Below are 61,239 nucleotides of genomic sequence, written 5' to 3' on the forward strand. Positions count from 1 at the left end.
ATCTCGTACGCAAGAGAGAAAACAAGATAGTATGGAGAATAAAAAATTTGATTACTATAGAACTGATACGATAGATGGTGCTGCCTCCCAACCGTGCGCTTCTGTGAAAGAAGCTTTGATGGCATGCTGGAAATAGTAGAAGACGGAGGCTGGATGCTAAGGAATCAAGGTTGCTGTAGCTAGTGATAAAATGGGCTTCACGAGCTTGCTCTTATATATCCTTGTTTGTAGTTTTCTCCTTGTCTTCTCAATTCGTTCCTTTGGAATGTTGCTTCCCCAAACTCTTCCTTTCACTAATTAGTTTTCTTAAAATGCTATTTTCCTCTCTTTTATAGGGCAATAAACCCCAATGACAAAACTTCGAGCGAGATCATCTACAGTGCTAAGACACATAAAGAACGTGCTTGCTCTCTCTCCTGTTTTTTTTTTCGTGCATACATTGGTTTGTAGCTAGCACCTTAAGGGCTAGCTGTAGTGATGGGCATATGAAATCTCCTATCTTTTCCTCTTCCTCTCTAATTTTCCCTCCTCTCTCTTCTTCTCTTTCCCTCCTCTCTCAATTTCTTCTGTCCGCTCTTTTTCTCTCCTCTCTTAATTTCTTTCCCTCTCTTTCTTTTCCACTCTTTCCCTCCTCTCTTTTCCTACTCTTCATTCTCCTATCCTTCTTTCACTTTTCCTCTTGTCTTTTCCCTCCACTCTTTTCCTCTCTTTCCCTCCTCTCTTCTGCTCTTTTTCTCTCCTCCCTTAATTTCTTTCCCTCTCTTTCTTTTCCTTTCATACTCTTTTCCGCTCTTCTTTCTCTCTTCTCTTTTCCTTCTCTCTGCTCTTTTATTCTCTCCTCTCTTTTCCTCTTATATTGTTTTCCTCTCTTCTCCAATCTTATATTCTTTTCTGCTCTTTCTCTCTTCTCTTTTTCTCTCTTATATTCTTTTCCAATCTTTCTCTCCTCTCTTTTCCTTCTCTTTGCTCTTTTCCTTTTCTCCTCTCTTTTCCTCTATTCTTTTATTTTCCTCTCTTATATTCTTTTCTGCTCTTTCTCTCCCCTCTTTTCCTCTCTTTCCCTCTTTTTCTTTTCTCTTTCCCTCCTCCCTTTTCCTCTTCTTTCTTTTCCTTTCCTCCTCTTTCTCCCCTCTCTTTTCTCTTCTTCTTTTCCTTTCCTCCTCTTTCTCTCCTCTCTTTTTCTCTCTTTCTCCCCTCTCTTTCCCTCTCTTTCTCCTCTTTCCCTCCCCTTCTTTATATATTTCTCTCCATCTCTTCTTTCTCTCCTCTCTTTTCCCTCTTTTCCTTCTCTCCCATCTTTTCCTTCTCTCCTCTCTTTATTTTCCTTTCCTCCTCTTTCCCTCCTCTCTTTCCATCTCTTTCCCTCTCTTTATTTTCCTTTCCTTCTCTTCTTTATCTCTCTCTCTCTCCATCTCTTCTTTCTCTCCACTCTTTTCCCCTGTTTTCCTTGTCTCCTCTCTTTTCCTTCTCTCCACTCTTTTCCTTCTCCCCTCTATTTTCCCTCCATCTTTTCCTCTCTTATATTCTTTTCTGCTCTTTCTCTCCTCTCTTTCCCTCTCTTTCCCCCCTCTCTTTTCCTCTCTTTCTCTCTTTTTTTCTATCTTTCCCTCCTCTCTTTTCCCTCTTTCTCCCCTCTCTTTTCCACTTCTTTCTTTTTTGCTCTTTCTCTCCTCTCTTTCCCTCTCTTTCCCTCTCTATCCCTGCTCTCTTTTCTTCTCTTTCTCTCCTCTCTTTTCCTCTTTCTCCTCAACATGATGAAGGGATGTTGAAGGGATGATGTTGGAGGTTCCAACATCATCCCTTCAACATCCCCACGACATGTGAGTCACCATCGAGATTACACATTGACCTTCACATGCAAGATAATCAAGCAAAGAATATTGAGTATGACCATCATAAACCATCTTCCTCATATGTTTGGAGTGTCATGGATTCAAACTAAGGCCAAAAATAGGACAGGCAAAGTACCCCTATGTTTTAAGTCCTACATATATGCATGCACAAATAGGTCATTAGACATGCATAGATCACACCACAATAAAGCATAAAAGTATTAATGGGCATGCAAAAGCACGTTATCATGTACTCCCCATATCCTGGATAGTCATGCATGGTGCACATCAAAATTCCCCTGATGAAAATGTCTGCGGCCCCCACCTCAAGGCTCTAGAAATATGAGACACGTATGCCCCTCCATAGGGCGTGCAGGTCCTCGATCAAGGGTGCCATGTACACGACCATATTTTTGGCCTTGTACTTCTGCGACACAAGTAGGGCAATCATGAGGTGTCCCTTCTTTATTGTTAGCCATGGTGGGATATTATAGCTCACCAAGACTATGGGCCATCTCAACCAAGATATAGAGCATAACCTGAAAGGGTTCACGCCATCCATTGTGAGCCCGAGATGTAAATTGTGTAGCTCCCTCGCCAAGTCCGGCCACATGTTGTCTATGTGCTTCCAAGAAGCACAATCTGCAAGGATCCTCAAAGTGTCATAGGTGGACCGGTGTGTAGCAAGCATGCCATGTCATTAGTTGTGCAATGGACTTGCATCTCAACATGTGTTGTATTCTGGAAAATTGGGACGATGGGAAAATGTCTCAAGACCTTTACTAGGATCATCTCCCTAAGCAAGTTTGTAGCATTGTGCTGCACACAGGGCCCGAGCAATTAACAAAATTGCCATACTCATGATGAAACAAAATACAATCATTAGGGCAAGCATGGATGGTGTCATAATCCATCCTAATCATCGTCAACATCTTCTTCACTTCATAAACCATCTTCCTCATATGTTTGAAGTGTCATGGATTCAAATTAAGGCCACAAATAGGACAAGCATGGCACCCCTGTGTTTTAAGTCCTACATATATGCATGCACAAATAGGTCATTATTCATGCATAGATCACATCACAATAAAGCATAAAAGTATCAATAGGCATGCACAAGCACGTATCTACGCACTCCCCATATCTTGGATAGTCATGCATGGTGCACATCAAAATTCTGTATGCAGCCCGCCTCATGGCTCTAGAAATATCAAAGACATGTATGCCCCTCCATAGGGTCTATAGCTCCTCAATCAAGGGTGCCATGCACACGACCATATTTTTGGCCTTGTACTTCCCCTACACAAGTAGGGCAACCATGAGGTGTCCCTTCTTTATTGTTAGCCATGGTGGGATATTGTAGCTCACCAAGACTATGGGCCATGTCAACCAAGATGTAGAGCATAACCCGAAAGGGTTCATGCCATCCATTGCGAGCCCAAGATGTAAATTGTGTGGCTCCCTCAGCAAGTCTAGCCACATATTATCTATGTGCTTCCAAGCAGCACAATCTGCAGGGATCCTCAAAGTGTCATCAGTGGACCAGTGTGTAGCAAGCATGCCACATCATTAGTTGTGCAATGGACTTGCATCTCAACATGTGCTGTAATCTGGGGATGATAGGAAAATGTCTCAAGACCTTCACTGAGATTGTCTCCCCCAACTAGTCCCGTCTGTGGCATTGTGCTCCATACTCCGGGCAATTAATAAAATTTTCATACTCATGTGATGAAACAAAATACAATCATTAGGGCAAACAGGGATGGTGTCATAATCGATCCCAACCATCATCAACATCTTCTTCACTTTGTCTCTAGAATTGGTTATGGTATTTGGGACAGGCAACATCTTCTGGAGCAACCTATTACAGTTTGCATATCTAAGAAACCTTGTGAATGAGATAGTAATTAATTAAAGCAATTAGGAGTGAGATACTAAGATCCGAACATGATTCGCACTAACCTCATGAAGGCTAAGACACTTGTGTCTAACCATCCATACTTTGCTTGCAAATTCAAGAACAAGAGGCAAGCTCATAGTTTTGTTATCCTCGCACCATCATATAAGCATGTTGATCCCAAATATTGCATCATGGTCTCATGCTCAGACATCTCACCCCCATGTCCCGTGGTGTCTCCAAAAATAGAATCCATCATGTGCACCATACCCTCATCCTCCTCTAGAGGATCATCGCCAAGGTCATCTTGCTTGAATTGTGGTGGTACGGTGCACCCTAGGGAGCCAACTACTGTTAGTAAGAAAACCTATCAAAATCTTGAGTATGGGATGAATTTTTCCATGAGTAGAAATTATTCAAATTAACATGGTTGTGTTCTACATTAAAAGAGCTTTAAATATGTTTTTACACCTTGAAATTTGGGTAACACATGCAATAGTTACATTAATTTGAAAGGAGATGGGTTTTCATATTTTTTGTTTTATCCCCCCTCATCTAAAAGACCCCCCCCCCCTTGAGCCTCACATATTATGAAAAATATGTACAGATCTTTGAATCTTGCATATTTTTCAAGGTATATACTTTATATTTTGTCGGAGGGGGGACATGAAATTTTCATATTTTTCCCATGCATATTCGAAATATTTTAAGGAAGTCCATGCATATTATATATGGACCTTGTCCCCCCATATAGATTTTGGACAAGGGCAGTAACATATTTCATATTGAGTTGGTGCCTAGGTGGTGCACGTGCACTCTCGCTACTCTCCTCATCCTGTATAATGATGCAAGGTTGGTGTGTGCAACATGCACATAATATAAATTTCCATGAATCACTCAAATATCATTCATTTACCAATGATGCACTAGTATGACAACCAATATCCTCTTCTAGTGGCGCCTCTCCATACATCTGTATGTGGCGCATGACAATATGGCAGTAATGACAAACCCCTCACCTGCAATGCGTGCAAGGACAAGGCAATCTCTAACGAAGCTAATCCAAACTCTTGGGAGGTGCCCCCCTATCTGATCTTCTATCACTACTCATCCTCTCCACCTGAACACATCGAAAACCATCCCCCCAAGTCAAGTCAAATACCCAAATCCCCGAGAACCCTAAACCCCATCCAAATTCAGTAAACCATGAACACCCCCGAAACCCCCCTTAAATCCCTCCTAAATCCTCTCAAGTCCCCAACACCCCCCAACCCCTTAAACCACCCCTAAATTACCTCAAACCCCCTTACCCACCCCCTAAACCCCTTAAACCCGTATAAATTCCCTAAACCCCCAACCCCCCCTCGAGCCCTAAATCCCTCTAAACCCCAAACACCCCGGGCCTAAATCCCCCCTAAATACCCACAAACCATCCAACATCTCTCAAGCTCTCCCAAAAAACCCAAACCCTAAACCCCTAGAACCCTTGTTTTGTTAGTATGGGTGTTGATATCGACACTGGTACTGACACCTCTACTATATATACCAACCTTGATACCGATGGCATCGGGTGACCAAACCCCATGCTATTCGTGCTACAATGCCATTCATGTTTTAATGCATTCTCCTTCCTCGCTTTTGCTTTCAGCTCGTACCCACGACCCTCGCCTCCTCGCTCCTCTGTCCTCCTCCCCCCTCTCCATCCTCTCCTAAATTTTCCCTCTCCATCTACAAGACTTGTTGCAACTCCCTCTCCACCTCAACATAAGAATTCCTCTCATCTACTTCCATTCCAAGTTTTTGTGGTTTCTTTGTCTTTCTTTCTACCTCTCCTCTAGTTTCGCTTCTTTTCTCTAAAGTTTGTCTCCTCTTTCCTTTTCTTTCTCTTAAGAAAAAAACAATACATGAAAAAAAATCATGAAAGAGAGGAGTATGAAAGCTCTACCTCTTGTTTTTGTGCTTTGTCCTTGTTTGTAGGCTTCTCTTTGTCTTCTCAATCCATTCCTTTGGAATGTTGCTTCCCCAAACTCTTCCTTTCACTAATTAGTTTTCTTAAAATGGTACGTTTCCTCTTTTTATAGGGCAATAAACATGAAACACAAAACTTCGAGCGGGATCATCCGGTGCTAAGGCACATACTTTCTAGCCAAGAACATGCTTGGTCTCTCTCCTATTTTTTTTAGTGCATACATTGGCCTGTAGCTAGCGCCTTAGGCGCTACCTGAAGTGATGGGAGTAGGACCTCTCCTATCTTTTCCTCTTGCTCTCTAATTTTCCCTCCTCTCTCTTCTTCGCTTTCCCTCCTCTCTTAATTTCTTCCGTCCACTCTTTTTCTCTCCTCTCTTAATTTATTTTCCTCTCTTTCTTTTCCGCTCTTTCTCTCCTCTCTTTTCCTACTCTTCTTTCACTTTTCCTCTCGTCTTTTCCCTCCTCTCCTTTCCTCTCTTTCCCCCCTCTCTTAATTTCTTTCCCTCCGCTCTTTTCTCCTCCCTTAATTTCTTTCCCTCTCTTTCTTTTCCTTTCCTACTATTTTCCTCTCTTCTTTCGTTCCTCTTTCCATTCTCTCTGCTCTTTTCCTTCTCTCCTCTTTTTTCCCCCCTCTCCTTTCCTCTCTTTTTTGATCTTATATTCTTTTCTGCTCTCTCTTTTTTGTTTTCCTCTCTTATATTCTTTTCCGCTCTTTCTCTCCTCTCTTTTTCTCTCTTTTCCTTTTCTCCTCTCTTTCCCTCTCTTCTTTTATTTTCCTCTCTTATATTCTTTTTCAGTCTTTCTCTCCCCTCTTTTCCTCTGGTTCCCTGTCTTTCTTTTCTCTCTTTCCCTCCTCTCTTTTCCCTCTTTCTCCCCTCTCTTTTCCTCTTCTTTCTTTTCCTTTCCTCCTCTTTCTCCCCTCTCTTTTCCCCTTCTTTCTTTTCCTTTCCTCCTCTTTCTCCCCTCTCTTTTCCTCTTCTTCTTTTTCTTTCGTCCTCTTTTCCTCCTCTCTTTTCCTCTCTTTCTCCCCTCTCTTTCCCTCCTCTCTTTCACTCTCTTTCCCTCTCGTTCTTTTACTTTCCTCCTCTTTCCCTCCTCTTCTTTATCTATTTCTCTCCATCTCTTCTTTCTCTCCTCTCTTATCCCTCTTTTCCTTCTCTCCCCTCTTTTCCTTCTCTCCACTCTTTCCCTCCTCTCTTTCCATCTCTTTCTTTTCTCTCTTTCCATCTATTTCCCTCTCTTTATTTTCCTTTCCTCCTCTTTCCCTCCTCTTCTTTATCTCTCTCTCTCTCTCTCTCTCTCTCTCTCCATCTCTTCTTTCTCTCCACTCTTTCCCCTCTTTTCCTTCTCTCTGCTCTTTTCCTTCTCTCCGCTCTTTTCCTTCTCCCCTCTATTTTCCCTTCTATCTTTTCCTCTCTTATATTCTTTTCCGCTCTTTCTCTCCTTTCTTTCCCCCCTCTTTTCCTCTCTTTCTCTCTTTTTTTGTCTCTTTCCCTCCTCTCTTTTCCCTCTTTTCCACTTCTTTCTTTTCTATTCTTTCTCTCCTCTCTTTCACTCTGCTCTTTCCCTCCTCTCTTTTCTGCTCTTCATCTCCTCTCTTTTCCTCTCTTTCTCCCCTCTCTTTACACCACTTTCTCTCTTATTTTCATTTTCTTTCTTTACCTCTCTTATTTTCTTTTCCTCTATTTTCGTCTCTTCTTTCCTCTATTTTCGTCTCTTCTTACAAAGGAAGATAAAGGAGATATTTCACAAATGTACTCAACGCAGATATTTCTCAAACTGGCTTTTTAGAAACATACAACATAATTACTTCTTATATTATAATATATATATAAATACATTTACTTATTTAATATAATTTAAATTATATATATAAATGAATAAATCTCTCTCTCTCTCTCCCTCCCTTCTCTCTCCCTCCCTCCTATTATAACCTGTTTGTTTATATATAATCCGCTAGGTCTCAAGGTTGGGCGCTCTCTCTCTCCAACCTTGAGACCTAGTGGAGCGGGTCTCTAGCTCATGGTAGACAGATAAAGGTTTTCACACATAGAGTTACCTCCTCTTGATAACCGTCACCATCTAACCTATGTAATGGAAATGATCAATACAATCAATTCATTCGATCTATGAGCACGACTGTGATTTCTACAAGAATAAGAATTTACAAGAAAATTCAAACTATTGGATACATAGTGAGGCTCTGAATTATTCGCTCGTTGGCAGATGCAATATGTGACTACTGCCGTTGTGTTGTGATTCTGCGCCTCATGTCAGCTGCAAATGCATGCAAATTATCATGAGACGATCCTCCCTCTCCAATCGTCCGAATCGCTGCTTCTTTCAACCGAGTAACGTTGCTGCGATACAGTTTACCTTGATCACCTTCCATAAGAGTTTTGACTGCATTTTCCACGCTCATCTTAGTTACAGATCCATTAATTTCATCTCGTTTCAGTTCGAACCCAACTGCCCACACATGCTCGATTAGCCAGGCTGTGGTTATCTGCTCAAAATCAAGAGGCATTCCAATTAGAGGCACCCCAAAGGAGATGCCCTCTATCGTGGAGTTCCAGCCGCAGTGCGTCAAAAAGCCTCCCACAGATGAATGGGCCAGTACTTTCAACTGCGGAGCCCAACTTGTAATCAAGCCTTGTGCTTTCGTCCTTTCCAAATACCATTCCGGGAGAAGATCGGACAATTTGCAGCCTGCATCGGTTTTGATAGCCCAGAGGAACGGGTGGCCGCTGCTTTCGAGGCCGAACGCGACTTCGTGAATCAAATCCTCGCTGGGAGATACGGTAGTACCGAAGGCAACGTAGATAACGGAGGAGAGAGCATGAGAATCGAGCCAATCTAGGCAGCTCTCATCTTCTTTCCGAAACTGCATTGCCCCGATATCGTTCATATTAGCGGTAGAGGCATCAACGGTCACAACACCACGAGAGAGAAGAGGACCAACAGCCAAGACTGAGAGGGTTTGCTTGAGTGTCTGAATGGGTTCAGGCTCCAAATCATCGTAGGAATTCAAGAGGATCCAGGAACACTGGTGATCGCGCTCAAAATGGCGAAGAAAACTGTTGAAATTAGGCTTGGTGTCCCCTGCGAACTGAGGAATGATAGGAAGGTGATCGACTGGTAGCGGTGGGATACCTGGGATACAGGTAATCAATTCCTGGGAAGACTTGCTGCCATTATCTGCCAGACAAAGCACATTCAGCGAAATACATACGAGGTTCTACCTGCAGGCGGCGCAGCGTGGTCATTCAGCTAATCCACTGGCAAAAATTGTGTTAAACCAGACTGAAAATATACGCAGCGAATCGAAAACAAGTAAAGACTCCAACAAGGGTGAGAGAGAGAGAGAGAGACAGAGAGAGAGAGAGTGAGTACCGGCTCTAAGAGGGTAGTAACCTTTGGAGAGGAGCAAACGCGTGTAGGAGTGGACGAGATAGGCCGAGGCGCTAGAAACAAAGAAGGCTACGAGAGGGATGCCGAACTGATCTGCGAGGTCGTGCGTCCAGGAAAGAAAAGTATCAGAAATGATGCAGGAAACCGGCGGGCGGTGCTTCTGAAGCTCAGCGAGGGCGAGTGCCAGAGAGCCGGAGGCTGCCATGCGGGTGACGGCGGTCCAGGCGACGAGGTGGAGGGGGCCGAGGAGGTCATGAGGAGAGAGATGATCGGGGACTACAAGGAAGGAGAAGGAGGGGGGTTGATCCTTGATGATCAGTGGGAGTACGTGCTCTGGGAGGAGGAACGTGATTTTGAAGCCGAACGAGCAGGCCAGAACATGGGCAAGATTCATCAAGGGTTTCGTGTGGCTCTCCAACGGTATAGGAAAACACAGTGCATGAGGCTCCTCCATCTTTGGTGCCCACAAATGTTTCGTTTTATAGAGATATATGTACATTTTATAGGAATATGGGCACCCGGATTAAGATGTGCGCTTCAACTTTAAAAAAAGGTTATAGTTTTTTGGAAATCTATCCCATGGAGGTTTGGAGGTGAATTAGCGGCGGCGGTGGATGGGCGGGTCATCACTCTGTAAACATGTAAAGTAGCAGGCTCGTTCATGGAAGGGGATTTTAAAATTTGGAGGTCTTACAGGCTCTTTGCAGACAAGAGGGGGTTTTAAAAATAGCTTATCTAATATAACTATGAGATGTACATGTAAGGAAGGGACCTTTAAATTCAAAATTACAACATGTATATGTACTTCCAGAAGAGGGGTAAACAATCATGGGAAAAAAATGTAAATATCATAGGGGTATTTTAAATGCGTGCTTGGTCGTACATGTTTTATGCCGGATTTTTATAGAGTGACTACCTCGAGCTCGGGGGGGGCTCTCATTTCAACAACTTCCGTGATTTTGCACATGGTTTTGATATAAAGGGACACATGAAAAGTCATGGGCCTCATAAATGGTATCACGTGGATGTTGCCTATGTAGTATGTGGTGGAGGATACAAACAAATTATGTGTGGATATGGATGTACACAAGTGTGTGGTGCATGACCCAAATGGGTGGAGCTCTTGGTCCTATTCGAAGCTTCTTGGGGAATAAACATTTGATCTATTTGATCGTGAGTATTACCAACCAAGAGGAATCCAACTTTGATCTTATCAACAACTCCCTTATCCACAAGCATACACATGTACATAAGAAATTTTTGCCTTTTGTTTTCTCTTGCTGTATTGTCAAGCTGGATAAATAATGTTCTTGGAAGGGGCCTTCCCATGACATGAGAATGTGATGAGTTATTGTGATTGATAGATTTGAATCATTGTGCAAATTTGGATAATTGAAAAACAGGAAGTAGCTTGGAGCTAAGTTTTGTAATGCAAGAGACATCCCATGAGACATTTGCACAAATGTCTCTTCCTTGACATCTTTGGAACTCTCATTAAGTGAATCAAATAGGTCTTCTTTTGATCCATACCATCCATAAAGAGACCAAGATACTTTTTGGGATTCATTAAGCACTTTCTTCTATGCTTTGCCAACCTTGATTGTTCTTGGGCTTCTTCTCGGCTTCTTGCTCTCTATGGTGCTTAAGAGCACTATTGATTTGATCTGCATGTCAAAACACACAAATATTATTACACACATCCAAAATATTTTAGAGAAATTATATAACCCTATCACATGAGTTCAACAGAAGGATAATTTTATTTCTAAGTTTAACAAAAATTAATTTATAATAGGGAGTATTTAGAATAATTTTAGACACAATTTACAGATTTGTGTTGAAAAATTGTACATTTTATTACTAGAAAATTTATAGATAAGGGACTTTAGAAATAGGCCATGAATGCACGTGATATAGAGGGTTTATACACACTGTACATGTGAAATACCCTGGTACCTGGTTCACGTACTTGAGGTTGTTGCCCTTTGTGGTCGACTCTTGAGGCTCACACATACACTACATAGGTCCACATTCTCTTTTTTTTGGGAATCTTCATATTATTGAAGAGAAAACCATTCATTTCTCTCTAACATCTCCTCCTTGTACAGTGTGAAAACCTCAAATATTATATAATTATCCAAAAAATGTAGTTTTTTTGTTGGCATCACTTCTGCATCTCAAGGGGGTCACTCATGATATATAACCCTATCACGTGACTTCAACAGAAGGATAATTTAAATTTCTAAATTTTATAAAAATTAATTTACATAAGGGAGTATTTAGACAGCATTTACATATTTGTATAGAAAAAGGGTACATTTTATTACTGGAAATTTTATAGATAAGGGAATTTAGAAATAGGCCTTGAATGCACGTGATATAGAGGGTTTATACATAGTGACCCCCCCCCCCTCCAAGTTCTGCATTCAAACCAAAATAGCTTTCCCATCCATGATATGGCCATACGTCAAATAGGCCCAATTAGACATGGATTCCCAAAACACCTAGTTTCCCTTTGTACACATGCAAGCCTTGCATTCCCCAAGCTATGAATGTTTTTAAATGCTGATCTTCAAATTTGCATACTCCATAAATGATACTCCACCTGATCATTCTTTAGGAGGGTGATTGCTGCATTCAAGCAATAATCTTATTCCTAATGATTCAAACCAAAGTACTATGTCCTGACCACTCTCCTAAAAATGGAGCCCAAAAAGGACTAAAAATTTGAAATAAATGGGTTTTGAGGTCCATATTTTGGAAAAATATATGAAAAGGGTTTTGAGGTCTATATTTTGGACTTAGGGGGGTTCGCCTCACAAAATGTTGGTGTACATACCACGTGCATTCAAAAGCATGGGTATTTTAATTCAGCTTTTAGAAAAAATTTAACAAGATTACAATAACAAGAGGGGTTTTTTAGTTCAACTTCAGGAAAAAATCCATTAGTTTATAAGTAAAGAGGGGTGGTTTTATTGGGGGAAAATTTTAGGTGAGGGGTCTTGAAATACCCCTTGAATGCACGTAATACATAGGTTTTCTTAGTAGTTCACCTCCTGAGATTTTGAAAAATAGTACATATGTTTGAATGTAAAACCCTGGACATGAAAAATTTATCTACCGTGAGCCAATAATTAAAAATGTGTTTTTACTTTATTTTTAGAAAATGTAAAAGATTTTCTTAAAATTTTAAACCTTGGACTCCAAATAGAAATTAAGGTTGATATGATTATCTTAAAGACTATAAAATCCAAATCCTAAACCCTAATCCCTCATTGTTTACTATTCCCTAGAACCTAATCTACCTCCTGCCAACTCTAACATGTTGCAAATTCCCAGCCAACATCCAGAATGGCAATAAAACCCAAAAAATGAGTGGAATAATTAGATTTCTTTTAGATCTTTTTTCATTTTCAACACATTTAATGATATAAAAAATTTGGGATTAAAAAAATTGGTTTCTTTTTTAAAAAAACTATAAAGCTCTCATCCAAATCCAAACGCGAGGATCGGATTTGCATGAAGCTTCATGCAAATCTGGCCCAGGAATCACATTTTCTTGAAGATTTATGCAAGTCCAATCCCAGAGATTGGGCGATTTTCATGAAACTTCATGCTAATCCGATTCTGAGGATTGGATTAACATGTAGCCTTATGTAACGCTGCATGCAAACGTGACCCCTGGGATCGGATTAGCATGAAGTTTCATGCAAATACGATCGAGTTAGAGTGTAGCTCTATGTGTGCCTGCATTCTAATATGATCCCAGAGATCGGATTAGTAGACCTAACTGTTTCACTTTTTGCATGATCTTACCATCTAAAATTATTTTCATGCTCTTCCTATCCCTAGAATCGGATGGCCATGAATTGTAGGAGTGTAAAATAGTGTTACATTGTCCTCATCAAAATGTAAATAATGTGTTTTATTTTCTTGCTACCATTGGGAATATTAGATATAATGATGGTAACAAGTCCATCATTAGCCCTTATTAGAAGCCACTGGAAAGATTAGGTATAATGATGGTAACAAATCCATCATCATTTTCCTGCTAGCACTGGGAAGATAGGTATAATGATGGTAACAAATCCATCATCAAACCTTACTAGAAGCCATAATGTTTCATCAATGAGCTTCACAGTTCAAGATGACTGGGTATATGCTTTCTTTGTGGGGACAAGAAGAACCACAATGTCCTCACAGTGTGTGCTCTACAAAAGAAGAGGAGCCGTATTGCTATAGAGAAAGATCCTTTGTAGGCTATATTCATCTTGCAAAGCATCTGTAAGTTCAATGATCTTTTTTCGATGCTGATCAAGAAGTTGGAGCAAAATTTAATAGTGAGAATACAACAGGATAGTTGGCATCTAGAGAGCCCCAGCCTTCCTTTAACAATGAAGAATCTGAGTTGGCAAAGCTATTTGAGGAAGAAACACCCACAATGATTGTTCCAAAATCTATAGAGTGACATTATACTCCTTTATTTAATATGAGCTCTCTTTTCTTTATTTCATGTAATGACATTATACACTTTTATTTAATATGAGCTCTCTTTTCTTTATTTCATAGTATGCAATTGTCATGGTAATTAAGTTTTTGAAAGTCTTGAATACTCATTATTTTTCTTTAATTTATAATGTCTATGTGTTATTATAATTGAGATTTTTCTTTCATATTATGCAATTGTCAGGGTAATCAAGTTTTTGAAAGTCTTGTCTTATTATTATTTTTCTTTAATCATAATGTTTGTGTGTTATTATAATCAATATTTTTTACAAATCTTGATTGTTGAAAATTTTCTTAATTCATTATAATGGTTTTAAATAATAAATTAAAGTATCTTTATTAATACATTATCTAGCAAGCTTTATTATATTTTATGATGTACCTTTAAATATCATTATCATGTAAATAAGAAAACATGTCTTCAAGCTTCCATATCATCTTTATTTTATCATTTTTACATAGGAGGCCTCCTCTTTAAACTTAATTTGATTCTTTTGGGTTTAAGACTCATAGTTAAAATATCTAGTCGATGAAAGCTTCCAAATGTAAAGTGTAGAAAGTTTCAAATTTGAAAGTTTAAAATAAAGTAATATATTCAACTCTCTTTGTAGGAGGGCAAAGATATTAAGGTTACACTTATTAATTCAACAAAGAACAACTTTGAACCATGTAGTGTTTCTCAGATTACTACACAGTGGTCCTTTTTTGACACTTTCCCGCCAACGGTTTGCATGCGCAGATGCGAAAACTATTGGTATAGACCACATGTCAGGATGCCTTTGGTATATCGGTTAGTATATACCAACTCTGGCTATGGTTGGTACATACCAACTATTTAAAATTTTATCTCAGAGTCACTATATACTGACTTTTATACCGCAGAGGCTATACCGACTCTGGCACCGTTGTTTATACCAATTCTAGACACATTTTTTACACCAACACATTTTTTACAGAATGTGATTTGCTATGAGAGTCCAAATAATTTTTCGCTACAAGTTTGGTCAGTTGAAAGAAAAAAATTACAAGAATATGCGCATCAAGTTTGAGATAAATATACTCATATATTCATGGTGAACTTATACACAAATGTACATAATGCCACTTTAAAAGTGAAAGGGGAAAAGATAAGAAGCCTTGTTGATGGTAAAAGAATTAATCAGTAGTATTTACATGAACAACTTTGTCTTGAGCCAAGTATTGCGTGCCAAACATTTAAAATTTTATCTCAGAGTCACTATATACTTACTTTTATACTGAAGGCTCTACCGACTCTGACACCGTTGTTTATACCAATTTTGAGACACATTTTTTACATCGACACATTTTTTACAGAATGTGATTTGCAATGAGAGTCCAAATAATTTTTTGCTACAAGTTTGGTCAATTGAAAGAAAAAATTTACAAGAATATGTACATCAAGTTTGAGATAAAAATACTCATATATTCATGGTGAACTTATACACAAATGTACATAATGCCACTTTAAAAGTGAAAGGGGAAAAGATAAGAAGCTTTGTTGATGGTAAAAGAATCAATCAGTAGTATTTACATGAACAACTTTGTCTTGAGCCAAGTCATGTGTGCCAAATAAGACTAGCTCCAACTCTATAGTTAATTGATCACCTATATCATCATCATTTATTGTATGTGTACCTAAAAATTGATTTTGTAATTCACCTTCTTTAATAATGTCAGGTGATATGTTATCATCATCTTCTTCTCTAATATTGTGATATCCAACTTCCTCCTCTATGGTGTCATTATATGCACCTTCTTCCTAGCTCATATCATGATCTTCATCTTCTTCCCTAGATTCCCCAACTAGTGGAATCTTCGTATCCACATCCCTACCTTCAAAAATGTCTGCATTGAGGCAAAACTTGGACCACATACCACCATCTTCGATCAGAGTGATCTAGATGGAAGGCCACCTATGTTCAAGATGTAAATTAAATGCCATCAATTATATCAATTTATGATTAATTAGATACATGAACATGTAGTAATTATTTAAAAGCAAAGGAATTAACACTTAATTAATTCTTTTTGGGAAGGTGGACAAAGCAATTGACCACTCAAACAATTCAATGTAAAGTTGAAGAGCAGTGAGCTAGTGAGTTTTCTCATAGAGATATGGTCTAAACCATTCTAGTTTTTTTTTTAACTACATCTCATGTGGGTAAACTGTTATCTTATTGGGGATGTGGATACGGAGATTCCACCATTTGGGGAATCTAGGGAAGAAGATGAAGATCACGATATGAGCTAGGAAGAAGGTGCATATAATGACACCATACAGGAGGAAGGTGGATATCACAATATTAGAGAAGAAGATGACGATAACATATCACCTGACATTATTAAAGAAGGTGAATTACAGAATCAGTTTTTAGGTACACATACAATAAACGATGATGATATAGGTGATCAATTAACTATAGAGTTGGAGCTAGACTTATTTGGCACACATGACTTGGCTCAAGACAAAGTTGTTCATGTAAATACTACTGATTGATTCTTTTACCATCAGCAAAGCTTCTTATCTTTTCCCCTTTCACTTATATCACCTCTATAGTTAATTGATCACCTATATCATCATCGTTTATTGTATGTGTACCTAAAAATTGATTCTATAATTCACCACGGATCCTATTGCGATGTTTACATACCGACGTTTAGTGCCCGCTTAGCGCTAATCGTCGGTATGAAAAGCGGGTTTCATAAAGTGTCGCTATATAGCGACTCTTGCTAAAAGTCGCTATATAGTGACGTTTATAAAGGTCGCTATATAGCGACTTTTAAAAGTCGCTATATAGCGACACTGATAAACTATTTTATAGCGATGTTTTCCAGAGAGGTTTTTTTTTTTATATAAGCCTTAAAAGTTAGTTTTTTCCAATGATAAGTTTTTTTAAATTTTCATACATGTTTGATCTCATAGAGAATTAAAAAATGAGAGCATGTACATGAAGCCTTTGAAGCTCATATATTCATGTCGAAGTTTGAGATGAGAAAAATCAATTAAGAGCATTTACATCAATTGTTTCATCTTGAGCCAAGTCTAAGGCGCCAAACAAGTCTATCTCCAACTGAGTTGATCTCCTATATCATCATCGTACTCTAGCATCGTATGTTCACCTAAAAGTATTTGATCATCTTCTTCAATAAAGTGTGGTGATTCTTGATGATCATTGTCTTCTTCCTCAATATCATGATCTCCATCTTTCTCTCGTGTGATGTCATTATGCGCATCTTCCTCTTGGCTCATATGGTGATCTACATCTTCTTCGTTAGATTCATCAATTGGATCCGGCATTGGTAGTGGCATCTCCAAATGTCATCAATTATATATATGAAATTATGCTCAAGTACATGTATCAATGGACTTTAAAAACGAAAGCTTTGATTAATTAAATCATTAGTATGCACCTGCTCACAGTGCTCGGGAAGAACAAAAGTATCACTTTCATTGGTCTAATGTTTGGTGGAGTCTATTGCAAAGAGACCGCTACTATCTTTTCTCATTGTCGCATGGGGACCGTTGTAAATAGTTCTAAACCATTTTACATCAAGAATGAAAATACTAAATCGTTTGAAATCAACTTCATAGATGTCGCGTATGGTTCCACAATAATCCAACTGTGAGAAGAGAAGATTGGTATCCGAAGCACTTGCTCGGCTATCTTGTGTGAAGTTAGCCATGACTCCACAATCATACGTGACTCTCTTTGAATTGATGCGTTCCACACAAAAATGTCGTCCATATGACCATAATGCACTGTACTTTTTATACTGTAAAAGAGCATCATTAAAACAATGAAGATGCATCTATTTTATAGCATATATTGCCACAAATAATTACTTAATTACGTCAAGAAGTAAGAAACTTACTTGAGGAGAGAAGATTGGTATCCGAAGCACTTGCTTGGCTATCTTGTGTGAAGTTAGCCATGACTCCACAATCATACGTGACTCTCTTTGAATCGATGCGTTCCACTCAAAAATGTTGTCCATATGACCATAATGCGCTGTACTTTTTGTACTGTAAAAGAGCATCATTAAAACAATGAAGATGCATCTATTTTATAGCATATATTGCCACAAATAATTACTTAATTATGTCAAGAGGTAAGAAACTTACATGCACCATACATCCAGATGATAACTCTCGCTCGCGCTCGTTTATTGTCTCTCCATCACGTTCGGCTTTATGTAGAGCCAGTTGTAGCCAATCAAGTGACATGTGAGTAGGGAGAAGAGCTAGATCCCGTGGATATGGTTGTGATTGCCTGTACATTACTCTGAATCTCGTCCTTGCATTTATTCTTTCTGCTTTGGCCACTTCATATCTCTCAATCCACTTCTGCATCTCAGGGCTATTGAGGATACAAAACTTATTGAATTTCTCCATTTGCTCTTCGCTCATCTTTCTTTCAATCCCTTTTCCTTGGGGAGCCTCGTCAACGATGCGGTCATCATCCTTGTTATGCCAAGCTTGCGGCATATCGGGATCCGTGGATGCTAGAAACTTTGTGATATATACTAATGACTCTTGCACAAGCCATCCCTCTGTCATGCTTGCTTCTGGTCTTGCTCTTTGTCTTACAAATCCCTTTAAAGTTTTCATAAACCGCTCGAGAAAAAACATCCATCGACTATGAACGGTACCTGCTATAGCCACCTCATCAACTATGTGCACAAGCAAGTGGACTTGAGTTGTCATAATGCTCGAGGGGAAGTGCTTCTCAAGCAAGCATACAGCTTTGATGGATTCCACCCTAGCCTTCTCGATGCTCGATATGGAGATCTCTTTTTGAGATATCCACCTATTTCACATGTCCATGTAAGATATTTTCATAATCAGTCTACAGATTAATCAGCTTAAATTGAAGAAAATACATTCACTGTGATTTGATAGTAAGCATACCTCACAATACCATAGATCTTAAATATAGCATTTCTAACATCTTCTTGTAAGCACCCTTTTATTGTAATTGGGAGGATGAACTATCAAAGCAACAATGAAGTCATGTCAACAATATAACATAATAATAATTACCCTCGTCACCCTCCTCATCCTGTTTTAAGATTTCTTATAAATATAAGATCTTGTATTTCCTGGTATACAATAAGACTACGAACTTAAATAGCTTTGACTTACCGATGGTCCATCAACACGTGCAACACCAATGGTGGGTATTGGTTCTGGCTCCTCCCCATACATCCGCAAGTGGCGCATGATAATACGACATTGATGTCGTACTTCTCGCTTGCAATGAGTGCAATGACAATATAACCTCTCCGTAAGCCACTTCGTGCTCCCGGGTGTTGGCGCATCATCGGACGAGCTTCCACTCGTCCCTTCCATCTACACTTATAAAATCACAACATAAGCATGAAGAAGAGATATTAACAGTTATAAAATAGCATCTATGAGCTTTTTTTCATGCTATAACAAAAAAGTGACTGTAAGCGTCGCTATATAGCGACCTTTTTGCTCTGTTCCAACGCTATATAGCGACATTTTTAATTAAAAACGTCGCTATATAGTGACGGTTAAGCGTCGCTATATAGTGACGCTGTGGGTTAAAACCCAAGACTCTAATCGCATGGCGCTTTCTTTAGCCTCTTCTCTAATCTCTCAAGTAAGCAAGCCAATCTCTCCTCCCACCTATTTTCGACGACCTCCCACCTATTTCCAATGACCTCCCACTCTATTCCCCACTCCTCACCCTTCTCCCAGCTCTTGTACTCCCTCTCTACCCTTTTCCCTCTTCGGTTTCTTGAAAGGAAGTTCTTCAAGAGGTGAGTTTGTTTCAACAATGTACGTTGTTTGTTTGTTAGCTTTAGTTTTGTGAGTGCTTTTCCTTGTATTGCTTGTATTTCTCTTCCTTCTCTTTCTCCTTGTCTCCTCAATCTCCTCCTTTCAAGAAGTTACTTTTGTAATCTCCTCCTTCCTCTAACATCTTATTTGAAAAAATGGGTTGTTTCCTCTCTTTTGTAGGGCCAGTCCACAACACCGAGCGGGACATACTATTTTAGGTAAGTGCTTCCTCTTTTTTCCATTTATTATTTTTGTTATTTGCATTGGCCTGCAGCTAGCACCTTAAGCTGCAGTGATGGGCGTAGGAACCCTCTCTTCCCCTCAAACTCTTTCCTTCTTCCCTCCTTCAATCTATTTCCTCCTCTTTTTCCCTCTTTCCTTTTCCTCTTCTTCTCTCTTTCTTTCCCTCTTTTTCCCTCTTATTCTCTATTTCCCCCTTCTCTTATGCTCATGCATAAGCATAAGCATGAGCTTATGCTTATGCTTATGCTTAAGCATAAGCACTCGTCATAAGAAACTGAGACATATGCTCATGCTTATGCTTATGCATGAGCATAAGCGAAGTAGACATATGCTCATGCATAAGCATGAGCATATGTCTCTTTTTTCCCCCTTCTCTTATTCTCTCTTTCCCCCTTCTCCCTTTCCTTATTCTCTTATTCTCTATTTTCCCCTTCTCTTATGCTCGTGCATAAGCATAAGCATGAGCTTATGCTTATGCTTATGCTCATGCATTAGCATGAGCTCATGCTTATGCATAACCATAAGCATGAGCATAAGAAAATGAGACATATGCTCATGCTTATGCTTATGCATGAGCATAAGCAAAGTAGACATATGCTCATGCATAAGCATGAGCATATGTCTCTTTTTTCCCCCTTCTCTTATTCTCTCTTTCCCCCTTCTCGCTTTCCTTATTCTCTATTTCCCTCTTCTCTTATGCTCATGCATAAGCATAAGCATGAGCTTATGCTTATGCTTATGCTCATGCACGAGCATATCCTCATGCTTATGCATAAGCATAAGCATGAGCTTATGCTTATGCTTATGCATAAGCATAAGCATGAGCATATGAAAATGAGACATATGCTCATGCTTATGCTTATGCATGAGCATAAGCGAAGTAGACATATGCTCATGCATAAGCATGAGCATATGTCTCTTTTTTCCCCCTTCTCTTATTCTCTCTTTCCCCCTTCTCGCTTTCCTTATTCTCTATTTCCCTCTTCTCTTATGCTCATGCATAAGCATAAGCATGAGCTTATGCTTATGCTTATGCTCATGCATGAGCATAAGCTCATGCTTATGCATAAGCATAACCATGAGCTTATGCTTATGCTTATGCATGAGCATAAGAAAATGAGACATATGCTCATGCTTATGCTTATGCATGAGCATAAGCGAAGTAGACATATGCTCATGCATAAGCATGAGCATATGTCTCTTTTTTCCCCCTTCTCTTATTCTCTCTTTCCCCCTTCTCGCTTTCCTTTCCCTTTTATTCTCTATTTCTCCCTTCTCTTATGCTCATGCATAAGCATAAGCATGAGCATAAGAAAATGAGATATATGCTCATGCTTATGCTTATGCATGAGCATAAGCAAAGTAGACATATGCTCATGCATAAGCATGAGCATATGTCTCTTTTTTCCCCCTTCTCTTATTCTCTCTTTCCCCCTTCTCGCTTTCCCTATTCTCTATTTCCCCCTTCTCTTATGCTCATGCATAAGCATAAGCATGAGCTTATGCTTATGCTTATGCTCATTTCCTTATTCTCTATTTCCCCCTTCTCTTATGCTCATGCATAAGCATAAGCATGAGCTTATGCTTATGCTTATGCTCATGCATGAGCATAAGCTCATGCTTATGCATAAGCATAAGCATGAGCATAAGAAAATGAGACGTATGCTCATGCTTATGCTTATGCATGAGCATAAGCGAAGCAGACATATGCTCATGCATAAGCATGAGCATATGTCTCTTTTTTCCCCCTTCTCTTATTCTCTCTTTCCCCCTTCTCGCTTTCCTTATTCTCTATTTCCACCTTCTCTTATGCTGAGCTTATACTTATGCTTATGCTCATGCATGAGCATAAGCTCATGCTTATGCATAAGCATAAGCATGAGCATAAGAAAATGAGACATATGCTCATGCTTATGCTTATGCATGAGCATAAGCGAAGTAGACATATGCTCTTATTTCCCCCTTCTCTTATTCTCTCTTTCCCCCCTCCGCTTTCCTTTCCCTCTTATTCTCTATTTCCCCCTTCTCTTATGCTCATGCATAAGCATAAGCATGAGCATAAGAAAATGAGACATATGCTCATGCTTATGCTTATGCATGAGCATAAGCGAAGTAGACATATGCTCATGCATAAGCATGAGCATATGTCTCTTTTTTCCCCCTTCTCTTATTCTCTCTTTCCCCTTTCTCTCTTTCCTTTCCCTCTTTCCTTTCCCTCTTATTCTCTATTTCCCCCTTCTCTTATGCTCTTCTCTCATTTCCCCCTTCTCTTATGCTCTTCTCTCATTTCCCTCTTCTCTCTTTCCCCCTTCTCTTTCCTTTCCCTCTTCTTCCTCTTCTCCTCCCCCTTCTCTTTTCCCTTTCTCTCCCTTTTCTTCAGATTCCTCTTCCTCTTCTTCCTCTTCTTTTCCTCTTTGCCTATGCCTATGCCTATGCTTATGTTTGTTTTTTTGTTTTTTGTTTTCGTGTTTGTGTCTATGTTAGACATGGGATCACGTCGCTCATCCGATGAGTACCTGGTCCGACTCCTCTTCCACGTAGCACTGCGACTACCCCTGGGGAACTCCTTTGCTAGCCGCGCATGGCTTTGTCGGGAGTCTCGACGAGTTTGTAGCGTAGATGAGCGATGAGGAGGTAGCGAGATTCTTCTCTCTGCTATCCCAGAGGACCTCAGCAATTCCCTCCCCTACACCGATAGGTGGACGTACTGCCCAGCCGTCCCCTCGTGCCCCTTCGACCGAGGGGTCATCACCTGCACATGCCTCTCATAAGGGAAGGAAGAGTAAGAAGGGCGGCTCATGTTGTGCTGACTCGGGAGATGTAGACGAGTCAGCACACTCATGTTCCTACAGGTCTCCACTTGGTCCAGAGACATAGTATCAGTCAGGTCCCTTTCCCTCTCCGACTCCCACTGCTACTCCTCGCTCTGAAAGCGCTCGCGCAGCTTCCACTCCTTTTGACTCTGCTACCGTCAGTCCTCCTTACTCATTAGGGGATCTTTCCTATCAAATCACAGCTACCGGAGAGATAATAGAAGATAGAAAGGGCAAAGAAGTGATGGCCACCATGAGGAGGTTGATGAGCCATCACTTTAAGAGCGGCATAAATACCGATTGGCAGTATCAAGATGGCGAAAAGAAGCAGGCGGTCATCAATGAGTTAAAACAAAAATACCCTAACCTGCCAAATTGGGAGTTTAATGACGATTATATACGAGAGCGCATGGGTTTGGTCTTGAAGCATCGTAGATCAACCTTGTGTACTTCCATCACAAAGGGGTTGGCTAAACCCAGTTGGGCAGACAAAGCTGATTGGAAGTTCTTCAAGAAGCAGAATAGGGACCAGCCCGAATTGTTCGAGGGTCAGAGGAGGGCTGCAAAGAGACAGCTGGACGTCGTAGGTACTTCGCACTTTGGTGCAGGCAGACAGTTGGCGTTCGAGGCAACCATGGTAAGTCTACTTCTTCTCATTTAATGTATTGTTCTATTTGTTTTACTACATATTACATGCACTTTAGCTAACTCTAACTCTCGTAAATTAGATCCACAGCAAGCTGCGATGGGTCATCTTCCTACAAATGCAGAGACGCGATGCGCATTTTGGATAGGAACAAAGCCATGGTTTATTGAGCAAGAGGCAATGGGAGCGACGGTCGATTGGGCTGAGGTGGCTGCTCGCATGGTATATAAGTCTACTCCTACTTGTAATCTCACTTTTCAAATTGTTTTATTCTTTAAGTTCCAATCTAATTTTCGATTTATATGGTTCACTCTTAGGGTCAAAGCTCAAGCGTCCCATCATCAGAGGCGAGCGATCAACAGGGCCAAGGATCAGACGCACATGACGAGGATGTGGAAGAAGAACCAGCTGACGAGGACCAAGGAACAGGCCAACAAGATGAGGATGATTCAGATTCGGATGAGTAGTAGTAGTAGTAGTAGTAGTGGTAGTAGCATTTTCTTCGCCCTGTATGTCATTTTATATATCCGCTCGTTTGAGCAATTTTGTATCGCCTTTTTGAAAGGGTAATTTTGTTACAAACAATGTTGTATATGTCCAACATGTATATGTTGCTCGATCATTTCATTCGAGCGATTTTGTATCACCCTTTTTGCAAGGGGAATTTTGTTATAAAAAAACTTTATTTTGTAATTACCCAAAAAAAAAGGATTAGTGGGGCTAAACAGGCCCATAACAAGCCCTATTTAGCCCCACTACTAATCCTTTTTTTTTAAGTTCTGTTAATCGTCACTATATAGCGACGTTTACCAGTGTCGCTATATAGTGACGTTTGCCATCATCGCTATATAGCGATGGTTCTTTTCCGATGCTTTTAGCGACTTTTATAGCGACGTTTGCGCCCGTGAAAAAAAAAATTAATGTAAAAAGCGTCGGTATTTTTGTCGAAAAAGGGCCTATGCCTTGTAGTGCACCTTCTTTAATAATGTCAGGTGATATGTTATCGTCATCTTCTTCTCTAATATTGTGATATCCACCTTCCTCCTCTATGGTGTCATTATATGCACCTTCTTCCTAGCTCATATCGTGATCTTCATCTTCTTCCCTAGATTCCCTAACTGGTGGAATCTCCGTATCCACATCCCTACCTTCAAAAATGTCTACGTTGAGGCAAAACTTGGACCACATACCACCATCTTCGATTAGAGTGATCTAGATGGAAGGACACCTATGTTCAAGATGTAAATTAAATGCCATCAATTATATCAATTTATGATTAATTAGATATGAACATGTACTAATTATTTAAAAGCAAAGGAATTAGCTTAATTTATTCTTTTTGGGAAGGTGGACAAAGCAATTGACCACTCAAACAATTCAATGTAAAGTTGAAGAGTAGTGAGCTAGTGAGTTTTCTCATAGAGATATGGTCTAAACCATTCTAGTTTTTTTTTTTTTTTGCTACATCTCATGTGGGTAAACTGTTATCTTATTTTATCTTATTAATGTGATGTTATCTTATTTTGCTACTACTTCTGCATGAGGGTTAAAATTTCAATGGATGTACAATGTAATATCTCTTTTTGGAAGTAATATATGAAACATTTTTAGAAAAAGCCATGTTCTATTTAGAGTATGCTTCTTCACTATGTATAGAGAATGGTTCTAGTAGCATTCTTCTTCTTTTTTAGGAAGATTGTAGGTTTATGTTATAACATCAACAAAAATGAGAGATTGCAAAAGTTTGCATTCACACCCCCCGAAATCTCCCTCAAAATAGAGTTTGGTGGAAGTATCCCAAGACAAGGAAATGTGAAAGGAATTCATCATCAATAGGTGTCCACCATGTATGGATTTCACAATTATTGGCATTCTTCCCCAAGGGACACTATTGTCATGTTCTTCCAAAGGTTCTGGTGATCTTCTCATCTACGCAAGGCTACAATGTAACTCGCATTAAAAAAACAATCAAAGCAGAAGAAATGATGTGCATGGGGTTCGGTATGCACAGTCTTACACTTATTACCATGCATCAAGCATGCGTGTTAAAAATATGTATCAATGTGCTTATTAGCATACATGTATGTGTCCGATGGGAATGATACCTTGCACACAAAATAATGATAGTAATGTACTTATTCCTATGTCTTTGTGCATGTGTGTTAAAAGTATGCATCTATGTGCTTCTAGTATATGTATTTGTGTTCGATGGGTAAGATATTACCTTAATGATAGCAATTCTACCTATTCTCACAATTCTTACCATGCAGTGTGCATGAGTGTTAAAGTATGCATTGGTATGCTTCTTGTATATATGTGTGTGTCTGATGGGTAAGATATTTTGCATAGGCTTTAATGATAGCAAGACCCTTGTTCGTGATGTGGCCTTAATCATTTGCATGGTTGGGCATGCATCCTTCCACAACTTCTTAGTATGCATGCATTCTAGCATATGTGTTTGTGTCTACTAGTGTTATAATTTTCATAGACTTAATCAAAGCAAGATCCTTATTGTAAGGCGGCCTTAAGATTCTATCTTCTTATTTGGGTTAAAACTAAGTGTGGGCAAATGTTTGTTGATTGTGAGGGGGACTTTACTAGGAATTTGTCTAAATGTAGCACTATCCTTTAAGATTGGATGAGGGCTACTGCTCACTTCTTGGCAAGCTACTGAATTGCATGTACAAGTGTACATTATATTGACCATGAGAGCTTTTCAATAATCTTTGCATCCAATTGAAGAGTAGGTATATGGGCATTCCATCTATATGTTCATAAAGCTAACGTGTCCTTAAACATGCAAGTGACATAAGGTACTCCTATAAGTAATCCTCTTTATTAGCACTTCCTCCGAAGCGGCAATGCTATAGTGGAGGATTGAAACCCCTTTGTGAATTTCCACATGTATTTTTTTTTTTAATTAGTTAAGTTGGTGTTTTGATTTGCCATTTATGAAGATTATCCCGTAAAAATTGCCTTTTAGTAGCACTTGCTTTACCAATCTACTAGGAATGTGCATTCTTGTTTAGTTAATTTTACTTGTTTCCAATGCAATTACATATCTAGTTTGTATATTAGGGATTCAATGATCGACTTACTCACCATGTGGACAAACAAAATTACATGTATGTTCCACTTGCGTCTACTTTGCATCTCCATAGATTTACTCTAAAAATCCGCTTTGATGAATGCTTCTCTCATGATGCTTGAATTGAATCATCTAGATGTTAAAACCAAAATAGAAAATAGTCTAATCTCTATGAATGTTGAAGGTGATCGATGCCTCTGAGAGTGCTCTCAATGGAAAAGAACTAAAGAGGGAGAGAGAGAAACAGAGAGCCACACAAGTTTTTGGTGGGTGCAGAACACCCTAATCTTCTTTTTATTCATTTATATATGTGTTTGAGTATTGTACATAACTGGGGTAAAGACACAGTGACCTTTAACCCCCACAACCTCCCACTTAAAGGACAATGTGCCTTTAAGGGAGAACAACTAGGGAGCATACTATCCAATGCCCATCAATACACGACAATACCCAAACCACTGACTAGGTAGACTCTTCATCAGCATATCTGCAAGGTTATCATCTGTATGAACCTTGACAAGCTCTATGCGCTTGTCCTCAACTGATGAAATGGTACCTGACCTCAATGTGTTTGGTCTTTGCATGAAAGACTGGATTCCGTGCTAGCTGAATAGCACTCATGGAATCACTATGCAATGTCGGTACACCTGTATGAATCCCCAAATCTCCCACTAGCTGATCAAGCCATATAGCCTCCTTGCAACCCTCTGTGGCTATAACATACTCAGACTCTATGGTAGACAAAGCAATGCAATTCTATGCACGAGACATCCACAACACTGCACCACCTGCAAAGGTGAACACATAACCAGAAGTGGATCTCCTACTATCCACATGCCGTGCATAGTCTGAATCTGTGTACCCAAGTACACGCATGTCTCCTCTGCCAAAGAAGATGCACATCTCCTTGGTACCCTTCATGTACCTCATGATGCACTTAACTACCTCCTAATGCCTCTTTCTTAGATTAGCCATATACCAGCTAACAACTCCCACTGCAAATGTAATGTTTAGTCTAGTAGCTATCATAGCATACATAGACTCCCAACCGCTGATGCATAAGGAACCTTGGCCATCATGGCCCTTTCCTCATCTGATTTGGGACTATCTCTATGACTCAGTTTCACATATGGAGGCAATGGAGTATTCACTGCATTCCCCCCCTCCATATTGAAATGTTGCAATACTTTTGTAACATACTCCTTCTGTGAAAGCCAAAGGAGTTTCCTACTCCGATCATGCGTGATGCGCATACCAAGAATATGACCTGCAAGTCCCAAATCCTTCATATCAAAGGTCTCATGCAACTTGGCCTTTAATGCATCTAGCTCATAAGTATTCTTGCTAGCCAATAGCATATCATCCACATATAGTGCTAGGATTATCAGGCTATTATCCTTAGCCCTTTTAGTGTAGAGGCAGTGATCAATTTCACTCCTTTTAAAACCATGGGACCAAAATGAAAGCATCAAACTTCTGATACCATTCTCTAGGTGCTTGCTTAAGACCATAGAGACTCTTCTTTAGCTTGCAAACTAAATGTTCTTTGCCCTTTTCTTCAAAGCCTTCCAGGTGCACCATGTAAATTTCCTCATGCAAATCCCCATGCAAGAAAGTTGTCTTGACATCCATCTACATAAGCTCCATATTCTCTGCTGCCACTAGTCCAAGCATGCATCTAATTTCTGAAATACCTGGAACACATCACACTTTCGAGCGATAGCATAAGCCCACACTTTCCTAGTTGCATCATCAATGAATGTCACATAGTATTCAGCCCTGCCTAATGACCGTGTAGGCATGGGACCACATATGTCTGAATGCACCAAATCAAGCTTTTCAAACTCTTTCTTTCCCCTTCTTTTATGGGCTGATTTAGTTTGCTTCCCATAGAGACAGTGCTCACAAATTTCAAAATCAGAGAAACTTAAATGCGGTACATAACCCAAACGGCATAAGAGTTTCATCCCATTTTGGCTCATATGGCCCAATCAGCAATGCCATAAAGAAGTGCTTGGCTGCTCGATTATTGCAGCAACATGATCAAACACCCCTGATACATGCAAGGGATACAAAGTCCCACACTTGGCACCCCTGGCCAAAAGCATAGAGCCCTTCTGAATTTTCCAACTCCCAGAACCAAAGATGGTTTGAAAACCAACATCATCTAGCTGACCCATTGAAATGAGACTCTTGGTCAGCTTAGGCACATGTCTCACATTTTCCAAAATAAATGTAGACCCATTTGCAAAAGAAAACTTTATGTCACCTACTCCCACTATGTCACATGCATAGTCATTTCCAAGATGCACACAACTTGTCTTTCCACTGTCATAAGTGGAGAACCATTCCCTATGGGGAGTAACATGGAATGAAGCACCAGAATCCAAAATCCAATCCTGGGAATATACATCATCTGAAGTGGTAAGCAACTCTGCAGATAAATTAGACATGAAGAGAATGCCATTGTCACTATCATGTGTGACTGCATTGATCTCCTCAATCTTCACTTTTCCTTTGTCCTCCCTTGGACTCTCTTCCTTCTGATTTGCACCCCAATTTGCATTCTTTTTCTTATCCTTTTGCTCTCTTTTAAGCTTGTAGCAATCCTTTTTCATGTGCCCTTCTTGCCAAGTCAACACTTATCCACTGCCATGTGGCATAAATCTAAGGTTTCAAAACCTTAGAATGAAAAATGCATAACAGAGAGACAAAATCAAATACACAGAGATCTATAACTCTGAAAATACTCCACTAAATCGTGCAAGAATTGATAGGAAGGGGTTTTTAGGCGTCCAGAACGCAATGGGAGAGACGATTTTGGAAACCGTGGTCCCAATCACTGGGTCCAACACACGGATTGAAAAACGTAAACTTCACCGAGTGCGAATGATGAGCAACATAGAAGTTTTAGGACCTCCTGAGTCCAGCGGAACTGACAGATCTGCAAATGGTTGCTCCAAACTTGAGTTCCAACACCCAGGCAGAAAAACGTTGAAACTGACATAGTGAGTCAGAAATCCAACGAAATGATCCCAAATTAAAAAATGAAGGTGTTTCCAAGCTCCTGAAGTGAAATGGACACCAAAAGCAAGCAACGGTTATCTCTACAAGTCAATACAGAGTCTCGGTCGTCGAACGGAACAGGAAAAAGCTAAAAAAATGACTTTTTCTTTGAAAACACTTAACAGGCTCTCAAAACCACTTTGCAAAACCAAAGTGACTTTTCCAAAGGTTCCTTCAAGGTCTCTACGCACTCAGATGCAAGTAAAATCATCCATAAAGCTTTCCACAGAGCTGTTGAGCTTCTAGGCATTCACGCACGCTCAGCTAGATCACACGGGCTCTGATACCAGTTGAGAGTGCTCTCAATGGAAGCAGAACTGAAGAGGGAGAGAGAGAAACAGAGAGCCACACAAGTTTTTGGTGGGTATAGAACACCCTAATCTTCTTTTTCATTCATTTATATATGTGTTTGAGTATTGTACATAACTGGGGTAAAGGCACAGTGACCTTTAACCCCCACATCCTCATGGGGGAGAAGGGGGGATTGGCAAGAGGCATAATTTGGGATAGAGAGTGAGGTCAAAAGGAGTATAGGTGGATGTGGATGGGGTATCATAATCAAAGAAAAGAAGCAGTTCTAGAAGGTGGGGCGAATGGCTTGGGTTTCTTGATAATATTTTATGGAATGGGCCTCAAGGCTAGACATGTAAAAAGGTGATATGTTTGACTACATAGTAGTTGTAGGAAGCATAGGGGTAGTCAACATTGATCTTCTAGAAGGTGGTAGGAGTAGTGATGGCAATGGGAGGGGATATCACAATACTGGACAAGAGTTTGGTGAGGTATGGGAGGTTACATGTGAGATAGGCCATGAATATCACAGACAATTCATTTTCTTTCTTTGTTGACATGATCGGTTTCAAAATTCAGTGTCGTATATTTTTGTACCCATAGAATGATGAACATGGCCCCTACAATAAAAGGCTAGTAGACTACGTATCACTCGAAGCACACGACTTCCCATAACACAAACATGCAATGTGAAGATATCCTATTTTAGCTTCAAAAATCCAACATGCATTGAGAGGCATAGCATCTTCTTGTCATCAAATGTGCTTGAGAATTTTCTCATTGAATCACCTATACCAATTCATGGTAGATACATGTTTTTTTAGCTGTAACTATTCCATTGATCAATCTAGTTGTCTTGTTTTTTGGTCTCTCTCTCTCTCTCTCTCTCTAAAATGGAGATGCCAGAGAGACTTTGGGAGATTGTTGGAGCCATGGCAATCACTTATTACATGAGACTTACCTACTACACATACACATTAAGCTCAACTTACAATTGCTTTAATTCAATTAGGATCACATCATCTCAAATATGAGACAAATAGAAGGCAAGCTCCTATAGCACATGTCTCTAAACCCTCTCCAGAGGACATATTTGCAAGTTGTTCATTAGCTCTATGTTGCTTTGTGGAATCCACATGACTTTGATAAGTCTGTTTGTGTTTAGAATCCATTAGAACAAATGAATTGATAGGATCTTACCAAAACAAAATGTTTCATTTCTTCAGTAGTAGCATATGAAAATAAAAGTTTTCTCCTTTATGATTTGTACAAATTTTTAGTACTCGATTGTGAATGCTTCTTGTGATTCTAACACCTCTACCCTTGTTTCTAAAATCAATTGAGTCCAAAGCTATTCCACTTTGTGGTGAGAATAGACTTTATGTTGCTTAATGCTCCCAAAACAAAAAATAAACTTAGAGAACAAAGAGTTTAAAAGGTTAGGGGGGAGTGATTGTGCCCTTCTTGGGTTTCAAGAGTTTATTGTTTCTTTGCCACTTTGCAAAAGTAGATTCCCACATAGAAACACATCCAAAGGAACAAATGAATAGAAGATCCAAATTTCAGCACTCTCAAGATTTCAGCAAGTGAATAACATTTGTGAAAAGAAGAGACATTTGTTGAAAAAGGAAGGGAAGGTGAAACATGTTCCCGAGGTATCATAGTTGATGTTTCTTTTGTTTTCCATTTGCAACAAATTCATTACTTATGATGCATATTTCAAAACAGAGTTTCTTCCCCCCCTCTCCTCATTTTGAAACTTCTTCCCCCATTGCGTTGTCCTCCGTCCTTTGACTCACCCCCTTCTGCCTGCCTTGATTTTGGATACCCCTTACCCTTTGACATATGCTACTACTAATAGAATTTTGGTTTTTGTTGATAGGGGAAAAAAATGTATAATTAATTTTAACCTTGGGGAAAAAAAGGTTGAAGTCAAATCTTTAAAGGACTTGTTCAACATTGTACACATGCATGGACATTGCTTCTCATATGCCATGAATTCCACCCATAATACTTCCTTATCATGGACATCACCTCCATGAGGGTGGACCTCCACCATGTAATGTCACATTGTGATAGATGAGACTTTGAATGGGATGTCTCCATACCCGTGTACAAAACTCTTGAGTATACCCAAGCAGGTGCTTTGAGCCCTTATTAATGTTCCCATTCTCTCTCTCCTCCGCCGTTAGATCTAATCGACATCAAAGACTACTACTCCCTCACCCTTAGATGGATTGCAAGATCGAACGGTCAAGAAACAACGTTTATAGTAAGCCGTTAGATTAAATGCTTGAATCGTATGGCTATAAAACAGCAGTTCGGCAAACGTCAATTTCTGCGAGCCGTTAGATCGATGACATGTGGCAACTGTTTCTTCTGTCGTCTCGAGGGTCGGAAATCGGCAACGGTCGGTGTTCCGGGGTTAGAAACCGGCTCCGGGCCGAACGGCTGGTCGGAGGATTCACCCCTACGAGGGAAGTTCGGCTGATGTGAAGAGACTTAAGGAGAGCAGCCGTAAAACATCGAGACAAATGTGAACGAACGGCCCCTTAGTCGTTGGCGTCTTGCTCTGGTTGATCGCCGGACTCTTCTGCGCTTAGGCAGTTTCGTCGCCTCCTTTACGCGGCAGGACGCGGCCGGAGGACTTATCTGGACAACGGACAAAGAGTCTCTCCTCGTGCAAGATTTTGCGGCAGCAGGCTGAGCGAGCAAGCGCTTGCGGGCGGAGAAGAGAGAGAGAGAGAAAAGGTGAGAGATATCGGTGCCGAGAGAGAGAGAGAGAGAGAGAGAGAGAGAGAGCAGGGGGGGGGTTGCATGGAGAGAGATGCGAGAGAGGAGAGACAGCGGGAGAGAGACGATAGCGTCGCATCGCAATGCGGAGATCCTGCTAGCAAAGAGAGTAGTAGAGCCGGCGGCGAGAGAGAGATCATTACGAAAGAGATTTAAAAGAGTGGGTGGCCGATAGCACACCAGGAAACTAGAGAAAAGTAGCGTCGCTAAGGGGGTCGAGTGTTCCAGATTGCGCGCGAAAGACAGCAGATGGATCGGCCGGCGCAATCCAACGTGTAATCTCTTCCGCCCACCGTTCAATCTCAGCTTCGGCCATGTCTGGGACTGCCGCTGTCGCAGCTAAAAAGGGCGTTGGTATGCTCCTCAATGCCACCAGAAGTGGCCTTTCTGTGCTCTCTGGGGGCGTCAATAAAGCTCGGAAGGAATACGCAAGCAAACATGAAAGCAGCGTCATGGCAGAACTCAGAAACAAGGGCCTCAGTCCCGCTGACTACGTCTTTGAAGGTGCATCGATTGTGTCTACTACACTTAGTCACCCCACATCGTGGCCTTTCTTAGAATGACATCCTTCAAGATCCTCTTTTGTGTCATTGCTGTCACGTCTTCGTGCTTATCTTACATTCACATACATTTCAGAACACATAGCATGCCAACCGATCTTAGCTGTCTTCTTATGTCACTTTATTGTTAACCCACAACTTGGATCGCCTTTTCAGATTACTTGATGAAACTTATCTATGTATCAGAAACTTTTGCCCAAATACTTTCCTTCAGTTCCCTTGTAGCCGTCCCTAAGATCTCTGCACCTTGTTGCTTTGGGGCTGGCAGCTTTACAGAAGGTGCACTTCCTCTTTCTAGCTGGTTATAAGCATGAAGTAGCTGCTGCTGCCCTGCAGGCAGGAAAACGTCTGGTAAGTGAAATTTATGAAGGATGGGGACTCTATGATCCCCTCTTAATGATTTTCTTCTTTTTCTTTTTGAAGTTATGTGGCTCACATGCAACTTGCTTCTGTTGGCAGGCTGATATCGAAAGAAGCAGCGTTCCTATTGATGTTGTGATTGCATTTGGGCATTCTGTGTGTGATGAATGCCTCAAATATGGCGATTTTGAGAAGGGGAAGTTTCAAAAAAGCATGGAAGATTTTATGAACAAGACAAGGATGGGAAAAGAACACTTCGATCGGGATACTCTTGTGCATGATATCTACTATGCGGTCCTTATCGTCGTGGAGGTAGGCTACGTTGATGTAAAGTTTTTTTCCTATGAAACAGGGTGGGTGTTTTACTTTGTTATTATTGGTTTGTATGTGAGCCAACGGATTTGTATCTCCCAATAAATTTGTGGATGGCCCTCACCCAATGTCAAGTTTTAACAAAACTACTATGCTATACTCGAGCTAGAAATGAGCTCCACTCAGGTTCAAACCTTGAGCCCGTGAAGCTAAAATAATACTCTTGATTGTATGGCTTCTCGGTCTCTGGCTGCATGCCTCTGGTACTCTCTGAGAAGTCTTCATTCTCAGCAATACCTGTAAGTAACAGCTCAACAGAGCTTTCCGCATCAACTGGACCCACCAACCAATAGAAGGCTCCGACTGCCTCTGTCCAGAAAGCTCCTCTTGTGCCTGTTTGGAAAGAGCTCCCCTTGTGCCTGTTTGGAAGGATTTCACCTTCCATCCTAATGAGCATTGAGTACCACACATACTACTGTAATCAACATGCAGACACAGGAGATTGCATACCTTTGGTCTTCATATTGTTGCTTGCTGTCCAAACAAGCCAAATACCTCACTGAAGCACCTACGTCAGAGTGGTCTTTATCCTCCTCCTACATGATGGATACAACCCTGTCCTCAGCATGATTTGACTAACCTATGCTGTCCTCATTTACCAAGTATCTGACCTGAGCATGGTCAATAAACAGTCTACGTATCTGCTTGCGCATGTTGACCTCAGACAATGGATGCTTGTATATCATTTGCCATTTTGCAAGCGTTATATTCACTGGGGGTGACAGAAGTTAAAAGCATGTATGTAGCATCAATTATGGACTCTAGGACAAGCAAGAGAATTGATAAACTTATGCTCTATATCAGACATGAGCACTGCCAATAAACAGTGTACGTATCCGCTTGCCTCAGACAATGGATGCTGGTATATTATTTGCCATTTTCCAAGCACTATATTCACTAGAGATGACAGAAACATTAAACTAAAGCAAGTTGGATGCATGTAGCATCAATTATGGACTTTAGGACAAGCAAGAGAACTGACAAACTTATACTCATGTCAAATGATTGCTCTCTCATGGTTGCTACAACTCTCAGGAATTGATTTCTATAAACGGAGCCAAGATTTACAGGAGGGGTACTTTTGGAGGGATTTCCAGAGGACCCATACGCCACATGGCAGCCCAAAGCTTCCACAGGAAGCAGCCTGTTCTGCCATGAAAGCCAGGGCCAACGTGAGGCCATTCCAAAGTCTACGGCGGATTAGCAGATCCACCTACATACCTTTCCTTATCAGAAGGTAAGGGCACCAGCTTGCCACATGGTAGATACTGACACATCCCCAGCACTCCTGAAACCTCTGATCTGCAAGCAAACACAAGAACACACCAACGTGAGGAAACTGAGCAGGCTGCTCACCACCCAACCATGACATCTACGGGATGTGATCTCGAATCAAGAGATGTCGCCTCCGAGCCACGAGCTGAGCTATTGGTACGAACTCCCAACCATATCCTAACCAGCCTGGTGTCCCATACCACCAGGTGGTGGTGTGAAGCCTAGGATTTGCTGCTGGGCCTTGGGCTATGCTATGATGCAGGCGTGTGTCCGTGACTCAATCCAAGATCAGACCTAGCACCTGGGAAGGAACCTTGCTCCCATTGGCTCTCCAAGAACTGAACCTCTGGGCTCCTTATATAGACTCGGGCCCCAAGCACCAAAAATAGTGAAGACCTCTAACTGGTTCGTACCCTTGCCACTCAACCCGAGAATCAAGCCTGCCTAGCTCTAAGCCTTCCCAGGCTACCTGAGCTAGTCTCGTGTACCCAGTACACGTCAGATACCAATCCGTGCACATGACATACTTCCCCTCCTCTAAGAACTCACTCCTGAGTTCGCTAAAAAACCTGGGAATGTCCTCTGGAGGTTCTGTAATGTCTCCCATGTTGCATCCTCCTCAACACGATCTTTCCACTTGATCTTGTATTCCGTGATAGTTCTATTACGAATCTGTCTTTCACGAAATTCAAGAATACACTCAGGTTCGTGTGGAATAAAAGTCAAATCTGTAACTTCTATTATTTCTTGAGGAGAAACAAGTTGATCATTTGCACCTAATACTTCTTTCAGTCTACTGACATGAAATACTGGATGTACTTTAACATCAGGAGGCAATTCTAGTCGATATGTAACTGGTCCAATTCTTTTAATAACCTTGAACGGACCACAGTATTTGGGGGATAACTTCGGAACCAAACCAGTACTTAGGCTCTTGGATTCCTTGGGAATTCGCAAATATACCATCGTTCCTTCAGAGAACTCTCTAGGTGAACGATGTCTATTAGCATAAAATCTGTCTCGATCTTGGGCACTTCTAATAGACTCCTTGGCAAACTGCAACATTTCTTGCATGTCTAGCAAGAAGGTCTTTGCAGCATCATTTAACCCAACCATAACTGGTGATTTAGGTTGAAACCCGTACATAAGCATAAAAGGATTGTAACCAGTACTCGAATGCTGTGCATTGTTATAAGCAAATTCTATCATAGGTAAATAATCTTCCCATGAAGACTGTCTAGCAAGAAGGTCTTTGCAGCATCATTTAACCCAACCATAACTGGTGATTTAGGTTGAAACCCGTACATAAGCATAAAAGGATTGTAACCAGTACTCGAATGCTGTGCACTGTTATAAGCAAATTCTATCATAGGTAAATAATCTTCCCATGAAGACTGTCTCTTAGAAACATATGCCCGAAGCATATCTTCAACCAATTGGTTGACCTTCTCTGTACTGCCATTGACCTTCTCTGTACTGCCATCGGATTGTGCATGATCTGAGAAACTCATACTTAGAGTAGTTTCTAACTTCTCAAAAACAAGTGTCCAAAAGTTACTTGTAAACTTTGAGTCCCTGTCATTGACTATGTCAGAGGGCAAACCATACAGCTTAAACAAGTGGTCCACAAACTCGTGAGCCAGCTGAACAGCTGAAATAGTTGTTCTAGTAGGTAAGAATCGAGCCATTTTTGTCAGAGGTCGACTATGACCTAAATGGAGTCATGACCTTTGCGCGTTCGTGGCAAACCAGTGATAAAATCCATGGAAATACTTTCCCATTTATTACCTGGAATCTGCAATGGCTGTAATAAACCCGTGCTTCTAAGGCATTCTGCCTTAGTAAGCTGACAAACCCGGCAACCTACCACATAGTTTTCAATAAATGCATGCATTTTAGGCCAATAAAAGGTATGCTTCACAAGAGATAGAGTCCGATGTATAACTGGATGTCCAGCACTAGGAGCATCATGACACTCCCAGAGAATCTTGGATCGAAGTTCCAGAACATCTGGCACACAAATTTTTCCGTTCCGGAACAGCAAGCCATTCCTAATCATCCACTGACGTCTCGCCGCCTATACCGTAGGGGGCACAATCCCTGAGTCTTGGTCAACCATGGAGCTCCCATCTTGGACTTTCTGCCAATAAGAACTGAAATGACTATTAGTTGTGCAAAGCCCTCTCAAGGATTGACATAGGTTTGAGGATATTTCCGTAAATGACATAGCATTTACAAACTTGGCTCGACTTAAGGCATCCGCCACACTATTCAACGAACCCTTGCGATAACGTATTTCAAAATCAAAACCTTGCATTAATTCTGCCCATCTAGCTTTCCGTCCCCTCAAGTCAGACCCATCACACACATACTTGATTGACTGATGATCGGTCAATACAAGAAACTTCGAACCATACAAGTAGTGTCTCCAAATCTTCAGGGCATACACTACTGCATAGAGTTCTTTTTCTAGTGTGGGCCAACGATATTGGGTGTCGTCTAGCTTCTTACACTCAAAAGCTATAGGTCTGCCCTCTTGGAATAGAGCTGCCCCAATCGCGAAATCACTCGCATCGGCCTCTAAAACATAAGGCCGGGTAGGATCAGGTAATGCAAGAATGGGTGCTTCCTTGATAGTTAACTTCAAGGTTTCAAAAGCCTTGTTCAATGCATCATTCCAAGAGATCGGTTGGGTAGACCGGCGTGCTCGACCTTTCAATATGTTTGTCAGGGGTGCCGTGATGTGTGAATAATCACGCACAGACTTCCGTAGAAATACCGTAAATCCTAGGAAAGAACGAAGTAGTTTCACAGTCTGAGGGATAGGCCATTCTAAAACCTTCTGGATACGATCCAGATCAATGCTAATACCTTCATAAGAAATCTTGTGTCCTAAGTAAATGATATCCTTCACAAAGAAGTCACATTTACTCATCTTGGCATAGAGCTTATGCTGCCTTAGAATAACTAAGACAATCCGGAGGTGTCCTATGTGATTCTCGAGCGTTCGGCTATATACCAAGATGTCATCTAAGAACACTACAACGAATTTGCCCAGAAAATCTCGGAACAAATCGTTCATCATTTGTTGGAAGGTGGCAGGAGCATTGGTCAGACCAAAAGGTAATACAAGAAACTCATAGTGGCCATACCTAGTTCGGAATGCGGTTCTATCTATGTGTTTAGCATAGATACGGATTTGGTGATAACCCGCATGCAAATCAATCTTAGTGAAATACTTCGCTCCGGCCAAACGGTCTATTAGATCATCGGAACGAGGTAGAGGGTATCGATTCTTAATTGTCACTTTATTCAATTGTTTATAATCTATACACATTCTCCATGTAGAATCTTTCTTCTTTCTTAAGAGGACAGGTGCTTCCCAAGGTGATTTAGTTGGGCGAATATAGCCCATATTCAAATAATCCTGTAGCTGTGAAGCTAACTCATCCTCCTCAAGCTAGTTCATCTTATAAGGGGGAACACTAATAGGTTGAGCCCCAGGTACTAAATCTATGCGATGGTCTACTGCTCGTTTTGGAGGTAAACCTTCCGACAGTTGAGCAGGGAATACATCCATGAAATCATCTAACAACGTTCTCAATTCACGGTGTTCAAACACACTTAAATCATTCTTGTTATTTACAGAGACAACAAATGAAGAAAGCGGAATCAAAACACACTGATAGACATCATAATGAGAAGTGTTTAATATATTTCGAAGCTGCATCGCAGATACAATAGGTCCCTGAGAAGAGGGAATATTATCATATTGAATACAAAATTGGGTGTCCTTATCCAAAAAAGAAAGAGTATGTTCCTTCCATCCAATCCGAATATCATGGGTTTTAAACCACTCTATTCCGATTAACAAGTCCACATGCTCCAAGTGCATGACATAGCACGTAAGAGCCGCTGTGTATTCTTGAATCCGGATAGAAAGCGCTTCAATCTTGCGATCCCAAAACTGCTTCCCAGTTGGAAGCTGCACCTCATAGGTGTGATCGCTAGGTATCGTGGACAGTCCCATCTTCTGCACAAATTTGTAATTAACAAAGTTGTGAGAGCTGCCTGGGTCAAAGAGAATGTAGTTGTGAGAGCTGCCTGGGTCAAAGAGAATGTGAACTCTTTAGTCCCTAACTTCTCCATAACCTCGGAAAAGATCATGGGAACCAAATAACGAAGTATTAAAAGTGCAATTACAAGAAAGTGGGCAGGTAATGACATTTACAAAAATACCTGTCATCGAAACTTGATTAGCTCCCTTAGCCTTGGTACCCAAACCCGCCTGGAGCTTCGATCCCGAAGCTTGCTTGTGGCTCTTGCGCATGGGGCAATCATTCTTAGTGTGGCCCCGCTCCTCGCAGATGAAGCAACGTCCCTCTTTCTTTAGCTTCAAGGTACGAAGGAGACGAGCACGACCATTCTTCGCCTGAGTCAAATGTTTCTTGGAGGCGTTGTCTATAGACTTCGTCTCCCCGGAAGAGCTTCCGCTTGTTCTTCCCACCCGTGTCAGCAACTGTGGTTCCCTTTGCACTGGCCATGGTATCATCATAAATACGCGCGTAATTCATGGCCTCTTGCAACGTGGTACACTTGTTCTTGATCTGTAACTTGTAGGAGTTAGGCAAACCATCCACAAAGAAACTTAACAAGGTCACTGGATCCATCTTTGTAGCTCTGGTCTGCAAATCTTGAAACCTCTGAAGATAAACCTCAAAAGTCAAATTTAGCTTGGATATATCGAGGGCTTTGAGCTTGCCTACGATATCGTAATCTTCCTCCTCCTTCAGAAACTCTTTCCTGAAGACCCCTTCGAATTCTATTCATGTTGCAGGCTTGGGTTGGAGTTCCTTCCACCACAATAAAGCCTTTCCTGACATAGAGCTTGTGCAAGTTGTATTTTCTTGTCATCTGGATAAGGGTGAAACTGAAAGTGTACTTGCCACTTGTGCAACCAAATGTCAACAACCTCCTTGGTACGAGACTTCTGATCTCTGGGAAAAGGATCTAGAGTGATGTTCGGACCTAACACTGAAGCCATGGCATCCACATGCGTGAGCGCCTGAACAGTGCTAGTCAAAAGTGCGAGTGTAGTCTAAATCCCTTGGAGTTGCTGTGTCAACCCCGTTTGATTTGTTTAACTTGCTCAAACTTTCCATCAAGAGCAGTGGTGAATTCACTGAAGGCTTTTTTCGTAATCAAATCATCGTAGAGACCCTGGTCATCCTCCCCATGCTAGTTCAGATCTTGGTCTCCCATCGCAAGCTGAGGGTCTACAGATTCACCCTTTCTCTCTGTCTCTCCTTCCTTCTTTCCCCATCTAACCGCCATCCTTAACCATGAACCATAAGGCTTGTGCAGGGTAATAAACATGAATTTCGAAATTAGGGCATACCTGGAGGAGAAAATCGTCCAAAATTCTTGATACCAACTGACACGCTCCCAACACTCTTGAAACCTCTGATCTGCAAGCAAACACAAGAACACACCAACGTGAGGAAACTGAGCAGGATGCTCACCACCCAACCATGACATCTATGGGATGTGATCCCGAATCAAGAGATGTCCCCTCCGAGCGACAAGCTGAGCTACTGGTACGAACTCCCAACCAGATCCTAACCAGCCTGGTGTCCCATACCACCAAGTGGTACTCTGAAGCCTCGGATCTGCTGCTGGGCCGTGGGTTACGCTATGATGCAGGCGCGTGTCTGCGACTCAAAGACCTAGCACCTGGGAACGAAACTTGCTCCCATCGGCTCTCCAAGAACTGAACCTATGGGCCTCTTATATAGACATGGGCCCCAAGCACCAAAAATAGCGAAGACTTCTAACTGGTTCGTACCCTTGCCACTCAACCCGAGAATCAAGCTTGCCTAGCTCCAAGCCTCCCCAGGCTACCTGAGCTAGTCTTGTGTACCCAGTACACGTCGGCGGATACCAATCCGTGCACATGACAGATACGGTGACCCTAGGGTAGTGAACTCATCCACACCCTAGGTGTAGTCAAATTTTTCACACATGGGATTATCTACCACGCCATCTTACTATGCAAAATCAACAAGTTGGCCAGCCCTAGATCTGTCTAGTAAGCTAGTTTTATTGCAAGTTGCCTAGCATCAAGGGAGAGTCTATCTTCCGCTACAGATTGAGAGAAGATAGACACATAGCTCTCATACTGGTCACTTTGGTATCAAAGCCAGTATTTTTGGTGCACTACTAGTTTTTTTGCTTCCCTTGACTTGTTGCCATGAGCATATCTATTCCAAGCACCTTCATCAGCCAACTCATGTTTTTTCTCTTCCTCTTCTTCCTTCACTTCTTGGGGAAAATGACAGCTATTTAGCAAGAAGGGCAGATGTCTGGCTGTTTTTCATCGTGAGCTCTAGAAAACCAGTCCCAATTGCCAGTTCAATTTGGTGCAGGGTAGCAGATCCAGCTTGTACCAACTAATTGTAATCTTCATGTTGTCGGAATGGATTGGTCACCTCCCCACTTGTGGGTCTCCATGGGGGAGGATGACATACAGCATAGGTTCGGATGAAGTAGGATTGAGAGGAGCTGACATGGCCAGCAATTTGTCTGCAACATGGGCCGTTTACACACATCTTTATTAGGTTAATTTGTGGGCAGCCAGATGGGCCACCGAGACCAGCATATAAGGTTGGCTATAGGCCCTTGTTTAGGGAAAATGGGCGGAGGGCAATGCTCAGCCAAATGCAGCCAGCATTTGGGGTTTTACAGGACCCAAGAACAGACTGGTCGGCCAAATAGGCCTGCAAAGTCTGCTTGCAAATGTCCAGGTCAGTGGACAGACCAGCTTGGGCTGCCAGGTGGCAGGTTGGCGCTGGTAGGGCAGTACCAGACCCGGACGGTGCTGCTGACAGGGAATTTCACTCTGTTCTGGTTGGCAGCTCTAGTGGATGGACTGGTCAGCCAGATTGGATGGGAGCCTCCCCTCTAACTAGGTCCATTTGAGGCAGTCCAGGCAGCCTGAGTTTTTGGTCTTCCAAGAGCACACTTTGGCGCAGCTCTATACACAGGTAGAAGAGCCCACATATGATGCAAAGAGTGCGACTGGGAGACACATCATCTGTAGCTACTGAAGCCTACAGCGAAGGTGCATGGTGAAAAGGAAGATACTACAACAGGTGGTGCAGCATATGAGGTCATTTTGGGTGCCTTGTCTCAGCCAGAGTATGCTGCAGGTCTTGATAATTTTGGCATGACTTGTATTTGTTTCTACATCAATATGAGTATTTTGGCTGTCCATCTGTGTGTTGCATCTTCCAGATCTGAAGTGTCTCCCCTACATGCTGCACACGAAGTGAGTTGGTGTTTCATGTAACAATGTCTGATCTCAATCCAAAATTTCTGCTCGATCTGAGTTGGCTACAGCAAGCAACTCTCTTTTTTGACATGGTATCAAAGATCGGTTTTGTGGTATATGTTGAGATTCTTTGGCATGGTATCAGGGCCCGGTTGATAATCAAGGATAGCCATGGTCAAGTTCGTGAGGCAGAGCCTACGAGATCCACAACCAAGACCTTCTCCAAAATGAAGGGTGGTGCCCTTGCCAAGAAGGGAGGAGATTCTACATTTAGTGTGTTTTTTCTGGCTCGCAGTGAGTACAGGACAGGACAATTTTCTAAACCTTGCCAATGGCATCCAGCTCACTCATTCCACATTTGAACGTTGGATGGAACCAAATCTCTGACCTTGAAAGTAAAGATTCGGAACCATCTGGTGGTGAGGGAAATCTGTCAGATCTTGAAAGTAAAGATTTGGAGCCATACATCTGGTGGTGATGGACAGAACGGAGCTGAAACCCATGGACGTGGTGGACGTTACAAGGAAGTGACATGGTGTGAACTGAAGGACACAGTCACACTCTCCATGATAATTGCAGGGATTCAATGTCCAGTTGGCAAAGACAACATAAGAGGCATGGGAGATCTTGAAGGATCTCTATGAAACAAAGAACACAAGGAGTATCGTCATGCTCTTGAATCAGCTGCTCACCATGATGATGGGGGAAGGAGAGTTGGCCCATGAAGATTCTTAGAGATTTGCTGGCGGTACTTAGTCACAAGGTGGCTAGGAAACAGTTGGCAATTTGACAGTGGTGAGTAAGCTTCCAAGGGTTGGTGGCTGTTGTCACTGTTTGAGAATAGTCAAATCCCATTTGGTTTTGGGAACAGGGCTGATTGCTCAGGACGAGTCACGAATGAAGTTGTACGATGGGTCATGCTGATGAGAAAGCCTATATGGTCAAGGGTAAGTTTGGCAAAGCCAAGTTTAGAAAAAGAAGGAATACAAAGGATTCAAAAGATGGGGGGACTCATCTGACGGGGAAAGTAGAAGGAAGAGCAAGAATAAGGAAAACTACTTGTATTGTGCCAAGCTTGGATAGTTTGCGAGGATTGTAAGGAGTAGGCTGACCAAGTAAAAGGAAGATTGATCAAAGGGTGATGACTACAAGTCTACTGAGTGACGATGTTCATGGTAGACATCGAGGGGAGGTGCACAGGTTTGAGCGTGATAGGTGTTGCTTATTCTTGGGACCTAAGGATTTGTCCAATACCCTCAATAAAAATACAGTGCTCATTAAAGGATGGAGCTTGATGAGCTACATGCGAGAGAGAGAGAGAGAGAGAGAGAGAGAGAAAGAAACTATTATTATCGTCCTCTGGGGGCCTGAAATCGACCCATGGGACCCAATGGAATGTTACAAAAAGTCTCCTTCTTTGAAGAAGGGTGGAGTGGACAGCTAGCATGTTGCTACCTGTGTAATACATTGGTCACGGTATGCAAGGAGCTTGGTAATGTAGTGGCCCAAGGCTGAGAGAGAGAGAGAGAGAGAGAGAGAGAGAGAGAGAGAGACGTGAATAATTTAAACTAGTTCAAACATTTTAAAAAATAGCCTTCTTCATGGCTGAGCTTGCTTTGAAAGCAAAACATGCACCTCATCGAGGCACATACCAATAACTTGTGTAATCCTGTACTGTCCCCTTCTAAATTACAGCAACCATATGAACATGAAACCCTAGGGTACTCCATGGAATCCATCCTCATGTCAATATCAATAGCCACGCACTTGGAAGATACCAAGCACTGCATGCTGTCCTGTCATGGGGATGTGAAAAGTGATGAAAAGTACCTTTGTAACTCAATCCATGCATAACCCAAGGTTAACCATGGTTAAGTGTAGTAATGGTTTGGCCGTGAGGGATTGGCTAGAGGAAGTGCACGCTTCCTAGAAGTTCCTAGGGGCAAAGTCTAGGTGCACCACTAGGTCCTAGGGGCAAGGCAAAGGCTTTAAAAGAGGGGTCTAAAGGTTGGGCCCAATGACAACCAACACTATTCTTGGTATGGGGGTTGGGACTTTAATGAAGGGGAAAATGTCAAGAAGGAGGTGCCATTTGTTATGCATGTGTATGCATGCCCTTCCCCCACCTTCCATATCTCTCCCCTCACCCTCCCAGAGGGGCTGGACGTCAAGCAGAAGCTCTGTGTGTGTTTAGATAGTTGAAAGGAGTGATGCCTGTGGGGATATAGGTAGGGCAAGGTTTCAAGGACCAAATTACAGATGACATTGATTTGATGTTGGGTTGGAACCAACCCATGAGGCAAGGTGCTTCTGAGAATCCAGGTCGACTTAGTTTCGGGCGGACAGTTGGATGGTCGTTTGTGAGATGGATGATGACCTTGACTTTCGAGATGGTGACTTAATGGATGAAGTTGCTGACGGTACTTGGATTGCATGAAGACTTTGGCATGTTCATGATAAGGATTTGCAAGGGTCAACAATAGGTTTGTATTCCCATCACGGATAGATGAGATGCTTGGTAGTTTGAAGGGTGCTTTAGTATATGGATTCCAAGAGAGGTTATCATGAGCTGATGATAGTACGACATGATATTCATAAGATGCTTTTTGCACGTTTGAGGGTTTATATGAGTGTTGCCCTTTGGGTTGAGTATCACTTCAGCCATGTTTAATTGGATGATAAGTCTGATATTTCAGAGGTACACAAAAGATCTATTTCTTTGATGACATAATAGTTTTCAGTGAGGATGAGGAGGATGCAGGGAGCATTTAAAAATAGTATTGGATCTCGTGAAGGGGAATTAGCTGTTTGTAAATTCATGTAATACAAGTGCAATAATTTCATACAAGAGTAAGTATTTTGAAACCCTTTGTCATTGCTCAAACATGAGTAGGCAAATAAATGATTATAAAGTATTTTATACTTACAGTAATTAACAAAATTTAATAAACAAGAAAAAGGTTATCTTTATACTTTCTCATGCTCAAACAATACAAATTAGAGCAGAATTTGCTTTTGAAAATAAGAAATCTTTATTAAGAGGGATAATTAATTAAGAAAAACATCTTAAATTTTAGAGAAAGGGGAAACTTGAAGTTAAAAGAGAGAATTAATTAAAGAAACAAATAACTTAAAAAGAGAAAACAATGAATAAGTGAAAAAATAGAGGAACCTACAATCAAAATTAAGCAAAGATCACAGTGTGTATGTGTGGATGAGGGTATGTCATTGCAGTTGGCGTATTAATAGTTTGCCCGAAAGGAATGTGTGTCAATTGAGATTCAGGTTGTACCAGAGGTCATCATCACCTACCAGATCAACAGATACAAATGCCTCCTTGCAGAGGATGAGATGTGTTGTTATCTCCTATGGGCTCAGGGTTTTAATTCATGCTAGGCTTCTAATCAGTCCTTACTAATGGTTCTGCCTTCCTGTTTTCTGCTAGATGATCGGGACAGAGTGGCAAAACTTAGAGCAAGCATTCAGAGAAGCTGCCTCCCGTGTGATTGGAAATGCAGTCCATGCAGCAGCTGCTTCTACTTCCGATTCAAGGTGTGCTGTTAAACTTTATCACTATATAATTGAATGGTGGGTTTCTTTGATCATCCCAGCAAATTTTCCCAAATATTGGTAATGAAATTATGTAACCGTAATCTGACATTGTGGTCCTGCTTTCCCAGGAAAAAGGCTGCTAAATCCCTGTATCTCTTTGCATCGCAAGTGAGGTCGTGTGCTCAAGAATCTGAGATTAAAAGACAGAAGGCGTTAAAGGATGCTGAGAACTTATTGCGCAAGGAGCAGGAACGGCAGCTGCGTAGCTCACAATCACTGCCAAGACCTTCTACAGAAACATAACAGGTCCTATGATGAGCAGGCCTAAGAAAAGAACCCTTTTGAGCCGTGCATTACTGGACGCAGATGGGTCAGGTCAATCTTTGGCAAGCTGCCTACCTTATCAGTACAGCACTTTATGATGAAGCTTACAGGCGAGGGGCGGTAAACTCATAATGATAGCAGGTCTGTTTGAAGGATGTTTGTTAGGCAAACTAAATAATGCTCAAGCTCCAGGTGCAAAATGGCAGAAAGATTGGAGGGCTGCTGTTTTCTTCTGATTTCCTGGATTCCAGCGTGATTGAATGCTTCCATCTGCGAAATCTTGGACTGAAGCTATACAATTGGTTTTATATAACAGAGCTGTTCAGTATTTGTATCCAGATAACAGTGTTGATGGAAACAGTTTTGTCTTTTCCTCGTAGAAGTCAAAAGGAGCTCAAGTTGTGTTAGGTGAGTGGAGCATGTCTGCTCACACTCAAATGATTACTATTGTACTAAATCTTTTGGTTATCATTATTTTCTTTACTCCTTTTCAGATGGTTGGATGAAGGATGTGTATAGCCACTTTATCCTGTTTTGTATTGAACGTTTCTGAAAGCTTTAGTCAAAATTTACCCATTTCATGTGTTCACTTACTTCTATATGACTTTTGGGCAACATTACGATTCTTGGATCTCTGAGCTAGAATTTTAGAGGTGAAGAAGGAATAGGGGGAGCCTAAAATGCACACGCATGAAGGTGCTTGTCAATCAGAAACCCCAAAGTTCAGAAAGTACAAGTCCATCTTAAGCTAAAGTTAAAAGTGTCCCAAGGGTGTTTCACACTACACTAGTCACGGGGGCATGATTCTAATTATTAAAATTTACGTGTGACAGCCCAAGCCCTAGAGTGGTAAAAAGGCTAACCTAGTGCATTAATTCCTAGGGCCAAGGGCAAGGGGCAAGTGGGTTAGAGAGGGGCAAAATCCCCTTTCGCTAAAAATAGCTCATTTGGCTAGCTGGCTTGTAAAGCAAGCTGAAAAGGAGAAATTTCTTTGCGCCTTGTTTTTGGACCACAGAAGAATAGGGAGAGGCAAGTTGCAGGCTGGGAGAGTGCTCCAGGGGCATTCCATCACATTGCGTTGCTGATTATCGACTACCAGGGCAGTGTATGGGCTGTTGGTGGCCTGCCAGGGCTGCCAGAAGCTAAAAACTGAATTGCGTATTTGTGCCAAGACTCTCCATATCAGTTCTTTTTGATGCATGTTCTCCATGTCTTTCAGAGCCCCCAAGATTGATTCGCACTTCTTCCAGGAGCCTTCCAGTCCAGGCACCATCAATTTTGCATCTTTCCAGGGATGTTTGGAGCTTCCAAGCAGCTCGACTCGCTGCCAGACAGGCGGATCTGTTGCATTCGCACCTGCTAGAGGCCTTCTGGGGCTGTCAGATTTGCTGCTTATCAATTTCGCCACCTCCATGTGTCTTCCAGATTCTCAAACCGGTTGTTTGTAGAATTGGCATCTGTTCTAAGCCATTTGGAGCCTCCAAAAGTGGGCGAATTCTCTGTTGGAAGTTGCCAGGGTGCAGAAGCTTCCTGTTCAATTCGCCTACCAGGATTGGGCTGCCAGGAGACAGTGGGGTGCCAGGAAGAGATTGTTTTGCTGCACTTTCCCTCTCCAAGGCTGTTGCTGATGATTTCGCCCGTCGGGCTTGCGTTCTTGTTGGTTTTTGCCTAGCTGGCCTGGTTCAACAGGGTTTGGTTGAGCCAGAGGTTGCCAGATACTAGGTATTTTGGTTGTTGAATGTCCCTACTCTTGCCAGAGATTGCCCACAAGTGTTTGCCAGGATGGCAGTGGAATTTGCATTGGGTTTTGATGCCTTTGCCAGCCGCGGTAAGGCTGCTTGTGTTGGGGTAAAGGCACATTGCCAACCCTTCATTAAAAGATAGGACACCTATGACTGTCTTAAGACAGTCATAGGGTAAACCTAATCCTAATAAAACACAAGTGAGTTTGTGGTGTGGCTCATCATTCTTCACACCCGCACTTGAGTGTCACTCTCTCTCACTCTCACTCTCTTGCTCTTCTTCCCCCTTCACTCCCTTTCAACTGGTATCAGAGCCTACCTAGCCTACCTAGCCTCCTCTCCCTAGCCTACCCAACCCTTTCCGTACGGACGTACGGACAGCGCCTTACGGCCGTACGTCGTCCGTACAACCGTACGGACGGCCCTTGAGCGGCCAGATCTGCGCAGGGCAGCGGACCAGGGTACGGCGGCGCATTTCGCTGCAGGGCGACAGTGCGGGTGCGGGCCAGGCTGTGGCGTGGGCACGGGCGACGACGCAAGGCGAGTCGCGGCTGTACATCAGCTGCTGTACGCAGCAGGGCGGAGCTGCATCAGGCAGCTGCACAGCAGCTGCTATAGTTGCAGAGCAGCTGCATAGCTGCTAAGCGGAGTTGCGCAGCGGCGCAGCTACTCCAAGGCAGTCGTACGGACTGTCGTACAACTGTACGGACGACGACTTCACCACACCTGCAGCGAGTTTTATCAGGGCATTCGATTTTTCGCTGAAAAGACTCGACAGTTTTTTTTTGGGGAAGCGTGCCTACTGCAGGTACAGAAAAGTACAGCAGGCAGGTACAGAAAAGTACAGCAGGCACAAATTGTTTTTTGGAAGAGGAATAGTGCTGAAGCACTCTGTTTTGTGCATGTACGCGCAAGTACGGAAGTACATGAAGCGTTCCTGATGCATTCCTGAAGCATTTCAGCTGTATACTGTGCATTTGTTGAGGTACAGCAGGTACTCTCGTGTCCCTCACGCTTGAGGTGACTTGTGCCACAGTGGTGGTGTTTGCGCAGTTACTTGTCTTTCAGGAAGGTCAGATGCTTGTTTTGCAGAAGCTTCTATGCATTTATTGAGTGCAATTCTCAGTTTTGGGTGACCATTTCAAAGGGCTTTTGCCTGGATGTGTTTGCAGTATATGCCTTGAGGCAGTGTGTAGCCAGGGATGTGTAGCCAGGGAGCACACATTTGCTTTGTTTCCGCAGTGCATTTGGTGACATTTGTTGCAGGTCACATTCTTTGTACGCACTTTGAAAATCTCAGTTGAGCCACGCTTGGTCAGGGCGCATCGAGTTTACTCGGTCCCTAATTGCCCATCGTTGACAGTGCTCAAAAGATTTTCTTCTTGGTGTTTGTACGTTGTGATTTGTGTTGTTACTGAGTACACAGGGGCAGTCTATGCATTGCCCATTGTCAGGTAAAAGTGTCAGAGAGATTTTCATATTGCATGCTACCTCAGTGTTGAGGTGTTCTCCACTTGATTCAGGTATCAGATCAAGGGGCTTTTGCCCAGACTTTGTTTGATAGCACTTGGGTTACCGACAGAGATCTTCAGATGCATTTTCTCCCCTTGGTATAAGGGTGATTGCTTGGGATTTATCCCATTTACTGTTGCAGGTTTTGTGACAGGCTGAAGGGTCATTTACTGTTTTTTGGGTGTTTGTCAAGTGGTTTCTGCAATTTAACTCAGTGCAATACCTCATCTGAGGTGGGAGAAGTGATCAGTACAGTCAGTACAGCAGTGTTTACAGCAGTGTTTGTGGTTTGTCAGATGATTATGCACTGTTAAGCACTTGTTGAGCAGCTGCAGCAGTCTGAAATTACTGTTTTTATGCCTCTTTGAGCTCAGTACAGTGTGTCAGAAGGTACAGTATTTGCAGGGTCATTTACTGTTTTGCTGCAGATTTTACTGACAGTAAAAACAGCATCATTGAGAGTGCTTCTGGCTCTTGAATAGAGCAGGTTTTTCTGAGAAATCAGAATTTTTATTCAGTCTTTTTACTTCCAGGGAGTCAGGTACTTTCCTCATCTGATATGGCATCAGGGGGAAGTGATTCTTCAATTCTGAACATAAAGAAACTGGAAGGAGCACACAACTATGCATTATGGGCAGAACAGTGCTTGAATGTACTTCTGTTAAAGAAGATTGCTAAGCCCATAAGGGTGAAGGGTGTCAAGCCATCTGACATGGCAGCTGATGACTGGGAAGAGCTTGATTTGTCCGCGAGGGCAGCTATCATGCTCACTATTTCAGACACTCTTGTGTTCAATGTACAGGCTGAAAAGACCTCTTATGGTCTATGGCAAAGACTAGAAGAATTGTATGCCCAAAAGAGCTCAGCCAGTAAGGTTTATTGGCTGAAGAAGCTGGTAGATCTTCGCATGAAGGAAGGTACAGCTATGACCTCACACTTGAGTGAGTTCAATGCCATCTTTACACAGCTGATTGCACAGGGGTTGAACCTTGATGAGGAGTTCAAGGCTACTTTCTTGCTGTGTACCCTCCCTGAGAGTTGGGACACTTTCAAGACCACCCTGTCAAACTCGAATGTCACTCTTATTTATGCTGATGTAGAGAGCTCTCTCCTTATGGAGGAGATGAGCAGGAAGAATAATGTGGGCAGCAAGTCTTCAAATGCTTTGCAGGTACAGGATAGAGGCAGGACTCAGCAGAAGGGGAGATCTGCTAGTAAGTCCAAATCCCGCAGTCAGTCCCGTGGCAAAAAGGACATTGAATGCTTTTATTGTGGCAAGAAGGGACATGTGAAGTCTAAGTGCTTCAAGTTCATACGGGATCAAAAAGCCAAGAAGGCTGAAACAAAGGATGCAGGAAATGCAAGCAAAGGCAAAGGCAAGGCCAAGGCAGATGACTTGGATGCAGTGAATGTTGCAGCAGAGGATAGTGACAGTGACATACATGATGTTTTATGCTCTTCTGCTGTAATAGCACATGCCTTGGTTATTGATGGCCATGACATGCACACCTGGCTCTTGGATTCAGGTGCTTCTTTTCATGTTACTCCTTATAGGGAGTGGTTTACTTCCTACACAGGTACTCATGGAGTTGTTCATCTTGGGAACAACTATGCATGTCAGATTGCAGGGATTGGCAGTATACAGACAGTATTTCCTGATGGACGGTCATTTATGCTTGATGGTGTTCGCCATGTGCCGCAAATCAAGAAAAATCTGATTAGCACTGGCTTATTGGATGACAGTGGTTACCACACCACATTTGGGGATTCCAAATGGGTGATTACTGATGGCCAGACTGTAGTGGCTGAGGGTTTTAAGAGTGATACCTTGTACCAACCGAGCTGCCAAAGGTTTCATTGTGGCATAGCCGGTTGACATGTCTGTTAAAGGAATGCAAGAACTGTCACGTTTGGGTTATCTGCCGCCTCTCTCTTTTTCAGATTTGCCTACTTGTGATCATTGTATATTTGGCAAGCACTCTGTCACTCCTCATAAGAGGAGAACTCCCCAGAATAGAGCACCACTTGATCTAGTGCACACTGATTTGTGTGAGATGCCACAGTTATCACTAGGGGGTGCAAAATATTTTATTACTTTCATTGATGATGCCACACGTAAGGTGTGGGTCTATTTCTTGAAGCATAAGGGAGATGCCTTAGATGCTTTCAAGAAGTTTGTTGCTCAAGTTGAGAATCGGACAGGACGCAGGCTGAAATGCCTCAGGTCCGATAATGGGGGTGAGTATTTGTCACATGCTTTTGTGCAGTTTTGCCAAGCTAAGGGCATCAAACAGGAACTCACAGCCCCTCATAATGCATCTCAAAATGGTGCAAGTGAGCGTATGAATCGAACTATTCAGGAGAAGGTTCGATGTATGTTGTCTTATGCTGCATTACCCCATGGCTTTTGGGCAGAAGCCGTGCAAACAGCAGTTCACATTATTAACAGGTCGCCAAACAAGGCTTTGGAGTTGAAAGTGCCAGAAGAGGTGTGGTCTGGCAAGCCACCTTCATATAAGCACTTACGTGTATTTGGCTGCGAGTGCTTTGCTCATGTACGCAAAGAATTGCGCAACAAACTGGATCCAAAGTCTATCAGATGCATCTTTATGGGTTATGGTGACGAAGGTGAAATGGGGTACAGATTATGGGATCCCGTTAAACGGAAGATTATACGCAGCAATGATGTCATCTTTAAAGAGGATAGTGTACACAAGGAACCCGTGCAACCTGTGGAATACAGGAGGGTTTTTTATGATGATGTTGGACAGCAAAGAATGCCCATTTATATGCAGCAGCAGCCTGCTGCAGATCACCCTGTTCAAGAGGGTATACAGGCTGAAAATCAGCCAGATAATTTTGCCAATGATGCACCACTGGATATGCCAACAGATGGGGCTGTAGAACAGCCAGATATGGTGGTACAGCCACCCGTCATGCATGAAGAACAGGCTGGACAGCAGCCTAATCCGGAACATTTTGTTAGGAGGAGCACCCGTGCACAACGGCCTCCTGCCAGGTTTGTTCCAGGAGCCAATAATGTGGCTGATTTTATCATGCTGACAGATTGTGGTGAGCCTTCCAGCTTCAAGGAAGCTATGGGAAGAACAGAGAAAAAGAAGTGGGAGAAAGCCATGCAGTCAGAAATGGACTCCCTACTTCAGAATGATACATGGGACTTGGTGCAGTTACCTGCAGGCAAAAAAAGTTTTGCCATGCAAGTGGGTTTACAAAGTCAAAGTGGATTCAAATGCTTTACCGAGGTATAAGGCCAGATTGGTTGCCAAGGGATTTAAGCAGGAGAAGGGCATTGACTTTGATGAGATCTTTTCCCCTGTGGTCAAGATGACTACTTTGAGAGCAGTGTTAGCTCTTGTTGCTCATGACGACATGGATTTATGTCAGATGGATGTGAAGACAGCCTTTCTTCACGGAGATCTCCATGATGAGATCTATATGAGTCAGCCAAAGGGATATGCTGTTAAAGGGAAAGAGCAGCTTGTGTGTAAGCTCAAGAGGAGCTTGTATGGACTCAAGCAGGCGCCAAGAGAATGGTACAAGAAGTTTGATGCCTTCATGCAGTCCCAAGGGTATCATAGGTGTGAGACCAATCATTGCTTGTACACCAAACGGGCAAAGGATGGCAGTTTGATGCTACTCATTCTATATGTGGATGACATGCTTATTGCCAGTAAATCTCAGCATGAGATTAGTGCTTTGAAGAAACAACTGCATAAGTCTTTTGACATGAAAGACTTAGGTGATGCAAATCATATTCTTGGCATGCGCATTACTCGTGACAGGTCCAAGGGACTCTTGTTTCTGTCACAGAAAGAGTACATTGACAAAGTACTGCAGCGCTTTAAAATGGAGGGGGGGAAGTCTATTAGTACCCCGTTGCCTCCACATTTAAAACTCAGCAGTAAGGACAGCCCCAGATCAGATGATGATAAGGCTGAAATGGCCAAGGTTCCGTATGCATCTGCAGTTGGATCTTTGATGTATGCCATGGTTGCCACTCGTCCGGATATTGTTTTGCGGTGGGAGTCATCAACAGGTATATGGCAAATCCAGGCAAGCGGCACTGGGAAGCAGTGAAAGGTGTCTTGAGGTATCTCAAGGGTACCAAAGACTTGTGCATATGCTATGGTAGGCAGGATGCATTGGTGCATGGTTTTACAGATTCAGACTATGCAGGAAATGCAGATAACCGGAAGTCTACTACCGGTTATATTTTCACATTTGCAGGAGGTGCTATATCATGGGTGTCTCGGTTGCAGAAATGCGTTGCACTGTCAACCACAGAAGCTGAATATGTTGCAGCCACTGAGGCCTGCAAGGAAGCAATATGGCTTACTCGGCTGGTGGGAGATTTGGGCATTACAGGAGATATGCTAGTTTTGCATTGTGATAGTCAGAGTGCTATCATGTTGGCAAAGAATCCGGTCTTTCATCAAAAGACCAAGCACATAGAAGTGAAATATCATTTCATCAAGGAGGTACTGGAAGACAAGCGACTTGAGCTTGTGAAAGTGCATACTAATGATAATCCTGTAGATTTGCTCACTAAGAGCTTGCCTACAGAGCGGTTTGCACATTGCCGCCACACCATGGGATTAGGATGAGACCATTCTTATTTTATGGTCTTGTATACAGTAACTATATATTGCTGTAATTTTTATTCTTTTCTCCCCTTTAGGCACATTGGCCTTTAGGTGGGAGGTTGTTGGGGTAAAGGCACATTGCCAACCCCATTAAAAGATAGGACACCTATGACTGTCTTAAGACAGTCATAGGGTAAACCTAATCCTAATAAAACACAAGTGAGTTTGTGGTGTGGCTCATCATTCTTCACACCCGCACTTGAGTGTCACTCTCTCTCACTCTCACTCTCTTGCTCTTCTTCCCCCTTCACTCCCTTTCAGCTTGAGTATTTAGTTGATTGATCTCTCGGGTGTTGTGCAAAGTCGAGGCTTGTTGGTTTTTGCCTAGCTGGCCTGGTTCAACAGGGTTTGGTTGAGCTAGAGGTTGCCAAATAGCAGGTATTTTGGTTGTTGAATGTCCTACTCTTGCCAGAGATTGCCCACAAGTGTTCGTCAGGATGGCCATGGAATTTGCATTGGGTTTTGATGCCTTTGCCAGCCGCAGTAAGGCTGCTTGAGTATTTAGTTGATTGATCTCTCGGGTGTTGTGCAAAGTCGAGGCTTTACTGTATTTTGATCTCATAGAATATAACTAAAGAAATACCGCAAGGGGCACCAACAATTTTGGGGCCAATTTGGTGTCTGGTGCGGACCAGGGGAATCCTAGCTCTTGGATTGTGTGTCGAAAGTTTATTTGTTTGTTCTCTTGAATTTTCGAAGTGGTTGTAATCAAGTGATTTGCTCATTATTTTGGATTGACTGCCCTTTGGAGAACCCGAAGTGTGGTGACAGTGGTTCCATTGCCGGGATCCGACCATCTTTTTCAAGAGGTGAGCCCGTGGTTGTGGCTGGGCAAGCACAAGTAGCTGGAAGTGATTGCAGCGAAGTAAATTCAGCAAACTTGTCTTATCGTGAGAGGTGGCAGTTTTTTCTGCAGGAAGAGTGACATGAATATCAAGAACAAGAATTCCTTAAGATTGAATATTCTCAGGATGAGGAGCAAGTTCAGGATCAGCAACCTTTGGACAACACGTTTTTGAGCAACAAGCTTTTGGACCGCAAGCTTATGGGCAGCAAGTCTTTGGACAACAGGATCAAGAAGCAGCTCCTGTTTGCCATACAAGGTAAGTGCAGCTCAGCAAGAAGAAATTATGAGCCAGGTTAACGACTTGCTTCAGAAAGCGCTCACAAGGCGAAGCTTTTTCCCTTTTGCTCCCTGGTTTTATTGGTACAGAAAAAGGATGGATCTTGGAGGATGTGCGTTGACTAACGTGCAATCAACAAGCCTTAGTTGGCACGAGCTCTTTATCCTTTGTGAGGCATTCTACTAGAAGCCCTCTGTTCTTTCTCTCTGCGCAGTCACTGACTTGAACAGTGTTCCTTTCTAACGCAGCTGAAGGTTCTACTCTAGGCACAGATGATGTTCGTTACCGGGCTATGATGGTCATCAGATTTATCTTCTTTTCAATTGGCTGAGCTCGTTGTGATGCAGATGTAGCTGTAGAGCTTTGTGAGCTATGGGTGACTTCTGTTGAAGCTACGTTGAGCTGAGCAGTTTGGTCCGACTGGTGGTGTGTTTCTATTGCAACGGCGTTGGTCCGGGTCATAGCACTCTTGGAGTTGGCGCTTGTATTTGATGTTGGTAAACTGAAAGGAAAGCATGGAGTGAACACAAACTGAGAATTCTTGCTTATGGAATGAAGAAAGGTGAGGTCCTTAAGTAGAGACCTCTTACACGATCACTGACATCACTGATGACCTCTGAGCTCCACAATCATCTCCTCAATCTGCTCCTAGATTCTCTCAATCATCCTACGTGGCTTCTACCACCACCTAACAGTGCTTATGGGTACCTAAGTGTGCCTCTAGCACACACACATAGAAACCAAGGTGTGCCTGGGGCATACACCTTGAGATATCCCAACATACCCCCCCTCAAGGGAATGCCTTAGGCTATGTTACATGCCATCTCATGGTGGTCATGGATCTATCAATGGCTAGGATCTCAAGCTAGCAAGGGTTTCCATGGGTGTAAGGTAAACAAAAGGGATACAAAAAGACCTTCCAATGGTTATCTCCTCTGCATGTACATGCACACACAGTCTGCAGGAGGTACCATGGAGCAAAAACACATACACATGGCCTACATCATATGGTGACCAGAGGTGTTTACAAAACACACAATAGTTTATTTCATTCATTTCGGAGGACTATCTAGGCTGAGTACCTTGACTCAACAAAAAAGAGAGATCTGGAGCATACATGGAGATGATTCAAAAAGCATAATCTTCATAGGATGCCTCATCTTGTGCAGGCACATCAACTGAAAGTAGATTGGCATTTTTTGACTTTGAAGTTGCTTCCTTTTTGGCTCCATAAAACTTTTCATGATGATTGTTTTTGCCATAGTGTTTGCATGGATTGATCTTGAAGCAGTCTTTTGAGAGGTGATTAGTCTTCCCACAATGATTGCAAGGTGAAAACTTGTCCTTCTGGATTTTTATGGCATAGGCTGTGTCATTGTCTTTTCGGAGTTCCACGTGCCTTTCTTCTTCTTGAAGAGCAGAGATAAGACCTTCAAGATTAGGATTAGGAAGATTTTTCAAAGTGGTAACAACATGATCATAATCTTCAGGCATACTCTTGAGCAACACTGCCATAGCATCATCTATAGTGATAGGAGAGTTGATAGAAGCAAGTTGAGTCATGAGACTCCGCATGTAATTGACATGGGCAGGCAAAGGAGGCCACTAACCATCTTCAACTCAAAGAAAGCAATCTTAAGTGACAATTTTGAGTTGTGAGAGCTGGCACCAAAATAATGTCAAGCTTCTGCCAAGCTTCTGAAGGAGACTCTAAGTCAGAGATGTGATGAATATAGTCATCTCCTAAGGCAAGAGCAATGATGCCATAGGCTTTCTCCTCTCTAGCAAGATCTCTTGTCGGGCATGTCGGAGCTGCGGATTCTCCAACATTGGAGGCTGTTGAAGAAGAAGTTGAAGCCAGTTTGACAAGTCCTCAGAGGTTTTCCCTCATTAATGCAAACTTAACCTTCATCTGCCATGTGTGGAAGCCCTTACCATTGAATTTGTCCATATTCAAGATGGTAGCCATGAGAGGGTCTAATCCAGAATGGGCAGTGTCTACTCTCTTACAAGGCAAGAAAGAGTTAAAGAGCTTTAAAAAACAAGCGTTTAGAGTAGCAAAGGCTTGCAACCAAAATCCATACTACAAATCAATGATGTTTTCACTTGCATGCTTCATAGAGGTGACTAAATGAAAGTATTCCAAGCAAATCTAGGTATAGCAACTTAAAAGAAAGTTGTAGCCACAGTTGTACTAATGCTTTTCAAAACTTTAAAACCTCAGAAATGCTAAAGTAGCATCTAATGTAGCATCACACTCACAACCTTGTCAGAACTGTCCAAAACAAAGGCCTGAACTTGGAGGGCTTGTATCTCACTCTTCAAAGCAAAGAAAAGAGGGCTTTCTAAAGCAAAAGAAAGCTCATATACCAGAGAAGATCCAGCACAGAGGTTGAGCGAAATGGCGCGCTGTTTTGCTCGGGGGAGTTGCTACAAGCTGAACCTGAGTTTTGACGATTTTTCCTTTGTTATTGAACCAAATGAGCTGAAAAATGACTCAAAATGTTCGTCTTGAGGTCGCCCATCTATTCCTAAGAGGGCTCGAGCAATGGTGCAGCAGGCAGGGAGTATTTTGCAACGGAAGAATGACGAAAAAATGCGCTGTTTGGAGAATGGCAGCCAGCAGAGACGTTTTTTTTTCAATTGCTTGCAGGTGGAGGTTCGCCCAAACGAGGGGTATCTCCAGCAGGAAGGGCTTGGAGAATGGCGGAGAGCTGAGGGAGAACAAGCTTTAGCAAGATTTGGGAAGAAAGAGAAGAAATGGTGAAGATGAAGAAGAAGATGGAGAAGAAGAAGATGGTGTGGCACAAGTCGGCTCAAGGAGGATCAAAGTGCTCTGATACCATGTTGGTAAACTGAAAGGAAAGCATGGAGTGAACACAAACTGAGAATTCTTGCTTATGGAATGAAGAAAGGTGAGGTCCTTAAGTAGACACCTCTTACATGATCACTGACATCACTGATGACCTCTGAGCTCCACAATCATCTCCTCAATTTGCTCCTAGATTCTCTCAATCACCCTATGTGGCTTCTACCACCACCTAACAGTGCTTATGGGCACCTAACTGTGCCTCTAGCACACACACATAGAAACCAAGGTGTTCGTGGGGCATACACCTTGAGATATCCCAACATTTGACTCACTCAGAATCTTCACGTAACTTGTTCATGGAGAACCTTTCTTCCTAACCGCCTCATTGGTTAGAGTCTTTTCCTTAAGACAAACACACTCTCTTAAATGAGATTTCTCAAAGGATGAAATGGAATCCTAACAATGAAATCTCAACGCTGATCAAAGAATTTCTCTTATCGAAAGAGAACAAAGAAAAACCATCTCTCTCAAAGAACGGAAATCTCTAACTACGTAAGGATTCTTAGATCTCTCTCCCAATGACCTAAACCTAATCTAGGCTTAGCTTAGCTAAACCTACTCTGATACCATGTGAAAGAATGTAAGATCATACCAAACCTAGTGCAACTAGATGAGCATAAGAACTACGAAGTCTCAAAGCATAGAAGAAACTCCAGGAAAGAGATGATGAGCAACTATGAATCAATCTATTTCAAAGCTATGTAGACCATACAATGAGAGGCTTCTTTTATAGAGAGCCTTTAGAATAGTCAACACTTGTGGGATCCTCTGATCCACATCTCTCCTTGTGGATGTCCTTGATCCACATCCTCACATCATGTGGTCCACATCCTAGGGTGGCTACTTTAATACATTCCTATATCATACCTTAGCCTCTAATTCATGTGCTCATGGCAACATATCTCAACACCTCCTCTTCGTACCATGATCCATTGGCTACAGCAAGGTGGTCAGATGTGAGTTACAAATCCATCACCTCTCCTTAGTGCATATCTTGCTACTTAAGGTGGTCAAGCGTGGTTTTTACACGTCAATACCTCCCCTGAGTGCTTGCATGGCTACTGGCAGGTGGTCACGTTTGATTTACAAGAATATAGGATGAAGGTGGAAAGGATTTTGCTTCTCAATACATGTTACCAATGGCGCTCTCTTCTTTGCTTGATGTAGCTTGATGTGTGATGCTTTGTTCTTCCTGTGCCTTTAATGCTTTGTGTGGATGCCCTATTCTGTGATGTGGTCATCTCACGCACTTGTGCTTTCGGCATGCTTTTTCCATTCATGCGTTGCTTTATCATTTGTTGCAAAGGTCTTACCATGAGTTTAGTGTTGCTTCAATGGCAGTGTCTAATTACATGCAATGAATCTAACTTCACAGGTGCATAGAGCTCGAAAAGATTATGACTTTCCTTGTTTGGAGTGGGTGCAAATTCTTCTTGGATTGCAAGTTACGGCTCGTCAAAGTTTTTATGAAGAGGCCTTTAATGATGTGGCACAGGGATTCACATGTTGCATCCAGGAGTGTGCTTAGAAAGGGATTGCGTGCTTAGGTGGCACTATGCCATGAGGTAGTTTGTTAACCCGACCAAGCCAACAAACTTAATCATGATATCTCTTAGTCTAACCATAGTCCTAACCAAAGGTGATGTTGACCTAGTCTGAGTGTGGCTTAACCAAAGTACATACTTAAGCATGGTAAAGTTTGCCACGTGTCAAACAGTGAGAACCTTAGAGAGAGTAAAGCATAAGGTTGGTTGTGTTTCTGATGGAGTTTCGTTTGTGGCGATCGATGGCTGGTGGCGCGCGGTGGACGAATGGGATAGCTTTAGCTCTTGCATTCTAGGCTCTAGTCCTTCGGAGATGCATACATAGTTATTTAGAATCTCCAGAGTTTTAGCAAGAGAGCTAGAAATATAGAGACAGAGGCTCTGCAGCTGTACAATGACGCTCTTGCCTCCGCAAAGCTTCTACCGCACTATGTGAACGGCCATTGATGAGCTTCGAAGACTCCAAAATAACTAGTTGTTATCTCGCTTGACATTAAGTCAGCACGAGTAACACAATCTGTAGACTTCGGTGAATTGGCAAACAGGGAGCCATGGTTAACTACCACCAGCCTTGTCGTGAAATGGGATATGCTGTTCAACAAGCGAGGAAAGAGTGGTTTGTAGTGACCAAGCGAAGCCTCAGTTGGCATGAGCTCTTTATCCTTTGTGAGGCATTCTGCTGAAAGCCCTCCGTTCTTTCTCTCCACATAGCCACGGACTTGAATAGTCTCCCTTTCTTACGCAGCTGAAGGTTCTGCTCTAGGCACAGATGTTCGTTATGGGCCTATGACCGTCATCAGCTTTATCCCCCTTTTCAACTGGATGGTATAGCTCGCTGTGTTGCAGATGCAGCTATAGAGCTTTGTGAGCTGCAGGTGAGCCGTCGATTGCTTCTGTTAAAGCTACATTTAGCTGAGCGGTTTGGGCCAACTGACGGTGTATTTCTATTGCAATGGCGTTGGTCCAGGTCATAGCACTCTTCGAGTTGGGGCTTGTATTTGACTCACTCAGAATCTTCACTTAACTTGTTGGTGGAGAACCTTTCTTCCGAACCGCCTTATCGGTTAGAGTCTTTTTCTTAAGACAAACACACTCTCTTGAATGAGATTTCTCAAAGGATGAAATGGAATTCTAACAATGAAATCTCAACGCTATCAAAGAAATGCTCTCATCAAAAGAGAACAAAGAAAAATCATTCTTAGATCTCTCTCTAAAGCTAATCTAGGTTTAGCTTAGCTAAACCTTCTTTGATACCATGTGAGAATGTAAGATCATGCTAAACCTAGTTGAGTGTGTGCGCTCGTTGCACGTTTTAATAAGATGTGTTGGAGTGAGTGAATGGCTTGTCCTCAAGTGCTTTGAAACGTGACTAAACAATGCATTAGTGTCTTGATGGGTATGACCGACCATTAAGAATCCCATCTGTATTATTAAGAAAATCCACCTTGCCACTAGTAAAGATAAGTATGCAAAAAACATATTTGTTTTTCTTTTCTGAGCTCATGGACACACACATGCACATGCATATGCATGTGTGTGTGTGTGTGTGTGTGTTGGGGGGGGAGGGGAGGGGGGGCTGTGTGTTGGAAACATAACAATTATGTCCCATGGGCTCTAATACCACATG

At 42.1% G+C, this 61,239-nt stretch overlaps 2 protein-coding genes across 3 annotated transcripts; one reads left to right on the plus strand and one right to left on the minus strand.

Moving 5' to 3' along the window:
• Positions 1 to 7,863: 7,863 nt before the first annotated feature.
• Positions 7,864 to 9,411, minus strand: LOC147901760 (UDP-glycosyltransferase 85A3-like). The gene is made up of 2 exons (XM_087375296.1): positions 9,091 to 9,411; positions 7,864 to 8,895 (listed from the first exon to the last, which is right to left on the minus strand). The coding sequence occupies exons 1-2, from the start codon at positions 9,311 to 9,313 to the stop codon at positions 7,937 to 7,939; spliced, it is 1,182 nt and encodes a 393-aa protein (XP_087231422.1). The 5' UTR covers positions 9,314 to 9,411; the 3' UTR covers positions 7,864 to 7,936.
• Positions 9,412 to 32,045: 22,634 nt separating this feature from the next.
• LOC147901761 (uncharacterized) lies at positions 32,046 to 46,743 on the plus strand. 2 transcript variants are annotated; one of them, XM_087374807.1, is made up of 6 exons: positions 32,046 to 32,339; positions 32,610 to 32,885; positions 33,210 to 33,292; positions 33,401 to 33,613; positions 45,724 to 45,830; positions 45,959 to 46,743. In XM_087374807.1, the coding sequence occupies exons 2-6, from the start codon at positions 32,696 to 32,698 to the stop codon at positions 46,131 to 46,133; spliced, it is 768 nt and encodes a 255-aa protein (XP_087230933.1). In that variant the 5' UTR covers positions 32,046 to 32,339; positions 32,610 to 32,695; the 3' UTR covers positions 46,134 to 46,743. The 2 variants fall into 2 exon arrangements, with proteins under 2 accessions (XP_087230933.1, XP_087230932.1); XM_087374806.1 differs by having other exon boundaries at positions 32,046 to 32,885.
• The last annotated feature ends 14,496 nt before the right edge of the window (positions 46,744 to 61,239 follow it).

This window comes from Dipteris shenzhenensis, chromosome 5 (assembly GCF_047967505.1).
Source record: "Dipteris shenzhenensis isolate YYH24624 ecotype China chromosome 5, Dip_SZ_1.0, whole genome shotgun sequence".
In the NCBI taxonomy this organism is placed as follows: Eukaryota; Viridiplantae; Streptophyta; class Polypodiopsida; order Gleicheniales; family Dipteridaceae; genus Dipteris; species Dipteris shenzhenensis.

Bases quoted from the DNA above. Each gene is read 5' to 3' on its own strand.
- LOC147901760 (XM_087375296.1), bottom strand. From the start codon at position 9,313: ATGGCAGCCTCCGGCTCTCTGGCACTCGCCCTCGCTGAGCTTCAGAAG. The intron at 8,896-9,090 runs GTACTCACTCTC...TTTGTCTGGCAG, and splicing joins TTACTACCCTCTTAGAGCCG to ATAATGGCAGCAAGTCTTCC.
- LOC147901761 (XM_087374806.1), top strand. From the start codon at position 32,696: ATGTCTGGGACTGCCGCTGTCGCAGCTAAAAAGGGCGTTGGTATGCTC. The intron at 33,614-45,723 runs GTAGGCTACGTT...GTTTTCTGCTAG, and splicing joins CGGTCCTTATCGTCGTGGAG to ATGATCGGGACAGAGTGGCA. The intron at 45,831-45,958 runs GTGTGCTGTTAA...CTGCTTTCCCAG, and splicing joins GCTTCTACTTCCGATTCAAG to GAAAAAGGCTGCTAAATCCC.